The sequence below is a fragment of the Amblyomma americanum genome, chromosome 9 (assembly GCF_052857255.1).
Source record: "Amblyomma americanum isolate KBUSLIRL-KWMA chromosome 9, ASM5285725v1, whole genome shotgun sequence".
Lineage (NCBI taxonomy): Eukaryota > Metazoa > Arthropoda > Arachnida > Ixodida > Ixodidae > Amblyomma > Amblyomma americanum.
The window spans coordinates 81,805,609-81,877,697 of record NC_135505.1 but is presented as its reverse complement, the minus strand read 5'-3'; the positions used below and the strand labels follow the sequence as shown (position 1 = coordinate 81,877,697).

At 46.2% G+C, this 72,089-nt stretch overlaps 1 protein-coding gene across 1 annotated transcript; it reads left to right on the top strand.

The window, feature by feature from the left end:
- Window positions 1-12,216: 12,216 nt before the first annotated feature.
- Window positions 12,217-71,509, top strand: LOC144104938 (calcium-activated chloride channel regulator 3A-1-like). The gene is made up of 10 exons (XM_077638167.1): window positions 12,217-12,389; window positions 17,392-17,689; window positions 21,052-21,158; window positions 22,750-22,923; window positions 23,946-24,073; window positions 27,865-27,979; window positions 32,548-32,766; window positions 42,829-43,105; window positions 43,700-43,873; window positions 71,147-71,509. The coding sequence occupies exons 1-10, from the start codon at window positions 12,234-12,236 to the stop codon at window positions 71,482-71,484; spliced, it is 1,986 nt and encodes a 661-aa protein (XP_077494293.1). The 5' UTR covers window positions 12,217-12,233; the 3' UTR covers window positions 71,485-71,509.
- Window positions 71,510-72,089: the final 580 nt, after the last annotated feature.

Here is a 72,089-nt window from a genome sequence, read left to right as displayed (position 1 = left end):
TTTGAGGTGAAACTGCAGACAGAGCTTGCGTATTATGGTAACTTCTGTATCGTAGCAGGCTTTACAAGTGCGCTTACTTATTTGAGCCGTGCATGATGCAAAAACGTAATCGCCTGCGTCGAAATCGGCGAGCCGAAACCCGTAAACACCGTTTTTTCCCTGACGGGCGACAGTGTCGCCACCTGTTTTCTGCTGCCACCTTCCGATGCTTTCGGAGAGTCACGAAAGCAGACGATACGAGCTGAATTAGATATAGTCACTTCACAGAAAAGAGATCAAGTAATATTTTTTCGGTTCCCCGCTCTCGGCGCAGGCGATTACGTTTTTGCATCATGCACGGCTCAGCTAAGTAAGTACCGTTGTCAAACTTGCTACGGTACAAAAGTTACCATAATACGCAAACTCTGTGTGCAATTAAACCGCAAACGAGCCAGTCGTTGAGGCGGGGAAATTACTGAAAGTCTTCAATAAAAAAATACACAATACTGTACAGATGTAAAGAAAGTGAAAGAGATGTGTATATGCGTTTAGTTACAAAGCTATCTTTCTTTTCCACACACACACTCTTGATGTAACACTCGTCTTTGATTTCCATGAAGGTAAGTGGGAGAAATGTATGGAAATACCTTCAGCCTGCTGCACCGATGCCGGATTCATAAGCAAACGGTTTAAGCACCAGGAAGACAACGCTGCGAGTGGCGGCTGATGCCCACAGTCTGTCGCACGCTGCACACCTGCACAGCACCGCCGCCAGCGGAGAGGAGCGGGGCGCTACTGCCAGGGGAAGCGCGTGTGTGCGCGTGCCGCAGCAGGCAGACCCTCTCCCTTTCCTTAGATCCCCAATCTCGGCACATGCAGTGGCCATGGACAACGGCGCGCACCACTCTGCCGCCATCTATGAGCGTGCGGCGATAGCTTCGTTCGCTGGATATGGCCGGTATCGAAGGGTATGGACTCGAACTCTCCTCGCTGTCTTTCTCTCCCCTTGATATCCTTTTGCGCTCGGTTGCACCTCTGATGGCATCGCGGCTCAGCCCGCGAACGGTCGCTTGAGCCGCGCTCTAATAAGTATCGAATTACAACAAGCAGAAATTGGGCTGCTGGACCGTAGTCCTTTATACGACATATGATAACAGGAAAATGCAGCACCGTGTGTAGCACCACTGCAACACCGCACCGCTACCACCCGTGGTAATGTGCACACGCAGATGGCTCTGCTCTGAGCAGTTATAGGTGCAGAGCAGATCCATGCGCACCTGCCCTCTTTGGACCATCTGCGCATCCGCAATGCGCACAGCTTGCACAGAAGTGGCAATATAGGTGCGTTTTTCTTCGAGTTTACAGGCACACACAAATGTTTCCCTAATATAGAAATCACGTTTGGCAGTGGCGAGCAACAGACGCACGCGCCTTGCATTTCATTTTTTCGCACTTTTTTCAGGACACATCAGCCGCTCTCAGGTTGCTCCAACAGCCAAGCGCTGCTTCTACCGTCAGCGGTAATCGGCAACTCCCCCCGCACTCGATAGTAGCAGTGTCGAGCGACGGTCCCACCCTTGCACGGCTTGCACTTCCTTTCGCACTTTTTCCAGGTTGGTGGATTCTTGCTTCTTGCTTTAGCTTCTGTGTATCGACTCTGCTGCTGGCAAACTTTAAGTAAGGTGGTTTGTGTACGAAATTGTTCTCGATGGGAGATACAGATTAAGAAGTTTGCGCTGCTTGCAAGAGAGCAACTGACACTCCTGAGAGCCTAATCACATGTGAAGAATGTCAGTACTCACAATAGGTAGAAGGCTGTTCAGGAATTCCTCAGTGGCGCATGCCAATCAGTCATGGTTCTCACAGAGCATTCCACTGTCCAACGGGCAAAACAGGTTCATCTCGAAGCGGAAAAATGGCACCCTCAGCCAAGGTTCCTGCTAGTTGCATTGGCTCTGCTTTCCTTGAGCTGTCAAAAACTAAACAGTTTAATGTTACTGAAGAAAAAGTTGATAACATTGAGCAGACCGTTCAGACAATGTCTGGCCACTTTTATGAAATCATGAAGCGTCTGGATAATGAAGACAAGGAAATCGCGCACCTGCGGAAAAAAAATGGCACAGGTTAAGAATGCGCGCTGCGATGAACAACTCTCTCAGCTCACCCTTGATTTGGACGAGCTGGAGTGGCGAAACAGAAAAAAGTACATACAAATTCATAGTGTTTCTGAAACTGAGCATCAAAATCTCCTAGGCACAGTTAACGATGTGGCGAAACAAATAATGATGCCGATATTAGTAAAATGAGTGATATTGAGGCATGCTACCGGCTTCCGGCAAACGCGAACAATATCAGGCATTATTGTGCGCTTCCAGCGACCAGCTAAACGAAACCAATGACTTCGAAACAAGAAAGATTTCGTAGAGATGGGTCAGCGCGTGTACCTGTGTGAAAACTTTACCCAAAGAACAAAATCCTTTTCAGGTTTGTTTGGCGCTAAACGTGCTTGTTCGCCGAAGGAAAGCTGACACGGATCAATTATTCGTGTTGAATGTAAATTTAATTGCGGACTTGTAATAGTAAGCAGCTATCGTTCGTGAACGCTGCACACAAAGGCACACCAACATATATCCTCTACCATGGGAAATTCATACCACTAACTGGAAAGGCCATCCATAATTAAGTTTTCATTTAATTTCTCGATCAGTCAGGAAAAATTCGAGATCACTGCGGTAACCACCTTTGGATTAATGCGAGAGCATTGATGCCTCCTTGGCACTCGTCGCCTCTTTGCTTCTTTATTTTATTTGCCCCTTTGGGCACTGACGGCTTAAACATCATGCCATACGCCCACACAACGCGCAGTTAAGCAAAACGGCATCAGCGCGCGAACACAGCATCGGCACGCGGCAACGGCGAGAGAGTGACTGGCGTACAAAATACACAGGCTGTGGTTACAAAAATTGCCCCTTTCTAACCATGTTCTAACAGGCAATGTCTCGCTATGCGGCCTAGAGGAAAATGTCGCGGTGCACGGTGGGCGGGGCATTTTACGCTCTCTTTTGAGTGCGTCATGTGCTGGTGAAACAGAATACATAAAACAGAACATGGATGGAGGGAACAGCATACAGTTTACGTTTTTGTACAACCGTTTCCTCAACACTGAAGACAGGAACTTTGTGGAAAAACGAACAGGCAGGAAACGAAGAGGCCCAATACATCTCATGCCTGAAGCTATACAAACATTGTCGATCATAAGCATCAAAACACACAGTGAGGTTCGGTAAAACATGAACTAAATTGTGAGATTACCCGCTCTATTCGCTGTGTATACTCTCATGGAAAAACAACTCAGGCGAAACTATTTGCCAGACGTGAAATTGCTCTAAACCAAGGGCGTGACCATTTACAGGTTGGATAATGTTATCACGCCTCATAGATTCCAAAAACCAATTCCAGAGGAAAACGGCAAAAACGCTGTGAAAACGCTGGATATAGATTTTTCTGGAATGAATAATTTGTAGTGGGTAATGAAGTTGAGTAGCGAGAAACAGATTACATGCATCGCTCTGCACCAAATTCAGCGACCATGGGGGACAAACGTGTGAGCTTAGCGCTGAAGAGCTGGCGCGCTGTCTTTCCGGTATTGTGCACAGTGCTTATAGACGCTCAAATATACTCCAAGATACATAGGTGGCCTGTGTATCCATTGCTTGCATACAATATAGCGTGTGGAACTGTTCTTGTATCAAATGCGCCTACCAGAAGAGAGAAGTGAACAATTATCAACGTGATTTTAAAGAGAAAAAAATTTAATGGCACACTCAATAAAACGTCCTTTCCAGGTAAATCTGCAGCAGTGCTAGTTGTTCTCGAGTGTCACTGCAATACTGGAACAAATCGCGCGCAACATGTTTATTAGACTATACTGGCCGTCCCCTCAAGCGACATGTTTCATGAGGTTCAATCAAAGTATAGATTGCAAGCTGCAACCGATTTGAGAGTGTTTAAGCGGAAATTTTATAATCAACGATAGAAAACCATATCCGTCTGTAGCCATCTAAAAATCGTAGTTATTTTTCTTATCACCAGTTTTTGGTATTGACACATTATGGATTTTGGTGAACATCGGCGGCAGGAATCCCACATCAAAAACTGGTTTGAACAAGTTTCAGGAGGATAGGAAATAAAATATCTTTATCTTATAAAATTGGCCTGAGAGCCCGTCAGGTCCCGGAATTTTCGAAGGTGGCAATCTGTCAATTCTATCTTATTCACCAAAGGTTTAATGACCATTTACCCCGGCGCATTCATATTCACAAAGTGGACTACTGGTAGACACCCAGCGCGCACGCAACATGAGCACCATCAACCTTGCTTGCAGTGGTAGAAAAAAGGAATATTGATTTGCAAACTCATTAACTATTTTATCTGTACTTGGCCAGGACGCCACCAGAGTTGAGCTGAGAGACCCGCTTGGCAGCCACGTGGCGACACCTCGTAGTGCAAATAAAGCACGATTGGTGTCAGTTCGTAGACGGGCCGCCCGAACTTTTGAATGTGAGACTATTAAGTATCAGCTTCAAGAATAGACTATACTATCGCCGTAGATGATGATGTTGATGTCCTCAGCCTTGTGTTAAGCTGGACCACACTCTCGCGCCGTGCATTGCAGAGCGTCGCCTGCCTCAACATAACTCTATCTGCTCCGTCCCACGGCACTGCCCGCGCATCGTCTCGTCTTCTACGTCGCACAAATCCGAGAGAGCGCGTGCTTCTGCCAGTCTCTCGTGGCCAACAGGTGGAGGGAAGACGTAGATGAAGTGAGCACAACCGTTGCCCGTCTCTCTGCGCTTCGAACGCGTGCTGACTCTCGAGCTGCTCTGCGATCTCGGCGCGCCCGTCGGTTCCGGCTCAGTACACAGTGCTGCTGTACTAGCTCTTCAATTTCTGGTACGTTTCCTAGCTGAAAGCGTGAACATCGGCTTATGACCATAAATTCTCCTGGCCACGGGAGCTCTCCCTGGTCAGCCTCTTTCCCCTGATCAGTTGTTACTTGGCTGCTTCTTGCGTCGCGCAGTAAGCTGCATCCCCGTTGCTTTCGTCTCCGGGGATGGGAGCTTCATGAGACTAAATTACCACGAGGCAGTACGGGCAGCTATGAGATCCTCCACCCCGAACTACATGGGAACCACTGATGGACGGCAGTTCGGCACTCGCGGAATAGTTCGCAGATCGCCAGTCCAGGCATGTGTGGCCGCCTCACTCACATCTTCCTCCTTCGCCAATCACCCAGTGAGCGCGTTTGTAACTCCTCATCTGGCGCGTTCAGAAGGGTTAGTCCGCGGCGTAGACCCACGACTGAGGCCGTCTGAGGCGCTAGGCAAACTAACTTTGAATTGCCATTCACTGATGCAGTCGCGTAGAGGATAGGAGGGACACACCCACCAACATAGTCATCGATGCGTTTACGGGGCCCACCTGTCCACCTGGACCCTAGGTGTGGCCGTTGGTCTTTCTCGCTGATCAGTTCACACCTGGGCGTCTACAGTGCCGTAATAATGAAGTTTTAGCCATAGTGCCAATGCCTGCAAATCTAGACCTCTAAATCTAATGTTCTCATTGCGAAAGCCGTCTCACTGCGTGCAAAAGACCAGTGTCCGTATTTTTTACTTCCTCGATATGTCTTTCTCACTACGCCCTCCCGATTTCCCAACTTATTTGGGCTAATATTTAGCAGTAGTCCTGGTTTTGCGTAAGTTGCACAGCTCTTCTTTCTTCTGCCGTAATTTTGACGGATTCGTTGCCCCTGTGTTCCTCTCTGACTGCGTCTACGGAGGCACAGGCACACCGCTCGCTGAATGTGTTGCAACCACCCCACGTGTGTTTATTGTAGTTAGACCTGATGCGTGCACACAGAGGAATTAATTTAAATGACGATGCTGATACCTTGGCGAAGGCCCCTCGTAAAGGCCCAGCCATGACAATGCTTCCGCGTTGCGCATATTTTGCAGCTGCCAGGTTCGCAGCTGTCTGCTGTTGAAGGAATTCTTAGCCTCAGTACTGGCCTCCAATCCCGATTTCCCGCACCTTCTCTTTGCGTCGTGCAGTAAAGATTAGCGATCGAGCAATATTGAGGTTTCTTTCACGCGTCTGAGTTGTCGCGTATGTACTTGGCACCTGTGTTCTACCCGCGTAGGTCTGGTCTGGCGGTATATCCACTGCTGCCCCTGTGCGCTTAACCCGGAACGACCGATCATTTCTTGGTGGCCTGCCACTATTTCTCCTCTATACGGAGGCGCCTGCTACAGCACCTGTTTGTTCCAGGTCATTACAGGTACCTCGCCATGCTTTTGGTGGAATGTGGATTGCACATGGCAATATAGGCGCCGGAAGGTTGCATGGAAAAAATCTACGTAACCAATGCCCCAAAGACAGGATCGATTATAATTTCATTGCGCCTATATTGAAGGGCACCATATCTCGCGCAGGAAAGGTGTACGATACACAATGCTCTGAATTTCTTTCTATATCAGCTAATCTGCGAGCGTTATTTAATTTCCTTACCAAAAGGAAGCTGACCACGACCGAAATAAACGCAGTCTCCCTAGTTCAGACAGCGGATGAAATTTTCGAGAATTGTACGCACATTGGTGAACTTGGGGGAGGTCTCCATCAGTAAGGTCTCGCAAACTGTGTCCCGCCTTCCACCGGCGGTCCCTGGCACTTACGGTGTCAATTCTTACGGCTTACTGGCACTTATAAATTACTCTCTTTAAGGTGCATGAATCTGAAACAAGTAGCGTCAAGCGAATGTTGTCCCTTTGCCAAAAAAGGAGGGAGAAGGCTAAGAGTTAGACAATGTAACAACGATTGCTTTAATTCCGAATCTCGTTAAGTTAATTGAACGGGTGTTGCGTGGCGAAATCATGTCAATCATTTTAGATAATGGGTTTCTGAATCCTTTCCAAATAGTTTTAAGGCCAAGATGCTCTATATGGTACACTCATACCTGACTGGAGAGCCGCATGCAGCTTGCTCGTCGCCGAAAGCAATATGCCGTGCTTATTACACTAAATGTGTCTAAGGCTTATGACAGCGTTGAGCACTGGAGGTTGTTGCAAAGTTGGCAGGCAGCAGGGCTTCCGAGTATTCTGCAGCATGAATTTTGGAATTTCTGGCTCACGGAGGAAATTTATTGCTTCCAGATTGGTGTTTTTTCTGAGAGATTTCGACAGATGAGAGGAGTGCCCCAACGTGCGGTCCCCTCGCCTGTTCTTTTCAACGTTTGATTTGGCTGTATTTCGTGCAGTCATAAGGTGATAACCTGTGCGTAGGCAGATGAAATTGCGTTTTGCTTTGCTTTCTGGAATGATAGACACTGTGTGCATCAGTCCTTACAGTCTTGCCTCAATGTCTTGGAGCAGTGGTTAGACGATATTTAGGTCTCCATTAATGATAAATATATGCGTATTATTAGTTTTCCGGTTCTATTATATAGGTAATATCTCTATAGTTTATCGCTTACATGTAATTCATCAAGTGCAAGCAATCAAATTCATCGGGCCCATAGAGAGGAGATCACTGCGGAAGGAACCTGTGCGATCAGCATGCTGAGCAGGCGAAGCAACATGCGTTCCGCCACGAGAAGGCGCTCACTTCTGATTTAGAAATTGTATGCCCGACCAGCATTAAAATTCCGCTCTGCAGCATGCCTTGTTCACCACAGCTACTAGGGATAAGCTTCGTCCCCTCCTTCTTTTGGCCCTTAAAAAATGCTCTATAGACAGTCTATAGACTTCTTATAGACTATTGTCTTGATATAGATTTTTTTTTATCTTTTCAAAGTCTATATACTGTCAATAGACAAAAGTCCACCAAGTGTATGCCCGAAATTTTGTAAGTTGCCTATAGACTGTCTGTAGGGATTGTATTGCGTGTAGATTGCTATGTAGAGTGTGTCTATAGAATTTATAGGCGGATGTGCATGGAGAGTCTTTAGACTGTCTATCAAAATTTTTGTAAGAGGGGTCAGTAGTCGACCGCTATAACCACTGCGCCACCACTGCGACGCTGGTTCGATTCCAGGCGGGGGAGTCTAATTTCTATGGAGGCAAAATTCTAGAGGTCCGTGTACTGTGCGAGGTCAGTGTACGATAAAGAATGCCTGTGGTCTAAATTTCCGGAGCCCTTCACTACGGCAACCCTAATAGCCGGAGTCGCTTTTGGACGTTAAACCCCGCTAAACCATAACCTTCTTCTCTTGTAGCCGGAAGCGCTGTGCCTGTCTGGGTCTCTCAAAATTTGTGGCTATTTGTGTTACCTACCTGTAAGTGCCGATTCCATCATCGCCATGAAGATTCTAACTCTTAACTGTCCAAACGTTTGCAGAAATGTTTGATTTGTTGCTTCATGCCCCAAATTTCATCTTTCTTTTCAGGCCTTTCAATGAAAGCTGGTGTCGTTTTAACTCCTTAAACGTCACGAATTTGGAAAATTTTCCGGTGTGCGCCAATTCTGCGTCCATCTTTTGGCTTTGATGGCATCTTTTCAAACAAAGCGAAATTTTCCCTCTTCGTTTGCTCAACATTTTATTAGAAGATTGGTTGATGTCCTTTCGCTTTGGTGTGGAGTAGAAAAAAGGGTTGTACGTTTTCTTTTTTCAATTCGCTGTTCGATTCCTTAAAGGCTACAGCCACAGTTTAGTAAAGGTAAAACGAAACCAATTATACCCCGTATGGATATTTCAAACGGAAATACCTGGCTTGTTGAAAAACTAGGCTTTTCCTTTCGGTCGCTTCGCGCAGCATGGGGTTGGATGGAAGTAATGAGCGTCCCCTCTGAAACTGAGTAGAGGAAATTACTGCCATGCACGGTATTGTTTTATAAACAGTTCTCTAACTAATCTACCAAACTCAAAATTTGAAACTCTAGAGGCCCGTGTACTGTGCAATGCCGGTACACATTAAAAAAACCCCAGGTGGTTGACATTTCCGGAGCCTTGCCTCACATCGTGGGTCACAGCCTGAGTAGCTTTGGGTCGTTAAAAACGCCATAAAACAAACTAAACCAAACCATCAAAGTTAGAAGTGCTCAATTTATTTATAGATACGTAAATTTTATTGATGTCTACGCTTTGCCAGTCCGGATTCCCGAACTTGCATCCATAAGTCTCTGCCCTGCATTTAAGGCACCAATTCCTCGACCGTTGTTAGTCTCCCGCAGATATAGTGACATTACCTCCTATAAACACTTGACCTCGGGGCCCTGGCTGGGCCTGCATTATGTGGATAGATGCTGCCCCATTCAAGCCTAATATCTTGAATTAGGTCTACTGATTTACCGCGCAGTGCACATGCGTGGTCAACCTCGTTAAATTTCTGGTGGTGTCTTCGCGTTGTGTTACCCCTGTCACAGGGACTTTTCGAAAGGGTCTCGTACAGATATTCTGTCGACTCAAAGGCCAACCGAGAGCTGCTACACGGGTGGCCCCGATGGCCATGGGGTTAAAGGACTGTCGCGTCGACGCAGCACCGTAGAACTATATCGATTTCGATATCGATATCGAGACTATCGATATCTCCATGGCCTTCCAGCTGCGTGATTGTGCAATCTCGGATGCCGATCCGGACGCGCAAGGCACTGGAAAATAAAATCGCAACGGTATCTTGATTGGAAATTTTGAAGAGTCAGAATATACAATTAGCTTTCCAGAAAATAAGACTGGGTCTATACAAATCAGTGCAGCAAGCATAAAATGATTGTTACCAGCAAAACAAACGTAACCAACACCATCTTGCTCAACAGTGCATGAATGCTATTGCACAGCTTGTGCCGAAATAACAAAATAAATTTCCAAGAGTGAATACTAATACTGTAATCAATAGACATTTTGTTTTTAAGCTTTGCAGCTCAGACTTGCTTGGGTGCATAGAAACTGATTACTGACACGCCTGCAATACTATTGGTGGCGACGGTGGCGCCATAACACCTCTGAGTGAGATGATGAAAGTTCTCTGCGGATATCGAGTTTGAAGTGTAGGAGTGGCACAGCTCTTTGCAGTTCGAGAGAGATTAGTAATATCGAAGAGTCTCAACTGAATGGGCTTTCAAAACGGCCGTGTGGCTGTGGTAGAAGCCAATCTATTCTGACTTCAAACAGCACAGCGCTTCCTCTAGAATTATCATGGCAAAACTTCTCCCCGCTTTGTTCCTTTCTTTTCACTTATGAAAACCAGGAGTCTCCTTTTGGTTCTCTTCAATTAATCAAGTACTGTCGCTGTACCTTTTCAATCCGGCGTTTTGTAAATTTTTTTGTTGCCCTGTTACTGTTTCCTATATATTTACTGGCTTGTTTTCTAGTCGTTTTCCACCATTATGAGTCAACGATCGTTCTGAACTAGTGCTTAAGCACCCTAGCTGGCAATCTGTGCTGTCTTTGAAACTCGCCGAGCTTATCATATCTGTGCCGGCAGCAAGCGTAGAGCGTATGCTTCGGCTCCGAAAAAATTGGCAAGAGTCTGCGAATCTTCTTTGCCATCAGCCAATTATACAATTCAGTCGCTATTGATTAAACTAGGAAGCCGCACGACTATTCAGACTACTTTATAGAGGAAAATATTGTTGGATTACTTTCTTAAGCCATCTTTCTATACAAATATAACCCATGTGTCATTTCGTGGATTGAGATCGATCGTGAGACTGAAATTCAGCATATTTAGCAGGAAGTTAGCATAGTGAGCGGCAAATCAAAAACTATTGCAGTACGTTGTCTTTACTTCGAAACCATTTATATTTGGCATCTTTCAACTTCTAATTTGCCCTTCGAACTATTATATTTAAGGATGTTGGTACCTACATCTGTTTCAGTGATTTTATTGATAGGTGCCACCACCGTTGTCAACCATCTCAATTAGTAAGTCTACAGAGTACATTGGAACAAGTAACTTCTAAATTTCGGGCAATCAGACCACCAGATATAAGTACACGGGGTGTATGACCTCTCCCATGACGACCAGTTCGACAATCGCTCTTCCTAAATTTAAGCATTTTTCTCCTCTGCACAAAATAAAGGGAGTTCCACAAATAGTAGGAACAAAAATATTTGTTGATGAATATTTGTTGCTGCATTAAGAAAAAAACCTGGAAGTCTAAGTTTACTATACGGAAAGGAAGTTGCAAAGAAGAAAACAGTAAGGTTAAGATCATTCGTTCTGGTTTTTATTATGTCATGTACTCTGTTTCGCATTCATTGTACTTACAAGGACTACCGCGTCAGATTCTGCGGTCTAGGATTGTAACGTTAGGGAGCTACATTAAGAGTCGTGTATGATTTTTTTTATTGCAGTTGACAGTGATTTATAAAGCATATCAGCGTCGGAAATCAGTTGCCATCGAAGCTTGCAGCGGCAAATAATAATAATAATAATAATAATTGGTTTTGGGGGGAAATGAAATGGCGCAGTATCTGTCTCATATATCGTTGGACACCTGAACCGCGCCGTAAGGGAAAGGTAAGAATCAACCTTTTGGATACTGAGCTGACAGCAATAACACTGCAGGCGTCGACAAGATTGTACGCAGACGATCATGAAAGAATGTTGGCGTTAGCTTCAAAAACCTGCATATTTGCCTGTGAGATGCCTAGTGGCTGAAATTTAAGGGAAAAAAAATTTCTGGGCCTGGTCAAAGGTTGCTAAAATTCATGGCTGTATTAGACAGGCTTTACTTAAGTTAGCGGAAGCCGGTCATTTACTCTGTCCATCCGACGGGTTTTTTTGCAAAATGTACTTGCACTAATTCTCATGTGCAAGGTAAAAACCTGGTAAATAAAGTTTGCGACCGAATCAGTTACCCTTATTCCCCCAGAGAAATGAACAAATCTACGGATGTAATTTATAACGCTCGATTAATGCGGGTGTTCTGACGGTGGCAATAATGTGGACTTCTTGGGACCTTCACACTTTCGCCAGTTAAGTGTTTTCATCCACAGCTTTGCTGCAAGCTACGCGTAGGAAGCGATGAGCACAAAGACTGGAAACTATACTTATATTCTTCGCTACAGAGCGCAAGTTCTAGTATTGAACACCAAAGAACATAGTTCCTCGCACCTGTACAGAACAAACCGAGAATTCTGGACTCTCTTTTTATAATCTTACAACATTGTTACACAGTTTTGACCGGACAGCTCCGGTCGTTTCGCCTTTAAATATTTCTTTTCAATGTTTCCCAGGCCCACTGTTGGTGACATCAGAATGAGCGGGATGTTCGTGTTTACGGCCATTCTGCTGCTTTTCATAAGTACTGGCGCGTCAGTGCAACTCGACACGTCGGATGGAGGCTACACGGAACTGCGGGTGTCCATCAGCAACAGCGTTACTCCTGATGAGTCCATCATTAGCAACATCAAAGTAAGCATCTTTTAATTTCTCTCCCCCTCCCCATGGCATGTCGGAGCTTTTTTTACGGCGCATTGGTTTTGGCATTGCTCTAAACAGCGATCAGAATAAGTGTCGTGTGCCGGTAAAAGGCAGAATGCAGTGTCAGAGGGGCCTCAAATGAAGACGATAAAGTGGTTTTACGAGAGAACACCATCCCTTACACGCGGAGATAGTAATGATCCCAAAACCAGGCAAAAAGGTGCTGCTCGAAAATCTCAGACCGATATCCATTACATCGTGCCTAGGCAAACTATATGAAAGGATAATAACGAGACGCCTTCAAGACGTTATGGAAGAAAACGAGCTATAACCCCACAGCATGTTTGGCTTTAAAGCAAATTATCAACATAAGACGTGCTACTCCAAATCCGAGAAAAGGTTTTCACTAACGTCGCGACACGAGGAGAGCACGTGATCATTGCGCAAGACATTAAAGGGCGTTCGACAATGTCAGCAATGAAGCAATATTAACGGGCCTAAATAGCGTTGATTGCGGCAAGAAAATATGCTGGTATGTCAAGGAATTTCTAACAAACCTAACAGCAACGATAGGAATCGGTGAAATTCGCTCCGAGCGTTTCCACACGCCCAATAAAGGAACGCCGCAGGGATCAGTAATCTCCCCCATCCTCTTCAACATGTCGATGATCGTCTTAGCAAACCAGTTGCAAAACATAGAAGGCGTACGGCGCGCAATATACGCCGACCACATCACAGTGTTGGTCAAAGAGGGCTCGCTCGGTGAGTAAGAGAGAAAGCTACAGGAAGCAGCCGCATGCGTAGAGAACTATGTCGGAGATATAAGCCTTGCCTGCTCAACAGAAAAGTCAGAACTCTTAAGAATCTGGAGAAGCAGACAAAAGTCATAAAGTAACAGATGAGGAACTCCGGATAAACGTCTATCTAAAAGAAAAACCAATACCGTAAAAAACGGTGATTGGAATACAAGGAATGTCGATCCAATCCAACCAAAGATGCACACACACCCTAAACTGAATCAGAGCGTCGGCGACGCCAGTGGCCCGCATGATAACTAGGGTCTCTAGGAGGAGGCAAGGCATGCGGGAAGTTGACACTTTATTATTCGTCAGCAGCCTCGTAGTAAGCAAAATAACATAAAGGCTCCCTTACTACAACTGTAATAGGGAGAAATGATTCAATCAGACACTATAATAAGGAAAGCATATAAGACAGCACTCCACCTACCGCAAGCAACCTCAACGTAAAGACTCCTAGCCCTGGGTTTGCATAACACTTTTGAAGAGCTGAGAGAAGCCCCAACATGTGGCGCAGATACAAAGGCTAAAACAAACCGAAGCGGCGATAGCGCTCCAAAATAGATGCGGCTACGAAGGTTCTCTACAAGAAAGAAAAAGATCAGAGCGAATACCTGACGAATATCGCAACACACTCAGGATAGTCCCGATACCGAAAACATGGATCCGAACCTGCATAAAGGACTCAGACAAGCTTGGTCAATATATGTTCAACAAATCCTGGGCGAAAAAGAAAACACTCTGCAGAGAGACTCGGTTGAGTACAGGAGAGATACTCGAGAAACCAGAAACAGGATGATACACCATCCCTTCATGCCTCAGTTTCTTCCAAGGTTACCGTAATATCATGGAGATACGGTTCTCTTTTTGGTGACGGTGATGGAAGTGAACTCTTTCGGACCTCCTGTGGAACCCCGTGGGTCAGCCGCTGCTAACCAGATGATGCGTCGCGGCCTCACGACTGATTCAAGCAGCCAGGACACTGCGTTGTGCTCTGTTGTTGGCGATGACTCAACCTGACGACGGCTTCATCCGAGTCCTTAGAAAGAATGCAAAACGGAGACTGCATTAAGGTGAGGACTCTTCGGTGTCGAGTGAGTCCCTAATCACCCCGAAGCGAGTAAAATCGGCACATACAGTTCTAATTGTGCCAGAGACCCCCACCGACAATATTAACCACATCAACAGGCAAGCCACGTATAGGTACCTAGAGGCTCGGTCCCGGGGTCAATCAAAGACGTGAGGGTGAATCGTTAGGGGAATGCTGTTGCCATTGATGTCAAGGACCGTATCGTGCTTGAAAGTTTGAGCATCATCAAAATGGTCGGCGGCATCAGTGTCCGTTCATGGCATGTCCTCCTGGGCAGCTGCGCTACGGCAGGCAGCATTTTCGACGTCCACATTGCCATTGTCAAGATCGATGAATTCGGGCCTGGGGAGTGTTGCTACAAAACCAACGTGAACTCGGATGAGTCATCAGGATGAAACGCAGCTGTGAGGTCTGGCGTTCACGGAAGCAGCGGTGACAGTGGCGGCGTCAGGTGGCCGAGTCTGTCCTCTGGTCGCCGGACGGAGTGGTGCTTGCAACGGTCACAGTGGGCATCTCGACGGAGTTCCCGCGTTTAGGACCATAGGCTGGAGAGTACAAGGTCCTTAATGCACCTGCTGGGAAGGTCTTGACATTCCTTTTCCACCGTGACACCGAACCCGCCACAATGGTGAAGATCGCACCCCAGTGTTCGATCCGCCTTTGTCCCTGTCCACCTGCTGGGAATCGGCCTGCCACTCTTTTCTCACGAAGGCAGTGACCTTGTAGCTGTAGTGACAACGACACGACAGTGATCGAGGACTCTGTTTTCAACTTGCTAACGACAGAGCTGCGAGAAAGCATCAGCACCGCCACCTGCCCCGGGCGGCACCACCAGTGTCTTCATGTGTTCACTTAGTAAGGTGTGGGTGCCGGATAGTTGGTGGAATTAGGTTAGGAGAATGATGTCCAATCAATTGAACCGATGTAAGACGAAAAGCGCGAAAAAAAACAGACGCAAAGAAAGACAGAGTTGGAAGCTAGCGCTTGTCCTTAGTCTTTTTTCTGCGTCCGTGTGCTCTTTTCCCGCTTTTCGTCTTAGATCTGTTCACTTGATTGGAGATCATTTTCCAAACCTTATTCCACAGTCAGGGATCTGGGTAATGCTAAGGCTGTTTAACAGGGTGCTGGTTATGGACACACTCCTTTCTCGACTGTAAATATATAAAAATACCCTATGGTACAGTTTGCTTCTTAACGGAGTCCTTCATCGTCCTTTGGAGCCGGGACCTGCGGAAATGAACGAGTCAGAACGCGCAAGGACCCATCCGTCTACGACACTGGCGGAAGGGGTGGGGTTGAGGCGCAGCCGCCAACAAAATATGCGACTAACCCGAAAATTTTATTTCGAAGAGCTACCGACTTCGGCTTACTATTGCAACCTCATATCCTTGGGGAGACAATGTGCATCACGTTGACTTTCCAAGGGGACTGCATTCCAATGTGCCCACTGCATTATGCTTTATATTTCTTTCTTTTTATTGTCGTACAATGTTTTTTTGCATTCTCGGCCATGCGGGCAGGGCAAATGTTCTTTAGTCCAACCTAACCTCTGTGTTCTCAGCCACACAGAGGCGATGCTTGCCTGGCGGAAGTCCAAAAGACAGTCATTTGCCGCGGCGGTCATTACTGAGCCTGAAAAGAGCGAGCGACACAAGAAATGACAAGACACGATTCCACACCCAGAGGGGACGCTGCTAAGTTGCGGCGAAGTCGTCAATCCCGTAAAAGGTCTTCTTGAAGTGTAGTGGCCATTGAGTAGGATGGTCCAGGAATTCGTGCAACTTGTCCTCGCCCTCTGCATACCTCCCTAAACAACGGGGGCCATGTGAGTAGTGATGCAGGAACGGTTGTCGCAGACGGGTCTTGGCCATCTCTGACGGAGCTACCCACGCCCACCGTGAACGAACAGGTATTGCGCATTTTAAGTACCTAATCAAGCACAAGGACCAACACTGGTCTAAGGTCGGGACCAGCAGGTTATTTGGCTGTCGGTCCCGAAATAGTGCACACCCTTAGTGATGAAACAGTTGCACGCACCCAGTGGGCTGAGCCTGCTGTTGTTTGAACCCTAGCCCAAGCACCAGTGCAAGTTGGACACGTGCAAGTAATTGCAAGGCTGAGGACTTTCGTCAACACCATGCGTGCGCTGCTTTACAGCGTTCACACGATAGCTGCACAAAAGGCAATACGGGTGTGGATATGCTCAATGTAGTCGCTGCAGCTCTACAGTAGGTGGCACAATGGAGCCTCCAGCCTCATAGTTCGGACAAGTCGGGATATATCACTCTGTCATCTACATTATAAACCGCAACGGCAAGCAGCCTCTCTTCCCGGTGGAACCTCTGCGCTGCGTGACGGTGCAGTGCTGAGCAGCGAAAGACGGTGGATGTGTTGTATTGAGGTCGAAGCGCTCGACAACCCTCATGGTGTGCAGGCTACGGTTGCGGCAGCCTGTGACTTACAGTGCGTGTGTCATTGCTTGATGTTCTTGCTACCGAACGCACTTCTTTACTTTATCTTGTCCTTTTATGCCCCCTTCATCCCTTTCCCCCATTGCAGAGAAGTCAACTGGAACACCCTTGCAGTTTACCTCCCTGCGCTTCCTCTATCATTCCTTTCTCTCTCCCAGAGGAGCCTTCTACGGCGGTTCTCGTGTTTAAGTTCTAGCGCGCTTTTTTTAGTCAGGAAGCTCTCCGTTATTGAAATTGTTTGTTTATTCGTCTTCAGTTCTTTTTGCTATGCTCGTTTCGCGTCAAGGCGTGATGCCTCCGCCCATGCATATCACGAGGGCAGGTCCACCCTGTCAACTTGTGCACAGCTCCTTTGTATTCAGCCTCCCGAAGTCAACGTGACCAGCAGGTTGTCACGTCCTCAAGAATAATGGTCGGGGTAATATGCGTTACAAGCCAGGCAACCTAGGTTCAAAAGCGAGTGATAGATACAAAAAGGAATAAAGATAAGTATTAAGCAGAGGCAGGTGCACATGCCGCGCCCCAATAAAGCGAAACACACAAACAGGCTGTATGCTTAGCAACAGCGGACAACCTAAAGTTGAATTTCTTGCGGCGCAATGAGTACAGATTGAGCGAACGATGAAAATATGCAGGCACTGTTCCGATCGTCAACAGAGTTCCTTCACAAGGCTACAAATGGACGAGTGTACTTCAAACACGTCATCATCGAGGTTCCCAAGACGTGGCCGAAGAGAAATAGCTCCTGGGAACCGTCGTCCAACGCCTCCGAAAAGAGCGACGTGCTTATCGACATGCCCACACCGCCGTACGACGACAGGCCGTTCACAAAACAGGTGAAGCCGTGCGGCGAGCCGGGGGAGTTCATCCACCTCACTCCCGGATTTCTGGCCACACTTACCAACTCTACGATTAAGAAGTCTATTAACCCAGGTAAATGAAGTTGTTTTCTACACGATAATTTCGCTTTAAGTTCTTTACGGCGATAGCTTTTATTACCGAGGAAGACCAGCGGAAGCACGTAGGGTCGTCTTCGCTGCATCCAGGGCTTGCGAGAAGGACAGGTTTGAAGAACGAAGAGTGAAAACGATTTTACCATGGTGGTAGGGAGAAAGGGGAGAGAGTCTGTAGAAAAAACAATATGTAGTCAAGAGTTTGACGAAACGTCGTCTGGTCAGGTAGAGGCATAATAAAAACATAGGGTCACTGACCAAGTCAAAATTTTTAAAGAAACGTATTGACGTTTCGGAAGCGCTACGGCTTCCTTGTTCACAATGGGTGAAACCAGGCAAAAGCATGCGTTTATATCTTATTCAAAAATGCGTCGTATTGATCTTGCGTAGTCAGCAGGCAGATTTCCTTGCGTCCGATTTAGTGTACCGGGAGTGGTTTGTATCATCAAGGACTCTAGATACAGGCGTCTAGAAGTGATTCGTTCTCTGGCAAGCACACGTGCCCCATCCCAATTGATGACATGTCCAGTCTCTTGCACGTGTTCGGCCAGAGCGTTAGCAGCACTGCGTCCTTTCGCCACGTCATTTTTGTGCTGCTGGATCCGTCTGCACCAGTTTCCGGATTCCCCGATATAATTCCGGTCGCAATCTTCACACGGAATCTTGTACACGACCCCAGGATATCTGTCAGGGGGAAGCGGGCCTTTCACATTGACGAGCTCGTTTCTAAGCTTGCTTGTTGGAACGTGGGCAACTTGCACGCCGTACTTTCAGAATACCTGACCAAGTGCTTCACTGATATGTGGCATGTAGGGGATGGATGCGCGTTTTGGCTTAGAAGCATTGGCGACGTCAGAAGGTGGCGGTCGCTCCAGTAGTTTCTTTTTTGTGTTTGCCACAAAACTTCTTGGATAGCCATTTCTCGCCAAATCCCTTTCAACAGTCTTTAGCTCTTCCTTCAGGGACTGCTCGTTCGAGCACGTGTTTATTGCTCTTTCGACTTGTCCACCCGATGGCACACAAGCGCTCTGTCGTCTGCTCTTTAGTCGAAATGTCCACCCGATGGCACACAAGCGCTCTGTCGTCTGCTCTTTAGTCGAAAGAGCAATAAACACGTGCTCGAACGAGCAGTCCCTGAAGGAAGAGCTAAAGACTGTTGAAAGGGATTTGGCGAGAAATGGCTATCCAAGAAGTTTTGTGGCAAACACAAAAAAGAAACTACTGGAGCGACCGCCACCTTCTGACGTCGCCAATGCTTCTAAGCCAAAACGTGCATCCATCCCCTACATGCCACATATCAGTGAAGCACTTGGTCGGGTATTCCGAAAGTACGGCGTGCAAGTTGCCCACGTTCCAACAAGCAAGCTTAGAAACGAGCTCGTCAATGTGAAAGACCCGCTTCCCCCTGACAGATATCCTGGGGTCGTGTACAAGATTCCGTGTGAAGATTGCGACCGGAATTATATCGGGGAATCCGGAAACTGGTGCAGATGGATCCAGCAGCACAAAAAAGACGTGGCGAAAGGACGCAGTGCTGCTAACGCTCTGGCCGAACACGTGCAAGAGACTGGACATGTCATCAATTGGGACGGGGCACGTGTGCTTGCCAGAGAACGAATCACTTCTAGACGCCTGTATCTAGAGTCCTTGATGATACAAACCACTCCCGGTACACTAAATCGGACGCAAGGAAATCTGCCTGCTGACTACGCAAGATCATTACGACGCATTTTTGAATAAGATATAAACGCATGCTTTTGCCTGGTTTCACCCATTGTGAACAAGGAAGCCGTAGGGCTTCCGAAACGTCAATACGTTTCTTTAAAAATTTTGACTTGGTCAGTGACCCTATGTTTTTATTAGAAAAAACAATAAGGCAAGAGCAGAATATGCTCCTACGGATGTGGCAAGGAGGCATTCAGAACAGATGGCAAAAGTGGCTATATCAGGGTGTTTCCCTATCCCCTTAACCACGTTGGTAAGAGAGATAGGCAAAAGTGGGGCGCCAGTACTTGTGCGCAGAGTGCAACCCCCCCTCCCCCCCCCCCCCCCCGACATGAGCACTAACCAAGAGTCCGCCTACTGCCTAGGTTGAGTGTTCGGCGCATGTGTATTGGCGCCCCTCTATTTCCCTTCTTCCATTAACTATCCCTCTATTCTAAAGCTCCGTACAACCTCGAGAACGTCGGGATTTTAGGGACACGAGGATGGAGAAAGGTTCGCGCATTGTGCGCGTCTGCCTTTGTCGCGTTTACCTTGGCAAGCATACAGCTCTGCTGACAGGAGGCGGGTCGACGATGCGTTTCTTGTGGCGCGCTCTTGTGTTCGTGCAGTCGAACAGAGTAGGAAGCTGCTGTCGGAATACAGCCGTCATGCCGCCGGAATGAGTGCTACACTGCGAGGAAGAGTTCGCTCGCAAACGGGCAGAAAAAAAAGAAGCGCTGGGCGCAGCAAACAGAGCAGCAGAAAACGGTGAATTTATGCGCGGAGCGATGTGGCGAAAGGAACGGTGAAGTTGGCGAGACAGAGTGCGACGCGCCACTCAAACTAAGGCACAACGGAAAGTAGTTGGAAAGCACGACGCTGCTGCAGCGTGTGCAATGCCCCAACGTGAAATATTTCAAATAGTGCTACAGGATGTGTGCTATGAGAGTGTGCAGCACAGCCTGCAGGCTATCAGGTGGCGTCTCTTTTCCTCTCCAGAATACAGCAAGGAAGCAATAATTTTTCCAATTAATAAAACTTGTTAAAAAATGGCTTATATAAGGGGACCTGATTAACAACAGCCGATTACTGGCCGTGCTAATTAATGGCGCCACGGGTATCCGTGACGCATGCGCACGCATTGCGTAATGACGGAAACTCTCCAGAACTGCCGCCCCACTCGCAGCCGCTTGCCTCGTTCAGATATTGCCACCAGGATTGCGCGTGCGCCTATCGGACTGCAGGGCAGAACTTCAAATGACGAGCTGTTGTTGACGCATGTGCAGCTCCGGTGGCCACGCAGCACGTAGGCACCAGGGGCGAGTGAACTCACAGTTTCGCCGGTGGAGTAGTCGAATTAAGTGCCTAATGTAAAATAAAAACAAAAATGAAGATAAGAGGTTTTTCTCACGCCAGAATCTACCATCACTACTGCGGCGGCACCTGAGCTCTGGCAGCGGAAATCAAGGATAGCGGGCCGTTTGAAGAAGTGAAATGAAAGAGGGGACACCGGCATTACTTTAGGTTCGGCTATGTGTTCTGCTCTATTCTGCACCAAGGCCACCCGCGGCACAGACATCGGGATGCTAAAGGCATTTCACGCTTAAAAGTACGTTTAATAAAGACCCACCTCCCCAGCGTACGTGTTCGTGCACGAGTGGGCCCACTTCAGGTACGGCGTGTTCGACGATTACGGCAGCCTCAACGACAGCAGGCACCCCCTGACCTTCTGCTACAACAACACGGTGAGCCACACGGGGAACATTGCACGACACGAGAAACGATGGGAGGGATGCACAGTTTCCGGCAGAGAGTTGTAAAAAAAAACACATTACAAGGAGATAATAAGAGCATCTAGAAAATAACTATACATATACAAGGAGACTGTGCGGTCTACCAAGAGTCGAAATCAAAACCCGATGTTCTGTGGCATACTCTGTTCCTTAAATCTTGAAAGGCGGCTAAAATTGCCGCACCTAGAAGGCAGCAGACCGCCATTTTTCTCCGTGGCTTGACTTAGGCATTTTACGTATGGGAAGAGCAGAGGTCCCTATTGTATGTTCATGATTTCTTTTGTGAAGGACGAAGCTACTCCCTAAGGGTTGGATCTTCATTTCGGTGCTTGATTGGCACCTTCAGTGTTACGAACCTTCAATGTTACAAACCTTCAATGTTCCGAACCAAACCAGACGAACTTTACTTAAAGATGTTCGCGTTCAAAGCAACTATAGAGCCCTTGAGACTCAGCCTAAACTTTTAGTAGCCAACGCTTAGACCTTGCTAACACCGGCTGCATGTAACAGGTCGTAGTGGGGCTGGAATTTAAGCATTCGATGGCACATTTGATGATTTGGGCGTGCAGGTCTCCTCGGTTGTCACAACCACCGCTTCGTGTTTTGGATCGCGAGCCAGGGATAAGTTTTAACGCAGTAAATAAAACGCAAAGACGCTCAAAAAAGCGCTGTCTAACAAAAACTTTAGAGCTCTCTAGCGTTTCTGTAGCATATACAGGAACATTAATCGTTCGCTTGAAGCACCGCAATCACTATTAGCGGATCAAGAGGTTTGCAAGAGTTTCAAGAGCACCGGGCCGTCGGCGCTCGTGGCCGCCACTCAAGGAGCGAGAATTTTTGCGTCGATAGCTCCCTATAATGACTCAGTGTGACTGCTTCTAACACCCTTTCACAGCAACTGTGATGAAAAGTGCACTTGGCCAGTTTTCTTGCTACGTTTTCTCGAGATGTGAGTCAGGGGAAAAAGCTTGTGACATGAAGCAACGCATAATGCCCTGAGAAAAGGCGTTCGAATCTACTCTATGGAATGGAAATATAGCCTATATGAAAAGAATAATTTCTAATCCCTCTTAGCTTAAACACTCGCAGCAGCACAGGGCGTATTCAGGTTACTGCTGATGATAATGGTGATGGCAGTGCAGCTGGCAAGCTTGAAGTGGGGTCGTTTGTAACGGCCACGAAAATAGTTCACGTATGTTTAGTCGCAGCGAAGAACGAGTTCAGTTGCTTCTGGAAGTCAGACAGACCAGTAAAACGTAATAGCCTACATAGCATAGCCATAAACGCTTGATATAAACTGTATGGGTTGAATACAACCTAATGGAAATAAACCCTCCCAACAATCGAAACAGTTTAGCGAATTCTTTGGCCATGGACCCGTTCTAACGAAATCAGTATCAGCAGAGATGTACATTATTTGTTGATGGCAATTAAGGGAAATAGCAAAAAAAGACACAACACCAATGTTTTTATTTGCATTGCATCGTTGATGTACCATATGTGCTCATCACTTCGTATATGTGGGCGCGAATTATTCTCTCAGGTACGGCTGAACGCCTGCTCGAGCCGATTTGTCTTCAGCCCAAGAACCGCAGAAGGAAGACTGTGCTCAATCAACAAAAAGTGCCGCTTACATCGCAACTGCAAAGTAATCATCAAGCAGCTGGAACTTGACCCCGTCCAGTCATCCATCATGTTCATGCCCTACTACGCCAATGTAAGAAGTATTCGCTTACTTCGGTGAGCAAGTGCGGCATCACCCGGACGGTTTTAAGGGGTGAAAGTTAACAAAAGCTGGTTTAGTGTGTGAAGCAGAGCAAGCCAGGGGGCAGCGGCTAAGAGGCCTACGGGTTGACCATTTAATAAAACTATTCGCACGGCTAGTTGGTGATGGAGTTTTCTTTTCTTGAAATTAAACATCACTGAATATTTAGACGAAAACACCGCGCCTGTCCTGCCATGCCTTCATGTGAATTCGACTAAATATGAAGCGGTAGTTACTTTCAAATAAAGGATGATTATTATGTCCATATATACATATTGTATCAGTCGGTAGACCTGCTAATTTTCTTGCATTTATTCGTTATCTGACTGCAGTTTGTGCCAGGCAACCTTTGGACAGTGGACTGAACTCCCGCCCCAATTCATATATTAGTGATATTAGTGAAGCCCAAGGCACCGAACTGCGTCATTAGTCATAAAATTCGCCTAATGTCTCGAGGGATGGGACGTCTCCGGACAGAGGACATCCCAATGGCTGCAAGGAAAGTAAGACGTGTTAAAAAATAAAGCGCTGCAGATGAGGACAAAGAAAAAATGTTTCTTACCAGACAGGAAGGAACGTCAGCACGACGGAAATTGTGGCACTTCCGGTAAAGGCACCAGAAGCTCCTTACTCATAATAGAATTAGGTGTCTGTATTTTCTTATTGTTGGCGTGCCAGTGATACAAAATACTGTTTCGATTCTTGACCGAGTCTGGCCTGCCTGAGAAATTGTGAATATGCCACACGCACCTCCTCAGCCTCTTGCTTTTTTCATGTTAACCTACCTACTTTTCTTTTCGTCTTTGTCTTTATCTCTCGGCGACTATCGCTTCGCGCTTGTAAATAAATAAGGTTCATTTCCGCTGCCCGAGTCCTCGAGATCATAAAATTTTACCTGCTCCTCTTCCTCCTCGTCTCCTTTGAAACATCGCACCCCACGCTGCTGTGCATCAACGCATTCTCCGCCGTTGCAGGTTAGCCAGTTCAGTGACAGCCGGAAAGGACCCTGCCCCCACATCCCGTACGCCCCGAACAAGCAGAACGAGTACTGCGATCAACGCTCGACTTGGGATGTTATCAGAAAACACGAGGACTTCAAGAAGTGAGTGGGGTAGTAATAGCAGCTGCAGCTTATAAGTAATATCACTGGGACTTGTCGTAGTAGTGAGCTATCTGAATAATAGCAATAATGTCCTCACGTGCACCCAACATTCCCACCGTGATTCAGAAAAAGCCGTGATGGGTCTGCAGAAACATTGCGCACCTCAGAGAAGCTATTGTGGAAGGTTCCAAGGCTTGTTGTAAAATTTAGAAACGTGGTGACGGGTACAGAAACTTCAGTATTGCTGTTTACGCACTGTTTCGTTCCAGCGACGTTATTCCTATGAAAAGAAAAACTTATTTATAAATGTTTTTCCTAAATTAAAATCAATGCTTTATAATGTTTATATCTTTTCTTGGATTAAAATCAATGCTTTTAATAATAAAAGTCACCCAGGTGTAAAAACGTACCTGACACATGTTTCAGAGCTTTAAACAAGTTCAAATCGACTGAGAAATGTTTAAATCACAGCATCGCCCAGGGGAGAAAAAAATTTTCCAAATTCATTCGCGCACTAAATTACCGCATGGCTTGTTTCCCAATCGAATAAATTTTAGTGCGCTTTGGGTTTAAAGACTGAGTGAGCTTGCGTTGCCGCCAATTCGCTATGTTGTCAAAGAATCTTCTTGACCTTTTAATCGTTATTATGATTTAATAGCTTTTAATACATAATCATATTTATAGTTTTAAAAGCTTTTATTATTTTATATAGTGTGCGATGAAATAGATCAGAATATTTTTTTTTGCACTGACTAGTTTGTGGTTGAGAAATACCTACATGCTTTGGTGTACAAAAGCCAATAACTGGAGTAAAGGACCAAGCATCTTAAAAACATGGTAGGGAGAGTAGGGTTATTTCTAAACTACTGCGGTGACAACTCGCCATGCAAGACTTTCGTGGCGACTCGAAAACGAAATGAATGAAGGGAGACACGGGGACTCGTGGCCGGAACAGCGCAAGTTCACATCGTGTTGACATCAGCATGTAAGCTGATTAACAAAACAAAGCTATAGTGTAAAACAGCCTCGGGGGAAGACAAGGCTGTTAAATTGCACTCCTAGTGTGTAACTAACACAAACAATTGAAAAATATATGAGCGCCAAGATTCGCACAAAGATCCCCAGGAGGTAGAAGTTATTCCGGAACCCTCCACAAGGCACCTCTTTCTTCTCTCAGTCCCACTTTTATCCCTCTCCTTATGGCGGCGCAGTTTGGTTGGGAGCCAAGATGTAAGAGAGATACTGCGCAATTTCCTTTCCTTAAAAACAAATATTCAATTTTTCAAGACATACGGACTCGTTACCGAAGCAGTGCAAGTTCAGACAATGTTGAGAATCAGCAAGCGTGCTGATTAACAAAACATATCTGGAATAAACAACCTCATGGGAAGACAAGACTGTTAAACTGCACTCCTATTGTCGGATACAATGTAAGTCTGCAGTGAAGCTCCGCCCACATCTAGCACGGGCGCACAATATTCCTCCACAATAAAAACGTAATCCGTTTTCGGAACTTCTCCTGTCACCTTAACAAGAAGCTAATCAGGAGAAAAACATAAGTTTTAGAATTTTGACATTTGGATTGTTTAATAAAGTCAAACATTAAAAAGATGATTTAGTTTAATTTTGTTACTGGCTGGCGAGTGATACAGTACGCCGCGGACCGAGCCAGTGTTAAAAACTGCAGGTTTATTAAAGTTGCATCCAACTATAGTGTGCAACTAACAACAAAGAATTCGAAGAGTATATGAGCGCATAGTTAAACAACGCTGGGAGCCACTTACACCACTAATTTAGTGCCTTTACTAAGACTGCTCGGCTGGAGACATTTGGGTGAAGCAAGGAAAATCGAAAGAAATTTAACATTGCAAGTCTGAGACCTTAAATAGCATTAACAGCAATTCCGTTCAGATTGATCCTTAGTAAAAATCGCTTTTATGCCTCTTTTTTGAATTCTGATATTTATCCTGTTTCGAAAAACGTGTTTATTGGTGAAAAAAATTTTTAAAATTTTTCTCACTATGACGTCTGCGCGGAAAAGAACTCCATGAGCACAGTATTAAAAGGATTTTGGATTGAATCACGATGTAACTGAGCCCAATGGTATTCGCACCCATCCAACTCTCTCGATGAACCGCGGTTTACGTACCAATATTGTGGTATTTCTATAACTTTTGGGCCTTGTTTAAGCTTACTTTAAGTGAATAGCATGTTTGGCTTTTGAACGCGTTGATTAGTACAAAGATACATACGAAATTCTACGCGTCCTCACTGTCATTTTAAGCTCATGACTTTGGCAAGAAAAAGTGCTAGGGTTTTAACCTGTAGGTAAACCGAGCATAAGTGCGAAGGCGCGTGTTTAGCCTGGTTGGCTGAAGGTTTTGCTTCGCTGGGTCGTCGGCACACCCGACGTCGATAATAGATTCTGGTTGAGCTCTGATCGGGGATATAAGCTGGTCTGATCTGTTCGCGCCGCAGGCGGAATTTGGTGAACAATGACGTGCAATGCACAGAGCGAGAGTGTGTCGCCGTTAAACAAGAGGGGGTATCGGCTGCTGCGATAACGTAGCTCTATCGTGCTGTGGCCTGAGAAGCTGCATGGACACTGGCTATGACCAGATTTGATGAAGAGTCATACCCTTGTTCATGACCTCCTGAAGCGACTCATTTTGAACACGGCATAGTGAGAGTATCTCATTGCACAGACCGTGGACACAACTGAGGCCCGACGTAAACGCCATCTTTCGCACACGCTGTAATAAACTCCGAACTCGTTCTGCGTGTAGTGCTGTGCATAGTAGGCATCGAACCCACTGTAATGATTCTCCTGAGGCATGCCGACGACTGACCTCACGCCTCTCTTCGAGCCCACCCTCGTGTTGATCGGTGGTTTCGCGACCACGGCATTGTCGAGCGACTTCCGCATCTCTTCTAGGCGCCCTTCTTACTCAGCCTTCGCTGCGCATCGGTGAATAGAAGTTGGACATGCACGGAACCCTTGTAACGTTGACAGTATCTGCTGTAGGCGCTGTTGTTTCGTGCCGCCCGCTTCTGTGAGAATCGGCGGCACTTAGCGCCTGAACGTCGACGCTATTCTGTGGGTCATGGTAGCCAGCGAGAGCAGGTCTCTTCGGACTCGGCCTTTACTTAACTTCGGAATAGCAGCGCTCGCCCCAATGGACTGTCGCTCGGCGAGCAAGCACTTGCAAGCCGATGATCTGAACGGCCACATGTGAGCACGTGCGCCGCACGTGGCTTTCCGATTGGTCCAGCTGCTGTGAGCGCGCGACACCGCAACGACTGGCCGCGCACTCGGCGAGTGGGCGCCATTAAGAGGTCGGATACAACACGAAATCTGAATGACATAGCTGAGTGAAGTTGTCTCGAATAAGACATAACCTATTTTTCTCCACCAACGCAATGGAGCGGCGTACACCAAAGATCTCTTTAAGTAAACTTTTTCTTGGATGATGATCCCTTAAGTTGTTTGAAAATTCAGCGCCGATACAAACAAAATTCTTTATTCAGCGATACCCGTTTCCTAGCACTACCTGCAGACTTGCAATAGATATTCGCGGAAAGTTAAAATCGAGCTTTCAGAGCGAAAGAAACTACCAGTCCAGACGGGAGTTCAATGCCTATTAAAACGTATTTCTTACACGTGCCTGCCCGAAATTGGCGGTTGTTTTCATTCTTTGGAGGTTAATAAATATAGAATCTGTACAAATTATTCAGCGACCTATGCGAGCGAACGAAGGAAAGAACGAATGCAAATTGTTTACTTATTCCAGCCTGCCAATGCCGGACATGTCCAAGGGAATCGATGTGACTTTCGACGAAGCACAGGAGGACGAAGACCTACAGCAGCGCGTGGCGCTTGAGCTGGACGTTTCAAAAAGCACGAGGGTGAGCAAAATCTATTGGCGGTCGTTAACGTGGGTGTCAAGAGATGCACGGTGCCCTTGTAACGTTGGCAGTGCGCCCACAGATCCCCCCGTAAGCATTCAGTTCGATTGTAACTTCAGCGAACTCTTTCAAAAACATTCTCCCAAATGCAACTCGCTCTTTTTCTCTCTTAAGCGTGAAACGGGAGGAAATTTTTCGTGCCGGGTTGTTTCCTAGGAATGGTGCGTAAAGCAGTAGACATACAGTGAGATGTGAAATAAGGCTGCGCTTGGCAAACGATTTAGGATTAAATTTAATTTCATTGTGGCTTCGATTTCGCCAGACAAACGGCGGCTACGTCCGTCACAAGTAGAGGGTTTCACGCAAGACCATGAAGAATCACAGACAATACAGTTGTAGTAAACGTTCGTAGAGACGTCACCGACGCGAACGGGAGAACTCTGCGGACACAAACCGCACGTGCTCTGAAACGCTTTTAGTTACACATACGTGACGTACACAAAAAGCGAATATGCGAACGTATTCTGCTCAATATGTGCTGTTCGCGTACGTTTCTCCGTGCCATCTAAGTGCAACTTTCTAGGGGAAATTTTTGAAATTTTCACAATTGTAATATACCATTATGGAAATATTCGAAGAAACGGTCCATTCTTCGGATACGTAGCCAAATCTTTCTTTCAAAGTGCTTCCATCGATCGCATAGAAAAGTTCAGACTGCTTGAGAAAACCAATGGAGACCTCTTTTGAGAACAGCAAAAATGTCTGCGTGTATTTTGATTGTTATAGAGAAATCTTGCATTTTATGAAACAATTGCGTTCATCAAAGATTTGCCGCTCAAAAATGATTTTGTTCAGAGTTGCTGGGCATGTCTCACCTCGTGACTCGTGTAATCGTTACCTGGCGTCATTCTGGGCCTAATTCGGCTGTGCTGCCGAAGCTCTCTTCCGCGTACGCCTTCGTGCAGCGTGTCTTGCAAAGTGCCTCAACCTCCAACGTACACTCCAAGTCCTCCAACGATGCGCTTCGGCCAGAAGAGCTGCAGGTCCGTGCGGTGCGTGCGGATGCTGAGCACTATTACATTTCTTAAATGCGCACTGCAATGTCAGTCCACCTCAACTGCATCTCGCGTGCCTGCCTCGGCGGGTTTGCATTCCTTTACGTGTCGCAAAGAAGCCAATTCGGAATGTTTTGAATATCAAGACAGGGAGCTGCCGAAGGCATCCTATCAACGGCTTTCGGCTGTCGTCTTGCATTAAGCGCTCTTTCTTGTTAGATATCATGCAAGATCATCGCGCGCAGAGCCCTCTACGCGTGCAAGGCACACTCGCAAGATTCGAAATCCCACCTGCGTCCAACAGACTCACGTAGACCCGTGGCGTACTGTGCTTGCGAACTCCTAACTCGTAAGAGCTACACGCGCGTAAAGCCTTTTTGGTACGCGTGAGTAAAACTGTTCAATAGCTGTTGATTCACTCACTTTCATTCCGGCTGCTGGATCCGGCTATGGCGACTACATGGACAGGGAGCGATTATACTCGAGCTCTTGTACGCCTCACTTAGTATGAGCTCTACACGTGATGTAAAGCGACCGTTCCGCTGCTCACACCACTGGCCTCCACTAGGTGGCTGGATGCCGCATTCCCGCTTTCCGACCTCGCCCCGACCTGGAAAGGAAGCGAGACACGACTGAGACACCTACAAACAAAGGCAATTCTTAGCACCTACTGATTATGTTCAATCACAAACGGGGAATATGTCCCTGCATGCCCACACTGCGGTGACTGGACGCGCGCCACCCACGGCCACATTTTGTGGGAACGCGCCAGCAAACCCCTCCGACGACACTCTTGCCAGCTCCCTCGTCAAACGACCTCAAGCTGTCACCCCCGACTGGAGGCAACCCTGGACTCGTCCCAGCCCCAACTATTCCCTTTCATCTTCTGGCAGAAAAGTTGTAACCACCACCACCACCACCCGATGTGGGCGTGGGGCAGCCACCGGAAGTTTTGCGGCATGTCCCGGAAGGCCGGTGTCTGCTGTGTGTTTCATTGCAGAAAGTCGCTTCTTTCGTCCTTCCGTCTATAGTTTTTCCCGTTGTTCACGTGTAATATCTACGGTATAATTCCAAACGAATACGCAAGCTCAACGCACGAAATGTGAGGATTGTTCGGGAACCTTGAAATTTCAGACAAACCGAAGAAATGAATAGATGAGTACGGGCAATGAACACTATGTTCTTAAATGTTCATCTTCCGAGCGTTAAGGAGAAGTAGCGGAATGACGATGAGGCTAGGTAATCTTAAAGCCGATATTTATTGTAGCAAAGAAAAAGCGGTCGATGGCGCAGAAATTCTGACACTCGAAGAGCCGCTAGTTTTAGAGCTGCCGCAGTTTCAGTTTCCAGTCAGCTGCGGACGATGTGTCTTCTCATCGGTGGCAGGTGTGATCTCAAATATAAAGGGTTATTAACCTTCCAGACGTACTTTTAACCAAACTCCATAGCACAGTCACGTTTCAGCTGCACAGCGCGAGAGAAACAACTGAAGAGATACACGAAGGCTGCAAGGCGGGTGACAAGCGCTGTTAGAAGTTAACTGCATCAAGCATCACGAATAAAATCCCATTCACGCATAAAGTGTTACATTACGAAAGAGTACATTATACACTCCGTCGAAAAAGCAGTGTTTTACCTTTTTGAGGCGCTAGTGTAAACCAGCAGAACACGGTCGGCACCTCTCCAGTTAGTATCGTCGCCCACAGTCCAGTTCAGTCTAAGCATAATTCAGTAAAATGCAAGGTCACTGCGACAGCGGCTGCGTGGCGAAGGTTTCCACCCATTCTTTTTTAAATTTATCCCTATTGGTGGTATAACTTGGGATTAGAGCGCGACAACATGCGTCAATATCAAGAGCAGAGTTTGCAACACTAGCGCAACTGGGCCACACAGAGCTGAGCACACGAGGCTCCGTTCGTTCTCTGTGTAGCATCTTCCTCTCCTCTGCTACTGTCATCCCATTGCGATGCAATGGATCATTATTTTGTTAACGTCTTTACCGAAGACTTACTTTGCTGCTCTTTTCATGCAGTTGACGGCGCAACGGGTAGGCATTGTCGTGTAAAAAGATGAGAACGGCGAAAAGGCGAAATGCTTGCGTACCTAACATTTGTTCGTCCCAAACTTGAATTTTCAACCCCCATCCCGTTCAACCCTACCTCACCGCTGAACTTGAGGCCATCCAAAACAGCGCCACTCGTTTTTTCACCTCTGAATACACACAAGAGAGTAGCATCACTCCACTCAATCTCCCTCCAGACTTGAGTCAAGACTTGAGTCAGTTCACGCCTTTGCTTCCTGCACAGCTCTCTCTGCCAATCCACGTCCCAGCACCTCCTGCTGAAACCACCGATTCGGACCTCAGTCGCCTCAGCCACAGCCACCCCATAGCCAGCACAAAGAGCCGTACTTCAGCAATGAGCAGTTCTCTTCCTGGCGCAATGATTCATTGGAATGCCCTGCCCTACGACATAGTTTCATGCAACGATCGGAAATCGTTTCGCGCGAAACTCAGCAGTGAAACTCAACACGTGAACCTTTTGTTGTCCGGTACTTTTCCCGATATTTTTCTCTGTATTTCTGTGCTTTTTGGCTTACTCTGTTTGTAAGCACTTGATCCTCCTCATTTTATTTCTTTAGCGTTTTTAGACTTGCACTGTTGCGTTCATTGTGCCTATGTTTTCATCATGAGTGCATTTATGCAAAACCATTTGTAAATCCCATCCTTATGTAATGCTGCTGGTCCTTTAAAGATTAACGAAATGAATAAATGAATAAAACGGAAACTTAATCTGAAAAACCATGCTGAGGTCCGGTTTCGTGCATTTCCAAAGGCTGACTTCTGGGAGGAGGCCGCTTACTTCCGGTAGCCTCACTTTCGGGAGCCTGTTGCACCATGCAGCATCCTAGTGGAGCTCAGTTGATCGCAGCCGAATTTCATATGTTGGCCGACGTTTGCTAATGTCTTGAGCACATTACGAAAGCATAACGCGCAACAAAAATCTGATTTCCTGCTTGTGGATGCCGCCACATTTTTCGTTTCCTTAAAAATGCAGAGTGAATTAAGCGAGAAATTTCGAATTTATCAAAATCTAAGATGCACCTAACTGGAAAAAATGTTCTGTTCTCCTGGGCTGAGAGAAAATAAAGTTAACAGAACCTACCGCTTACTGTTGCCGGCGCACGTGCGCGATGTCCCCTGCGCCATGTGCGGAAACCTGGCGAAATCGAACCGCCTGCGCTGGCAGTGACGTGTCTCTGTAGCAGTGGTAGAGCTCGCTATACTATAATGATTGTTTTTCTACAGCTGTAGCCAAGGTCAAAGGGCAAAATTTTACCCCAGCTTCTATGAGACGGTTTTCTCGTGTCCACGTGTACAGAATTAATGCATGCCAACCTTCGCTGCACATTCTTTTCCTTCTTTATTTTTTTCTTTTATGCATGAGTTCTGCTTCCACTGCTGAGACTGACTGCATTCAGTTAATTCTTCTCGACAATCTCTTCCCATAACAGCTGTTGGATGCCGACGAAGAGTTCACGAGCTCGCTTGAGAGTAAGTGCCAAGTGGACTCCGCCGTTGGTAACTCGACGGTGGTGCACGTGAAGCAAAACAGCCCCGGCAACATGCCAATACATGCCAGCCTCATCGACCCCAGCGGGCAGCCGTGCCAGGGTTGCCAGGAAAGTGCGAACGGGGACGAAACAACCGTCGCCATACCGAGTCCGGCAATGGTAATTGGCCGCTTAATTCAGTACGCTCCTGACCAGTTTGACATTTGGTAAAAGACGCCCTTAATTAGAGCAAGCTTCCCATCACTGCTGCGTACATGTGCCAATGGATGGATGAATGCTATGAGCATTCTTTCTCAAAACGCCGCTGTGGCGTCCTCCAATATTTTCATTCTGTAATATTCTTAATAACATACACTATTCAAACACTGCTTACGCTGAGTATCTGGAAGTAGTTTTCTTTCAGGCCGCGTACAAAAGCCGGGAATGCAAGCGCTTGTCTGTTGTTACTGGTCTAATTTATGCCAGTAAAATATTTATCTAATAGTTTTTAAATGCTAGAGTGATTGCAAGAAAACGAAAAGAACAACCACATGTTGCCGCAACGACTCGTGCCCCATTACCTCCGCATGTCGAGAACGATGCTCTACCAGCTGAATGAAATGGGCACACGTCGCGCCTTCTACTTTGGGGGTATTTATTTAAGAGTAGGCTAACTTTGAGGGTGTTCTCCACCGTCGCACACAGCAATTTTAGCGGACATGGTGCGTGCCCCTATGCCTACCGCAAGTGCTTTGTGAATCTTTCTCCCCGAACACAGAGGATGGAAAAACTTAGAAATTGTTATGTCACATTTCCTGAAGCCGGACGTGACATCTCCTTGCCAGTTGGCGGCCGCTTTGGAGCACTTGCGCATGCGCTGCAGACAATGCCGCAGACGACGCCACAGTGCCAAGCGTTACTATTGGCTGTTTTGTCGGACAAACACTCCCAGCATTCCTTTCGAAAGCACGTGACGTCTGGCAGGATTTTTGCGTGCCGCTGGAATAGCGAGGGCCGCACTCCCAAGTGTCACGCCCACAAGGTTGTTGCCTAAGGGCGCAATAATGGCAGGCTCCGCTTCTGGAGAGAGCTCCGGATAGCAAGATGAGTTCACCGCTCGGGTCTTAACAGCACCGAGAGTGACGAGTGTTCATCTGTGCTTGTCTCAATTGTTTAGTTGGCGTCTTCTCCTCTTTGTAATGGCCGGCCCTAAAGAATGCGGCAATAGTTGATTGGGACAGTATTTAACGTGAAGGCCGAGGAATGTCTTCTTCGAGAGATGTTGCAGTTTCTTCTCCTCTCTTTACATTGCTTTCTTAAGCATGAGAACGAAAGAGTAAATTTAAAGTAAATCAATTTCTTTGCGCCACTAATTTCACGCGATTCCATTACTTTTTGCGAGCAATAATTGGGAATGTAATTTATTTACATTGGCACTTTTTATGAAACTAATGAGTTTTAGCACCCTCTCTTGGGCGGCGCCGACAACCCGGCTAGCGCGCGCCACCCTGCGAAGAGAATAAAGACGGCACCTAGTCGTGGCTCGTGCAGCCACGGCTGGCAGTTCTGTTCTGGTGTCGGCTCGTAGCAGTGGTCTCGTTTCCTTCCCTCCTGAGGCGTTAAGCCTACATTGGTGACCAAGGACGAGCAATGACCGATCCCGCAACATCCACGCAGCAGGATTCGCGTCCGCAGGACGTCTCGTCGCTGCAGGTTCGCCTTCCACCTTTCTGGCCCCAGAACCCGCAAGTTTGGTTCCACCAGGTTGAGGCGCAATTTTGCCTAGCCCGCATCACGTCGGAGACGACGCGCTACTACCATGTTGCCTCAAGCCTGCCTCCTGACGTTGCCGGTGAGCTCTCCGACGTTCTCTCCGCCCCCATGGGTGCTACACCATATCAGCACCTGAAAACCAAGGTGCTGGAGAGGTTTATGCCGTCGGACCGTACCCGCCTCCAGCAGCTCCTTACCGGGGAAAACCTTGGCGACCGGCGCCCCTCCCAGCTTCTGCGCCACATGCAACAGCTTCTCGGGGAGCGCGACATCCCCAAACACTAAGCGTTGCTTCGAGAGCTTTTCCTCCAAAGCCTTCCCCAGCCCATCCGCCTCGTCCTTGCGGCGGCCGGTGACGTCACCCCCGACCGCCTGGCTGAGCTCGGAGAAAACGTTCATGAGGCCACCTCCCCGTCCGTCACTGCTGTTTTGCCGCCGAGAGACCCAGCGATTTCGCGCCTTGAGGCCCGTCTCGAGGAGCTTGCCGCCTCAGTCGCCGCACTCCGGAGCCGACCTCTGCAGACCCGTCCGTCTCGTCTTGATCATCGCGCACTTTCTCGCTCACGTCGAGCTCGGAGTCCCAGCCCTACATCTCTGCTGGTACCACAGGCGTTTTCGCCACCGGGCCACGAAGGTACCCCGCCCTGTTCGTGGCCGGGAAACGCCCGCCGGGATCACTAACGGCGGCGTGTGGTTCCCCCAGTCATTCGAGCCGCCTGTTCATCGTTACTGACAAGTTCTCTGGCACCCGGTTTTTTATCGACACGGGCGCGGAAATCATCGTGGTTCCACCGACTAAGGCAGATCATTCCAAGCCATCAGGACTGTCGCTCCGTGCTGCCAACGCCTCGTCTATACCCACGTATGGGCTACGATCTCTCACCCTCGAATTCGGCCTAGGCCGCACTTTTCGATGGGTCTTCATCGCAGACGTGGTTCGCCCGATCATCGGCTCAGACTTCCTCTCCTACTTCGACTTAGACGTCAGCGTGCGGCATCGTCGCCTTACCGACGGTCTGACTCATCTCTCCATCTCGGGAGTCTCGTCCGACCTTGCTCCCATGGGCATTCGCACGCTGATACCTTCCTCTCAGTTCGAAAAAGTGTTAGCGGATTTCCCGGAGCTAACTAAGCCATGCAACCTCACTCAGGCGCCTTAACATACTGTGACACACCACATCGTCACCCGGGGTCCACCCGCAGCTGCTGGACCGCGCCGCTTGTTTGGAGACCGTCTAGCTATCGCCAAACGTGAGTTTGACCACATGCTGGAGCTCGGCATTATACGCCCGTCATCCAGCGCGTGGGTGTCTCCGCTGCATCTAGTGCCCAAGCGTGATCCGGTGACTGGCGTCCCTGCGGCGACTATCGGGCGTTGAATGCCAACACTGTCCACGACAGCTATCCGCTGCCCCACATCCAGGACTTTAGATCGCGCCTCGCCGGCTGCGCCATTTTTAGCGAAGTTGACCTGGTGAAGGCGTATCACCAAATTCCCATTGAACCCGCCGACATACATACCTAAGACCGCCATCACGACGCCCTTTGGTTTGAGTACGTCCGGATGCCATTTGGACTACGCAATTCAGCTCAAACCTTCCAGCGGTTCATGGCTGAGGTCACGCGGGGCCAACCGAGTGTATTCGCGTACCTTGACGATGTCCTCATCGCCAGCCCTACACCTCATGATCATGAGCAGGACCTACGTGCTTTGTTGAAGCGTCTACAGCACTACGGCCTGGTTGTGAATGCCTCCAAGTGTGTTTTCGGTGCTTCTGAGCTCGAGTTTTTGGGTCATCACATATCCTTAGTGGGTATCCGCCCTCTCGCGTCCCGCGTCCAGACCATCGAGAATTTCCACCTGCCCACAACCCTTCGCCTCCTGCGACAATTCCTGGGGTGGTGAATTTCTCCCGCCGCTTTATCCCGCACTGTGCAGAGCTACTTCGCCCGCTCACCGACCTCTTCCGGTAAACCGCTGGCCCGTCCTCCGCAATCTCTTGGTCATCAGAAGCCCAGGCCGCCTTTACTGCCGCGAAGCAAGCAGTCGCTAACGCCGTGCTTCTAGTCCATCCGCGCAACGACGCCCCTACGAGAATGATGTTGGATGCCTCCAGTGTGGCCATCGGAGCCGTCTTACAGCAGTACATTAACTCCGAGTGGAGACCATTGTCTTTTTATTCTCGGAAGCTACTTCCTGCTGAGACCCGCTACAGCGTCTTCGGTCGAGAGCTCCTAGCCATCTACTCCGCTATCCAGCACTTTCGGCATTTTGTAGAAGGATGCAAGCTTCACGTGCTAACCGATCATAAACCGCTGGCATGTGTGTTCTGGACCAACTCATCGAAGTACGTGTCATGTGAACTCCGTCAGCTCGCTTATATCTCGGAGTTTACTACCGACATCTGGCATGTGAAAGGTGCAGCCAACACCGCCGCTGGCGCCCTCTCTCGTATAGTCGCGGTAGACGCTCCATCTTCCACCGTCGACTTGGCCGCATTCTCTTCTGCCCAGCAGAATGACGATGAGCTCGCCGCTTTTCGAGCGAACTCTCGTTCTCTCCGATTACGGCTTGTGCCCCATCCTTGCTCGCCTTAGCCCTTGTGGTGCGATGTTTCAACGGACTTTCCTCGCCCTTTTGTTCCGGCTTCACTACGTCGCCCTATCTTCCATTCTCTCCATGACATATGCCATCCAGGAATTCGGGCTACTTAGCGCCTTCTCACCCAGCGCTATGTTTGGCCCGGAATCAACGCTGATGTGCGTGCTTGGACGCGCCGGTGCCTACCCTGTCAGTCCACCAAGATCTCTCGACATACCAAGACACAAGAAGCCTTTCTACCCCCTGGCCGTCGTTTCAACCATGTTCATCTCGACATCGTGGGCCCTCTACCCATCTCTCGAGGCTACCGCTATATCTTTACCATAGTCGACCGCTTCACTCGCTGGCCGGAGGCAGTCCCCATTCCTGACATGACCGCAGAGACTGTTTCGCGCGCCTTCATTTCTGCGCGTTCATTTCTCGATTTGGTTGTCCTGGCACTGTGACAACCAACCGTGGACGCCAGTTTGAGTCCTCCCTGTTTTTTTTCCCTTAATAATATTCTCGGCGCCAGGCATTGCCGTACCACTGCATATCACCCGTGTGCTAACGGCATGGTGGAACGCCTTCACCGCCAATTGAAGGCCGCACTCGCTGCCCGCCTCAATTGCGCCTCCTGGGTCGACTCCTTGCCCCTTGTGCTGCTTGGTCTAAGGGCCGTCTTCCGAGAAGACTTACAGTGCTCAGCTGCAGAGCTCGTGTATGGAAGTGCTTTGCGTCTTCCAGGCGACTTTTTTACATCCCAGCAGCTTCCATCCCAGCCCCAAGAATTCCTCCAACGCCTGTTGGACTGCGTTAAAGACCTCCGGCCTACTCCCCCACGTCCGTCCCGCCACCATACCATTTTCGTACACCCCGACCTGGCCACTTCGACCCACGTTTTTGTGCGTCGCGACGCTGTCCGAGCTCCACTCACACCGGCTTACGACGGACCTTTCCGCGTTCTCCGCCGCACCCCGAAAACCGCCACCATCCTCCAAAACGTCCGCGAAGAGACCGTCAGTCTAGACCGCCTTAAACCGGCTTACATGGAGACCTCCCTGGAACGACTCCCAGTGCCGCCTGACCTAGTGCTCGAGTTCCATCGCCGGCCCTCCGTCCGTTTCGACTTCCAGTCTAGGCGGGGGCCCCTGTAGCAGCCTTTCTTGGGCGGCGCCGACAACTCGGCTAGCGCGCGCCACCCTGCGAAGAGAATAAAGACGGCACCTGGTCGTGGCTCGTGCAGCCACGGCTGGCAGTTCTGTTCTGGTGTCGGCTCGTAGCAGTAGTCTCGTTTCCTTCGCTGCTGAGGCGTTAAGCCTACAGAGTCAATTAATTAAACGCCTTTTGAAAAATAATTCTTTTTGCCCTCTGTACTGCCATGCTCTTACTTATGACGTTGCACCCAGCACTGATGTTCTATGAGCTCTCTCATTAATCTCTACATTGGGTTGGTTGTACATTTGCCTTTCCGCACAAAACGGCTTTCCTGAGAGTAAGCCCTGGAGCCATCATTCCTTTCCCATACCCTGAAATAATCGTTTTCTTCAAATATTTTCATTTCATGGCGTTTTAGTGTAAGCGCCTGGTCAGTTCAATCGTAAAAATTATCATAACTGGGATATTTGCGCAAAATGTGAGCCCTAAAGCGTCTGTTTTTTCTCCACAAGATTTATCCACAGTTTGCAAATCCTCCCAGCTATCTGCTAATAGTACAGTATTAAATAGTCGAGTAATAAATCGTGGAGCCGCTGTTTTATTACATTTTCGCTTAATCTGTACGACAAATTATAACCTAGACGGCTTTCTTGAAGCCTCATTTTCACAATGTTATAAAAGCATGAACCGCAGCAGTGACTGAAGGCAACCCTGCTTTTAACATTTTTGTACCTCAAAATTCTTTCAAATGCACTTTCATCTTTAATATCTCACTAAATTTCGAGCTCGAAATCAGTTATCGCATGACCGATACCTTCATCTTTTTCTGTTTCACAGGAGCTTCCTGTTCACGTTGACGTATCCACCGCTTATGTGCAGGAAGGCTAAATACATACGTCTCCTTTCCTTTCTAGCTATTTCAGTAAGCAGAAACTGGCTATCATCTAAGCGCTTATTCTGCCTGGACCAATTGTGTGTTTCTGAGTTTATTATTAGTTTCTATCCATGCCTGAATTTTTAATTTCACCGCCTGTATTGCCAGCCTGTAAATAACTGATGCCGTCTTAATCGGTCTGAAGAATTTTATGTTGATCCTGTGTCATATTTCTTCATAAATGAAATTCTGTTTTCTCTGTCACCTGCTGTGCACAAATTTTCTTACTTGTGCTGGATATTTCAAATGCATTTAACGAAGTTTTCTTGCTCCTAAAACCGAGTTGATTATTCGTCATGATAATAATTTTGTACACCGCTCCGGATATGCATTTAAGATAATTTGCTTCAGCCTTTTTCCACTTTAATTAAAATTAATCAATTCTAAGCTTCTTTCTAGCGTGCTGTCCTGTATTCCTCCTTCGTCCGGAGACATCACCCTGTACTCGCTCCAAAATAACTCAGCGATAATTGATGTAATGTAGTTACGACCGGCATCGTATTCCTCAAAGCATTTTCTCTCATCTAAGCATTTTCTAGAATTTTTCTTGACCACCTATAATTGAATCGCCAACTTCAGCCATCCAGCGATCGGTCGACTGCTTTACTTTGCCCTAAGCGAAGGCCCGTATTATCACGTTGTTTTGTATATAAGATTTCCATTATTCTCCCCTTTCCTCTTTTGATAACAGCGACTTCTTTGCCGTTATGTGTTGCGACCAGTGAGGCCATTTTTTTGCTATGTCCTCCTTGAATAAACTTTTTCGCTAGTTTTTTTGCATCCTGTTTATTTTTCAGTGCGTTGTCGCTTTTCCTTGTTTGATTTTCGTACTCATGAGTTGTTCTAGATGTATATACTGCCAATATTTCTTTAGGCATTTCTGTATTGTTTCCTCAGCGCTTCGTGCTATCGCGCTATTTGTTCGCTTCATTTCTCGCTCTCTTTTTGTATTTTCTGCGTTCCTATATTGATCCTGGCGCCAATGTGCAGATTAATACGTTTATTATAACTTCCAAGGCACTTCTCTCCTTCCTCGCCTATTTCTATTTTTGTGAGCTTGCTACAGATTTCTTGCTAGATAAGGCCGTAGTCAATGGTCGTCTGCATATTCCGAAAACCTTACATGATCTGTCTATCACATTTAGCTCCTCCATTTATAATAGCTAATTCCCGCTGCTCGCAGAGGTCTTGCATTAACTTCCCGTTATAATCTGCGCACCCATCAGGATCATCAGCGTGACCATTGACGCGCCGAATACAATTACAACTGTAGCATTTCGCAGCTGTTTTATATCGTTATTGGGACACTTATCTAGAACCTGTTTTTTTTTTTGCCTACCATTGCCACAGGTCCATAAATAAACAACCCGTAACAATGAAATTTTGCAGATAATTATTCCTGTTACCGAACTTGCTTTGCAAGTTGATTTAATCTGTGCCAATTTGTTCCTTGATGGATCAGGATACCGACCCCTTCCCCTCCCTCTTTTTCCCCGTTCCTTTTCTGTTGCACCCTTCCAAGACATAGCCCCTGATAAGCGGAGTAATAATAATTAATAATTGGTTTTTTGGCGAAAGGAAATGGCGCAGTATCTGTCTCATATATCGTTGGACACCTGAACCGCGCCGTAAGGGAAGGGATAAAGGAGGGAGTGAAAGAAGAAAGGAAGAATAGGTACCGTAGTAGAGGGCTCCGGAATAATTTCGACCACCTGGGGATCTTTAACGTGCACTGACATCGCACAGCACACGACCGCCTTAGCGTTTTTCCTCCATAAAAACGCAGGCGCCGCGGAGGATTTTCCAGACCCCTCAGTTGCGTCGTGCATAGAGCGTACACGCCTATTCATCGTCCGTGAAGTGCTGTGCTGTTTCTAACCTATGCGCTCTCTTTCTACCCTTACTAGGTTTGTATGTCTGATCCTTGTGATAAACTTATTTTTATATTTTTCTTCCTTGAACTCTAAGTGGCCACTTTATTGGGCACAACCTACATTACTATGCTTCCTGCTTCGCTGCCAGCTAGTCCTACGTCCAGGGTTCCCGAGGCGTCCCTAAAAAAGCTAATGCATGGCCTGCTAGTCGATCTCTGTTCCCATTCTTCAACTGGTGGATGCCGTTTCGTGCAAACCCTCTGCCAAACCGTGTTCCACACACCCTTGTTGTTTCTTCCAGGTGCAAACCTTTATCCATCCTTAACTTCCTAATTTCCCGATTTTCAATCACCACATCCCTATCAACCTCTGCGCATCGTCCTAGCATGCAGTGTCCACCCCTCAATCAGCCGTTCCTGTCCTATTGCTTTTCTATCGTGAACTCTTTGAGCTAATCTTTCCACCAGATGTGCAACGTCACTGTTCAGTCCCTCTGCTACGATTACCACGGGAACTGCCACAATCTGCGACAGTTTACTTTTCATATCGCTGAGCATCGCTTTCATTGTCCTCTCTTTGAGGATCGCGACTGGCACTCGCCTGTCTCTTTTTACCTGCTTTAAAATAGAGGGGGTTTCACCTAAGACTCTAGACAACTTTTAAAAACCGGCTTTATGAGTTGGAAGAACGCTTTTTTGATTTACCATTGTCAGTGGTGTAGTACATCAGCATAGAGATAGGACGTGCTAGTTAGCAGGCTAATTGACTAAAATTCAGCAGTTAACTTTCTTAATATTTCGGTTAGGCTCCTGAATTACAGAAAATAATATCCCTATCAGTTTTTAGAATTTCGAAACAGCAGATGCCCTCAGCGCTCTGGCTCAACAAATTTTGACTACTTCGACGAGTTGCATTAACTAAAGAAGTTGGTTTGCCTGCAAGCTTTTCAAAAGCGCATTTATTTTGACGCGATGTGGCCAAAATTTTTTGCGTCGCAGCGCAAATGGTATCCTCTTTCTCGGAATTCTAAAAACATAATTGGATACTACTTACGGTGGGCTGCACGCGTCTCAGTAATTAAGAAGTCTACCAGTAATAGTTGAATAGTATACTATTCAACATTAGTTAACCAGCTTCCTAGTTAGCACGTCTTAGCTTTATTACAATATACTATACCGCTCACAATGCTATGTCGAAAAAATCGCTCTGCTAACTCAAAAATCGCGTAAAGATTAACGTGTAGTACCCTGTATATACTGACGACGTCCTCATGTTTGAGCCACAAGGGATAAATAATAATACCCGCTAAATAATTTATAATTGAATTTCTTCTTGACACTGTTTAGGTTTCGGATTCATCAGCGGAACGATGACTCTAACGTGTGGTTGCTGTTTAGGTCACATGCGGCATAAAAAATCGGCTATATAAGTGTTGACAGGTCATTTTTCGTAATTCAAGGTCTTGGAAGAGACCACATTAAATGTTATACTCAATTAAAACTGCATATCAGCGATTATATATTTTTTCTTTTGGATAACGTGACCAAAACATCAACTTGGCGTCGCAGTCTCTGTTCGGTCAATGAAATCGGAACCGAAGCACTATGAGAGAAGAAATTCATTTGTAAATTATTTATCGGTTGTAGGCAATAACCACCCGGTAATTCGTGTACTGTAATGTATAACGCATCATTTGACAGGGGAAAACGCGATTAGAAATTAAGTGTATATATCTTTAAATCAATCCTGGCACAAGTATTCAACATTTAGCGCTCTCTTGCCGTTACACCACATCTGCTAACCCGCGGAGTCACCTTGCAAGTGCTGGTGCAAGCGCGTAGCTGCTTTCTGAATGCACAGAATGGCGGCTGTCTATTGGCTGAGCATTACCAAAGTTTTCGGACACTTCTCGTGCCTTCAAGGTTGGAACCTGGACACTTCACCTGACGAGTCTCAGCCCGTCCCCAGTGAAGGTCAAAGTCCTGGTTGAGACCAAACCCAGAGCAAAAGACTACGAGCCGATACTAGTCTCCTGCAAGATGTGGAAAGAGGAAGTGAAGAAATACTACCAAGCGGTCGTCTCAGCCAAGGTCACCAAGGGTACGAAGTCGGTTCTAGACGCCGTCGTCCTCGCCATAGTTTACCGCCCGGAGAAGGATCCGCAGCCGATAAAGTTCCCACTTCATGACGACGGAGGTGGTAAGAGCCGTTGCTAGGTGTGGTAATAGACAATCCCTCTTCCACAGCCTAACATTATTAAACAATTGCTGTGCTCGGACGTTCTCCAGAGTCTTTTTGTCTCCCTTGTTTGTGGTGAGCCACACAAGAAATTTGAACGGTTTACCAAACACCTGAACCTACGCTAAATCAAGACCTCCCTAGGGGAATATTTTACTACCTAAACGTTAAAAATAACGATTAAGCGTGGATGTCAGACTATCTAATTTCTTCTTTTGATGTCCAACGTTTCTGTTTATTATCTAATAGTAATTGATTCTGGAAAGCTGGAGGCCCATATGACGCGGATTTTTCAGATAACCAAACTCAGTGAATCTTTTGATCCATAAAAAACACACTATTACGTCAGTTACGTGGGTGTTTCCTGTGTTGGTGTCTTCCCGCCTTTCTTCTTTCTTTAACCTTTCCTTCTTGCTCCCTCTGTCATTTTTTTCTTCAACTCTCTCGCTTTCTCTCCCTCCATCTTTCATCCACTTCCTCGCTTTCTTTCAATCCTACTTCCTTCCGCTCTCTCGCTTTCTGTCATCATGTGGCTTTCCTGAACTTTTTTCACAGATGCCGATAATCAGGAAAATGATGGCGTGTACAGCGGCTTCTTCGTCGACTTCATAGGCAAGGGACGGTACACCGTCATGGTGGAGGTCTCTAACCAGAAATCCACTCGCGTGTCCAACGCGTTGAGTGGCTCGGATTCCTTCCTCGCCCCGTCATACCTCCATGTGACGACGGGTGAGTTTCCCTGTGCTCGGCCCATTTACCCCTCAGGCAATCGCAGAAGCTCCAGTCGCACTAATTATAAGTAAAGAAAGCGCTTATGAGTAAAGGCAATGGAGAATTGCCGTCATGCGAGCACAATGCAATTACGAGCGAATGCCGACATTGGTGATGCTCGAATGCATAGGTGGGGAAGAAATTAGGACAACAAGTGCGGGTTAATGTAACGCCGCTTTTATTTCAAATATATTCAGTCCTTAATCCTCGCCTCGACGAAAGGCTGGTTTTAGCAATAGCAGGAGAGTATCGCTGCTTGAGCCGCGTGGAGGGAACATTGAGAATAGATTTGAAATAAATGCGCCTCGTTATCAAGGTCATGTCTTCGTTAGGAGGCCTGAAGATTGGTGGGGGTGTCCACCGGCGACCGGTGTCGAGGCGTGTTTCATTTTTCCTACATTCTAAATGAATTTGGTTAACAGGAATATTTTCAATCACAATGCGTAATTCGCAGTAACACTGACGATTATGCAGCCTGTCAGCGGCGCATATATCACCTGTCGCATTTCGCATACGTAGTAAGTGTTTGCGCAAGAGTGCGCAGTTGCAGGCGGTGCCTGGGTTGCGGTGACGCACCTTTGCACATATAAAAATATAAGTGGAATAATACCGTGATATCGCGAGCTGCCAAGTGGGCTGTTACTAATGCTGCTCCTGCGATTTTTTCTTTCTTTTAGAGGCACAAGTTTATAACAGCTAATTATAGTTCGATGTCTTCAGGCGGTTGAATGCACCGCGGAGGCTCATAGGTTTTTGTGTTCGGCTACTGATCCTAACATAGCCAAATCGGACCTCGGCCGAAGCGGCTGCATTTCGATGGAGGCAAAATGCGAAAAGTCCTGGGTACTGTGCAATGTGACGGCGGGTTAAAAAAAACCACGGGGTATAGTTTATTGTTTCGTCCTCCACTGCGGCTTCGCTGATATAAACCATGTGCCGAATTAGGGCGTAAAATCCAACGTACCTGCAACAATTATTTCGTTGCATTCGTGCCTACTTGCTTAAGTACCTGCAGCCCCCTTCACCTGGTGACTCGCCCCGGCCTGTACATGAAAGTGAGTGTAAGCCCATTTGTGCTCATGTGAAAATTGCCTTTTTTAAACTAATTGCTCCGCACATTTTATGTAGCATAAAACGGCGCAGATATCTCGCACTGCGCTTATGCGGGCCGATGTAGTGTCGTGACGTGGGTTCTATAACCTGGAACACACCTCAGCTAGCCAATTACATATATCGGCTCTCGAGCGGAATGTATGCATCGCCAACTAGGCCAAGCGGTGCGCGCTATCCGCGACCTCCAGTAGCGAACATTTATTCGAGTTGGAATCGAATGCAGAGTGAACAGTGTCCCTGAGGACTCAGAAGTCAGTGTAACATCACCGAAGAGGTCTGTTCCAAGCATGAATAACAGCAAAATATAGATGGAAAGATTCTATACAGACTCTTATTCGCGCGTGGGTAAGAGTAGTGTGCCGCCGCCGTTATGCAGCGCCAGAGAGGGAAATACCCGATCTGGCGCGGCTGCTATGGAATTCATGAACTCGCCATAAACTCCACTTTCATGAAACACGTACCGCAAAACTTCTCCGAATGCAAATGAGTGCCTTTAGGTCGGAAAAGGTCCAAGAAAAAACTTCCCCGTTTCTTCACTGCACATTGCGTAGAGGTTCCCACCAAAGTTTTCTGAACGAAGACAGCACGAAGAAGTTCAATTTCCCACTGCGTTACTTTAGGTAAGTCCTGCAATTCAGGTGTACATTATGCTGACCGTATAAGAGGAAGACACGCTTTCCAATTCTTGGTCTCAATCTCGGGCAGTAAAACAGTTAAACTTCTTTGTAATAATAATAACAATTATATTTCCGTTACCGTACGTTGGTGGAGCGGGTGGGAATAAAAGCGATTAACGCTTGACAATGATTCCACCCCTTTTACCGCAAATGAGCATTGGCATGCGACAGCACTTATATCACGATTTCACGCAAATAACTAACGAAAAAATAAACAGACAAATTTGACTTGATCGTAAGCAAGAGAAAGCTGTTCGGTCAGAAAAAGAACACATACATCAAAACAACAATAATAATAGCATCTGAAACCGCGCTTCTAAAACACTTCGCTTGAACTCGTGGTAGAGCAGCCACCCCGCATTCGGCAGGTGCTGGGTTCGATCCCCAGTGCCGCCGGGGACCCACCGGTTTTCATATGAGTACAAGGTTTCCTCTGGCCAGGTGCTCGGCTCTTCTGGGGTGAGACGCTTGGGAAAAATGTCTTGGACCAAATCGTTTCCTGGACGTACCAGAGATAACTTCCGCTGTCAAGCAACCATCAATGCGCCTAGTGCAATTGAAGGTCATGTTGCGGCTTCATGGTGCATGATTGGTGCATGATTTTGAATAAAAATCATGCACCAGCATGAACATTTGAACATTTGAATTTGAACGTTTATTTATTCCACACAAAAAGTGAAAAGGGAGGGTGGAGAAAAAGCAGTTTTAACACAGCTTGACAGCGCTCCATCCCCCAAAAACAAAGGCAACAGTAACAGCTTGCATATATCCCGTTACAAGATTACAGAAAAAAAAGAATAAATACTGCATAAAAGACTACAGGTTTCAAAGCCTAGAAGTTTACAAAGGCACCAGGCAAAGGACAATCATTTTTTCTTTTTTTACAGGAAAAATAAAGAAATATAGAAAATGAAAGATTTGGACAAATATACATGGAAGAGAGACATACATACGCAACGCATCTGTCTAATGCGAAAACACTAATAATTTCAATGAAATGAAAAACTTATCCACATTGATTATTTCTCTTGACATCACAAATGTTCACTATGACATGATAATATCAGTTAAATGCGGTTGTGTTTAAGCCTTTCCGCATCCACGCCTTCCGAGTGGAAGCGGTTAAGAATGCTTGGCAGCGTGTGCGCAATTCTTTATTGGCCGTAGAATGTACGCGAAAAAGGAATGTTCCAGGGTACCTGATGACGATAGGGATAGACGCTGTGTGTGCTCTCTAAGTTTGCCTTTGTTAGGAATGTATCAAGTTTCCCCATAATTTCTCGCTTGTAGCATTTAATTATCTTGCAGCTATATATGTCAGTAGCTTTTAATAAATTGTTTTTGAGGAGAAGTGGTTGAGTGTGTTCCAAGTAAGGAACATTCTCAATTGCTCGTATTGCTTTCTTCTGTATTAGAATTAAGCTATGTATATTCTTTAATGTCGTGTTTCCCCAAATCAGTGAGCAATAATCAAGCTGCGAATGGATTAATGAATTATAAAGAAGTTTTTTTTACGCCAGTTGGAAACGAGTGACGGCACCTATTTAAAATACCGGTAGCTTTTTGCACTTTCCCGCAAAGAATCTTGACGTGTTCGTTCCAAGACATGTCATCTGAGAAAGTCACCTCAAGTGTTTTTACACTTTTATCGCACGATATACTAAATGGTCCTAACCTGATAGTATTTGTCATCTTGACGCAAGTCCCTCGATCCCTGAAAAGGACGCATTTTGTTTTTGCCTCGTTGATAAGCAGGTTGTTTCTTTGCGACCATTCTTGAAGCGTATTGCAAACGGAGCTTGCTTCGCGAAGCATACATGATAAATCTCGGCCTCCAACATACACAGTACAGTCATCGGCGTAGATAACAAATTGACATCTGTGGATTGTTTGAACAATATCATTTACGTAGTACAAAAACAATATGGGACCTAGGATACTGCCTTGTGGAACGCCAGTTTTTATTTGTCGAGGGCTTGATTTATGTTCGTTAATTTCTACAAATTGGGTTCGTGAGTGAAGGTAAGATTTTAGAAGCGGGAGCGGTAGTCCTCGGATACCATATCTTTCTAATTTAGTGAGCTATAAGTCGTGGTTAACGCGGTCAAAAGCTTTACTGAAGTCTAGGTAAATACCAAACGCCATTAATTTTTTTTTCAATGTTATCTAGTATTACGTCTTTCTGAATTAGTAAGGCGGTTTCTGTAGAGCGATTTTGCCTAAAACCATGCTGTCTATGTGTTATTAAATTATATTTGCGAGAGAAACTATCCACTCGGACCTTAATTACCTTCTCAAGGCCTTTAGAAAAAATTGGCAGTATAGAGACTGGACGATAATTACTCATATTGTTCCTATCTCCTTCTTTGTGTATAATTGTCCCTTTCGCGACCTTCATGCTCTGGGGGAAAACGCCTGTTGACAAGGCAGTGTTGAAAATATGAGCTAATACAGGTGCAATAAGATTCACTACATGTTTAACTGGTCTGATTTCGATGCCATCTACATCTTTACTGCGGCTGTTTGAGGCTCTCGATAAGCCCTTTTACTTCTGAGGTACAAGTGGGTTGCAAGAATAAAGTATTTAAGTTCATTTCGATAATTGTGGGGGAATCATAATCGTTACTGCCGACTCCTATATCAGTAAAAAAGCTATTAAAGTGGTCTGCGAGCTCTTTCTGTCTGAGAAGCGTATCGTTTATTGTCAGGCTTTCAATGCGGCTGCACTCATCTTTCCTGTTTAACACACTGTTTATCCTTTTCCACGAGATATCGTTTCTTTGTAGACAGGTTTCATCAAATACAAGATAGTAATAGTTATTTTTTGCTCTTTTCTTTATTTATTTTATTTCGAAAAGCTTAATATTCTATCCATTTACTGATGTTTCTAGATTGGATAAAGCATTGAAAAAGTTCATATTTCTTTTTAATTTGCTTAAGAAGGTATTTTGCGATCCATGGCCTGCGTGCTCGTTTTATTTTAATGGTGTATCTTTAACGGAAAGGATTCAAAGTAAAGTTTCTGAAAAATGCTCAGGAATTTGTTATAGGAATCATCAGCGTCTGTGAGCTGAAAGATATCGCTCCAATAAATCCGGGGCAGTTTCTGTCTGAAACTTTCTAATGTGGCGAGCGAGATATCAGGATATGCGATTAAATCTGCTTCTTTGGGCGTACGAACGCTGCGGTGCTTTATAAACAAAACTATAGGCATGTGGTCGCTTATGTCCGCACATAATGCTCCCGATAGTATGACTTCTGACGACGCGTTCGTAAGGAATATGTCCAGCAGTGAAGATGTAGATGCAGTGATATGCGTTGGCGATGTAATAACATTGCGAAAATTATTGCATTCAAGGACGGATATAAATTGTGCCGCTGGGTTTGAATTTTTAGATACGTCCACATTAAAATCACCTCCACAGGTTAGCTCATATCTGCTGTCATTTGCATATGATAAAAGACAACCAAGGAATTCTAAAAACGCAGATACGTTACGACTAGGTAGACGGTATACTACCGCAAACAAATTCCTGCCCGTTCGTATGCAGAGGACCTCGAAATTATCATTTATAACTGAGAATTCTTCTACCTTTTCGCAGTCCTGGAACACTGTCTGTATTGCGATGCCCCCTCCTCGTAGGCCTTGGCGATTTAAGTAGTGATGTTGATAACCGGGAAAGACTAGAAAATCAGAATAGTTTGTGTACCATGTTTCGCTGAAAATAATGACATCGAACTTGAAGCCACATTATTCTAGCAGTACACCTATATCATCGTGGCTTGACGAAACAGATCTGTTATTTAAGTGGAACAATTTGATGCACATTGCTAGGTTAACCCCAACGAGATCCTTTATATCTTCAGGGAGAATCCAATCCATGATATCGGCCACTTCTACTTTAGGGGATGTATCGGCGCAGATCTTGCCGATGTCACTTTCGCGAAAAATTTGTATAATCGGTGACGTCTCAGTGCGGCGCGCAAAAATGCTGCCGTTTCGGGTCCTGACAAACTTCCAGTTGTGCTCGCGCTTGCGCGCACTAGCCATCCCAAGCAATTTTTTAAATGTCGGGCACAAGTGCTCATTAATGTACACTGGAGAAACCTTTTCATCTGGAGAAACGTTTTCATCTTCACTTGAGAGTCCTAGCGTCTCAGTGGTTAGTCTTTTCTTTCGCGACTTCTCAAGGACCTTGTATCGCTTCTCACGACGTTGAAACTGCACGATGGTGTTTGTTTTGTCTTTCTCTTTTGTTTGTGGCACACGTCTACGTCGTCGTTAGATATAGCTTCGCCAATGACGTCACAATCTTTCTGAGCAGCTCGGCAAGATTCTCATTGGGTTTTTGTTTGATTCCTTTGATTTCCAGATTTCGATTTCTGGAGTACTGTTCTGATTTCACCAAGTTTATCTGGCATTCAGCCAGGTCCTTTTCAAGCGAGGAAACCTTCTGCTGAAGGCATTCGTTTTCTTTCTCAACACTACTGTTTTCTTTTAGAGTAGTCTCTAGGCGTCGGTTTGCATCATCAAGTGTCTTACGCATCTCGTTCATGCTCACTTTTATCTCCTCTAGTTCTGTACGCTGTCCCCTTTCCTCTTGTCTAATGTTTCGCTCTACTGCATCCCTTAGAGCTTTCCATTCCAGTTTCATTTCTTCTTTGAAATCGCTCAGTAGTTTTGCCACTTCTTTAGTCATATTTTAAGGAATACACTTTTCACACTTTTTGCAAACATGCGTAAAAAAGCTAAAGACAACAGTTAAAGGCAGCAATGACAGCGGTGCAGAAAACCCAAAAGAAATAATGCGTACTTAAAAGAGCTGTGGACTAACCTGCAAGACGCAGTGAACACGAGTAAGGTGTTGCCCTCAGCGTCGCTGTTTCTGCTGCCGAATGCGCGAGTCGGCGACTCGATGCTGGCTTTATAGGTGCTGGATGGGGGACGTGGCTGTATCGTCGTATTCTTTGCGCCGCTTGCGGCCGGCGCCACGATGGCCGGGTACACGAAGACCAGTGCGTAGTAGTGCAGCGATGACCGGGCAACCGCAGATCCGCGCGTAGTCCAGCAGCGATTTTCCAGGGAACAGGCACAGTGTTGCCCCTTCACTTGCGTACAGGATGGCTGCAAGACGAAGTGAACACGAGTAAGGTGTTGCCCTCAGCGTCGCTGTTACTGCTGCTGAATGCACGCATGCATCATGAAAACACTAAGGAAGTGAAGTTGCGGGGATAAATAATTCTACGAGTTTAGTGTAGCTAATGTTCTCTCCTTATATTTGCTTCAGTTAGTATTATTAAGTAGGAATGGAAGTTGAAAAGAAACCATTTTGCATCCGTGGTGTGTTTTCGAGAGCGGTAATTGCCCGTGTATGTTATAAACGCCTCGAAATGTACAATGTAGTAGTTCAATATTGGCTTAGTCTGATATATTGCCTGTGTATTTTCGCTGTTCTATTTTAAAGTTGTGCAGCAGTCTATAAGCATGAATATTTTAAACGATGATCAGCTTATTCCTGAAAAACAAGTCTTTAGTGGAGTGTCTATTTGGCAGGTCATCAACAAATCTGAGAGCTCTTCTTTCAACAACAGCTGGTTTTTAGAGTTGATGTGTGTAGAGGCGCCCTACTCTAATGGGCATGCAGTACTTCAAATGCTAGTGAAACAGGGCATAATAAGACAAGTTTTACCTTTTTGCGGGAGCCAACTTATGAAACGCGCCGTAAATCCAATGGCCAGCTGAAAATTTTTAACTGGGACCATTTCGTTCCAGTTAAATTGGTTTAAAGAACAATTTTCCACTTCAGCTGGCCTAGTTACAACTCATCCCAGTGTAACTGAAAACTTGTTTCATAAACCAGTTGGCTACCGGTCCCAGTTCAACTGGAAAGTTGTTCCTTAAACCAGTTGTCAAATGGTCCCATTTGAACTGGAAATTCGTTGTTGAAACAAGTCACTGCTGGCTCTTAAGTTAGCACGTCGTTTACGTGCAGGCAGTGTAGTTCACCAAAGCCAGAGAGCAATGTCGCCCTTAAAATTCATTCCTGATGTGCCTAGCATTTTATGGGCTGCGGTGCCCGCATGTTCACAAAGCTTGTCCGTGAACGTTCATGGGATGAAAGCACCGTAGTGAAAAGATGTTTCTGAACTTTAGGTTTGTTTGCTTCATAATGCCTTTAAAGTTTTGCGCATGCAAGACGCCTCTCAGCTTTTATCGAGTAATGATTTTTCTCGTTCGCTATTGCACTCAGGTTAAGCACTGCTGGAGAGTTGTCAGTCTGGTGCAACGTTCCGCAGTGGGAGAAGGCTGCTGCAACAAAATAGCGAAATATCACACACTTGATAATGTATATTCATTATTGTAGGTTTACCTGTAATGCCAACTTCCACTGAGGCAATAGGTCAGGGTTGCTGCAAAAAAGAACCCTGTAATGGTTAACTTTTATAGGTGACAAGAAAATAGCACACAGCTTCCACTACAGACAAGCCCAGCAATTTACTTTCAACAACGCAAGTCAATTAGTCGTCAAGGGATGTTATTACGGCACTAAAAAGCAGTTTTGCTGTGCGGAGTTTGCTTACATACGCACTTCGCTTATGTGGTCATCCCATAACATATCTGTGGTTAAAATTATGCCAGGCGTCCTAAATAACCTTCCGCCCTCTGGCGACGCGGGCTACGCTGGTCCACCCCGGATTCTGCGTAGAGTATTTTGAAAGAGAAGATTTTTTAGAGCCCCATATTTATATTTTCCCCAAGAGCATGTTCGCATTACTTATTAAATTATTATTAGTATCGCCAGATAAAAACAAACTGGTATCATCAGCGAAAACTACCAACTGAGGACAGGTAACCGCAATAAATAGCAATGGTCGCAGAATACTCCTTTAGGCAACACCGCTGGAGAGTTCGCGGAGCTGAATTTTATTCATTTGTATGGAAATTTTGTTTTCTAAATGGAAAATAAGGTTTACTTAAAATTAATGCTTTTGCTCTCATTCCTCAAAAATCAAGCTGTTGAAAGATGATGCTGTGATTTATATAGTGAAATGTTTTGCTGTAATCTAAAAACCCCAAGGCAAGTTTACTATGTTTAAGGCCCTTTAATATATATTCCGTCAGGTGTATAAGACCAAATTATTCTTAAACGATCTTTCCTGAAGCCATATAGGCAGTCGGAGATTATACTGTGTTTATTTAAAAAGCTTTAAACTCGTTTACTAATGAACAGCTTGAACAGCCAGCCAACGCTGAAAAGGATGAGTTGAAATCCCAACATAGCCAGCTGACAAGTGCTGTAAATGCGGTGCTAGCAAAACAAGATGACATGGAAAACCGGTCCCGTAGAAATAACTTGCTCTTTTTTGGTGCTTCAGATACGGACAAAGAATCATGGAATGATTCGGAGGCTAAGGTCATATCAATCTGCGACGAAAAACTGGGTGTTAAAATTGATCCCGCTGCAATTGAGAGGGCGCATAGAATAGGCAGGTATGATGAAAACAAAAAGAGACCAATCATTGTTAAATTTAACTTATTTAAGGACAAACAGCGGGTTCTTTCTGTTGCATCTAAGTTTAAGGATACTGGTTACTCAGTGAGTGAAGACTACTCGCCCAGTGTGCGTCAGTTAAGGAGCAGGTTAAGTGCGTATGCCCGAGGTCTAAACGCTAAGTATGCGTTAAAGTACGATAAACTAATAATCAATGGGAAAGCATACATTTTTGACAGCGCTACTGATTCTGTTCGTGAATTCGTGCAATAGCAGTCATGTACCCCTCCCCGTCATAATAGGCACTCTATGAGCCAGCTATCTTTTCTTATCGTGAATTGTCGGAGTGTTAGGAACAAGACTGCTGATTTTGCCAGTTTATTAGGGGTAACACAGGCTCATGTTGTTATTGGAACTGAGTCTTGGCTTGACCACAATATAACAAGCTCTGAAGTTTTTCCCTCGTGTTATGTAGCATATCGAAAGGATCGAGACGCGCATGGCGGTGGAGTGTTTATTCTTGTACGCGACGACATACAAAGTGTACCAATCAGCGATGTTCATGATGGTGCAGAATCTGTATGGTGCAAAATAATTTTGTTAAATGGGGAGAGCCTTGCCGTGGGATCATTCTACAGGCCACCTAGTTCAAACAACCCGGAAATATTTCACAGGGTATCGAGATCGCTGTCAAGCTTATCATCAGATATGATTATTCTGGGAGGCGATTTTAACATGCCTGATGTCGTATGGAACAACCGGCTTCCTGTCGAACAAAGTAGATCAGCGCTACACTCAGCCTTTTATGAAATGATCCGCAACGATGGGCTCTTTCAATTTGTGGATTTTCCGACTCGCTTATGCACAACTGGTGCAAATGTCTTAGATTTGCTTTTTAGCAATCAAAATGGTACAGTTGAATCTGTTACAGTGGCACCGGGAATAAGTGACCATGAAGCTGTTGCCGCCACTGTTTTTTGCAAGAAACCCGAATTTCAAAAAGGGCGTTCAAGAAAAATATTTCTGTACGAGAGAGGGAACTACGATGCTGTAAAGAATGCTTTAGTAAATTACTTTCCTTTGTTTCTCAGTTATAGCGTAACGTGTGACGTGGATGGCTTGTGGATCGCATTTAAGGACAAGCTTCTCTACTTGATTACATCGTACGTTCCTTCTAAGACTGTATCAGGGAAACTACGCGCTGACAAACCTTGGATTTCAAGGGAATTACGTAGATCCATTAGAAGAAAGGCCACACTGTATAAGAAATATCGTAAAACTAAGAGCCCCTCCTTATTCACAAAACTGAAGTTATTGACGTGTTCGCTTAAGACAGAACTGAAAAGTGCTAAGCGTCTTTACCTCTCGTCTTTATCGGAAAAGATAAAGGTTAATCCAAAACAAGTGTGGAAGCATATTAAAAATACTAAAAAAGATAACATTGGAATTCCGTCTTTGGTGCACAATAACAGCGTTGTGGCAGACGACTTGAGTAAAGCTGAAATTTTTAATGCGTATTTTCACTCAGTATTTGTCAGTGATCAAGCAGATCTCAATTTAGTCACGCAAAATTTCACACACTTGCCGGAAATGGAAGATGTAATGATAACTGAGACGGGTGTGATGACGCAGCTGTCTAATCTAAATTCCCATTCTGCCCACGGCCCAGACGGTATATCTAATCATATTTTGAAGCTATGTGCAATAGAAATAGCTCCATTTTTGGTCGCAATATTCAATAAATCCCTGGATTATAAAAAACTCCCAAACGACTGGAAGCTTGGAAATGTAACGCCAATACATAAAGATGGTGATCGCGCAAATATATGCAATTACAGACCGGTGTCCCTCACCTCTGTTTCTTGTAAAACACTGGAGCATATAATATATTCTGGTCTTATGAAGCACCTTAATGGTCATTATTTCTTCACTACCGCTCAACATGGTTTCCGTTCGGGCCTATCGTGTACAACTCAGCTCACCGAGTTCATCCATGATGTTGCGGAAGGTATAGATAGGGGTGTTCAAATAGACGCAGTTTTTCTTGATTTCCGCAAGGCTTTTGACGTGGTTTCGCATTCTCTACTCTTAACAAAGTTATCGTATTTAGGTATACCTTCTAGACTTCTTGGATGGATTCAAGATTATTTGTATGCACGGCGACAACGGGTACTTATTAACGGTGTCACTTCGCAGTCTGTTCAGGTTTTATCGGGTGTGCCGCAAGGCTCAGTACTTGGGCCTTTGTTGTTTCTTGTTTTTGTAAATGATTTGCCGAGTGAACTGTGCTCCCGTGTTAGGCTGTACGCTGATGACTGTGTTCTTTACCGTTCTGTCACGTGCGAAAATGATACCATTCTGTTGCAGTCTGACCTTGACAAGGTATGTGCGTGGTGTGACAAATGGAAGATGACTCTCAACACCAGTAAATGTTACCTCATGCAGTTCACAAACAAAAAAAAAGAAGATATGGGGCAACTATAATCTAAATCAATCTGTTCTACAGACAAAGGACAGAGTAAAGTATCTCGGTATCACATTTACAGCGAAGTTGGATTGGACCGCACACGTCGACGCGATAACTGCCAGGGCTTCCTGCGTTCTCAACCTTTTTAAAAAACTTTAAACATACGACTCCACGCCTAAAAGAAACATTGTACTTTACGAATGTCAGGCCAATTCTCGAATATGGATGCGTATGTTGGGACCCGTGCACAAATATTTTAAAGGACAAGCTAGAACGAGTTCAGAAGCGGGCAGCAAGGTTCGTAACTGGGAATTACAACTTTAAGGTTAGAGGTTCTGAACTTCGGGAAGCTCTTGGTTGGAAGTTATTATCCCACCGAAGAAAAGTTTTTAGAATAAAGTTTTTGTACGACATTTACAATAATAAAACAGGAATTAATAAAAGCCTCTATTTAAGGCAACCTCACTACGTTTCGAGTAGAAGGGACCATACCATGAAAATTAGAGGGTATAACTGCCGGATCAATACATTTAAATATTCATTTTTTCCCAACACAATAAGTGACTGGAATCTGCTGCCTAATGAAGTGTTTGAGAGCGAGAATTTCCAGGCAGCAATTAACCTTGCAATATTCTGATTATGCTGCTGTCAGTGTTGGTTCTGTGTCTCGGGTGCAATCAGAATGCTTTTATCTTTTTGGAAGTTCTTATCATTTTGCTGTAACTTTTATTTCTGTTTTGTTCTCTTGTGCTGTATTGAATTTTACTGTTAATGTACTTACCCCCCCCCCCTACAATAATGCCTCTCAAGGCGCTGTAGGTACCTTGAATAAATAAATAAGATACGCAGTCGCCAAGCGAAGACGACGTTGTTGTGTCGCTGAGTAGTCGACGAAGACGAAGATGCTGCCGCTAGTGCTTGTGTGACCCGTTTCGTGGTGTGTCTTCTGTGTACGGCGTACCATTTCTGCTGCTGAACTAACCTCGTAATAATATTCTCCAACGATTTTGAGAACATCGGTCAACTACTTATTGGGCGATAGTTCCCAAAATTGCTTTTGCCTCCTACTTGTATGTGATTGCTACTCCAGCAACCTTCGAAAATAGGGGAGGTGTGGTGGTTTCGATACACGAGTTATAAATGCGTATAATGGCGCAGCAACAATGTCGATGACAAGCTTACCTGGACGTATCTAGATATTATCCACATCACACGAGCAGCTGTTCAAGTCTCTAAACGTTGACAAAATTTCGTGCTTAGGAACAGGTTCTAGAAACGTAGACGGAGGCCATCTATCAATGGCTAGGTCAGATGAATGGGCTGAGGAATTCGATTAATAGGTAGAAAATTTGCCAAATTCTAGTGTGAGATGATTACTTGAATATTCTATTCCATTATTAGTTGTCTTACTGGGGCTTCTAACCAGCGAGACGGCTGAGTCGAACAACCGGAGCTGATCCAATAGTTTATCAGGGCGATTCGATGCAGATTGAAAGTTGCATAATATCTATCCTTAGCCTGTCGTATATCGGAATTAAGTTTCTTCCAATGCCTCTTGGAGCGCTGAAAAACAAGAACATCACTGGTGACGATAAATAGCAGACAAAACTTGTTCTTTTCCTCAATACGCTCTAACAATTCACGCGATCTCCCCGGCTTGCTTATGCTCTCAGATACCCTGCTTAACTTTGGAGTAAAATAATCACCCGTATGATCACTCATGTCCCAGCATGCAACTCCTGAGTGATGAGTGAAGAGTCGATGATAGTTACGAATATATGAATGCATCTTTGAGAGGCGGGGGTTTTGCGGATTGGATTCGTAGTCATAATTGTAACACAAAAGCATCTGAGTAAAACATCGAAAGATGCACTGCTCATAGTTGCACGTAACGTACCTATGTTGAAGTCGAAACCAATGATTACATCATACTTGTTAATTATCGCAGGATTTAAATCAAATTGCATGGTTACAAGAAATGAGCTCAATTTACCAGACAGTGGCCCGTAAACGACAGGCTTTAAACCGTTTCCGGATATAACTTACCGAATTTCAACATCATCCCGCATGTAAAACAATTCGGGAAAAATTTCACACACCGCATTCAAACAATCATGCATCCACAACCTCCACCAGAGGATTTTAGATTTAAAGAGAATGTTGGAAACGAGGGCAAGTCAAACTTACCGCTGTCTGTCTGCCAAGCCCCTGAATCTTTACTGCATCGAAAAAATTGATTAGCGGTGGCTTCGCTGTGCTGTGCCCAGTAAACACAGCGAAAGCTGCTGCAACAATCAGGGCTTCTCTTCCATGGCTTGCAACTGACGGCCGAGTGCATCGCCTCGCATAATCATTCGACCCCACGCGCATGCGCACTAAGGCACATAGTTAGGCTTGGCGTCAACGCGCAGCTGGGGAGGGGGTGACGCGGAGGAGTCGGCGGCGGTCTCGGCGGCAGCGCAGCAGTGACGTCACGCACGGGTCACCTGAGGCAAAACTCGCGTTTGCGCATTTAGAACAGATAGCCAAGACAGGCGAAATCGTTTCGTTTAGCGTAGAGTAGCTTTCGCTGCAAAACAAAACATGTTTAACAAGATAGAGAATTGATAGTCATTATGAAAGCGAAAGCTTTACTAAGCCACGTTGTCAAGGTCGTGTCCGCAAAAACGTGGCCGCAGCTGTTCTGGGGAAATCAGAAGGGATAGCGTCAAACGAGTGGCTGTAATCAAAGGAGGATGATGTGAGGGTGCTCAGGAAACAAATATTTTCGAGATCGGATGAATGGTTCGAAAAAGTGGGCGGGCGAGAGTAAAAAGTGGCGCCAAATTTCAAAACGCCGTAAGTTTGGGACCACGTGCCCGGAAGTGTGCGCGAAGCCAACGAGTTGCGCCAGATTTGAACACCCGAAATGGATACTGAGATGAAACAAGAGAAATGCGCAGTTAATGGAAATCGAATCAATTATTATTGAAAATTTTTAAGTGTTATTTAAGGTGAATAAATGGTGAAATAAGGGTGATAATAGTGAATTGAAGTAAACTAATGCGAATTAATGCGAATAAATGGTGTGACGGTGCGGCGCGGAGCGATGCCACACCAACGTGAAATGAATATACGGCCCCATCAGCTTCTACTTCAGTTCCAGTTATCGCAATTTCGCCATGGCTTAAAATGCATGTACTCCTACAGAGACACTAGGGTTCCTATGTATGTATTTCTTAGGTAGTTCAGGATATTCCCACGCTCTTGTAGGCATCCTCAAACGCTGTCAGAATGTCCCCCTACTCAGAACTTGAAAGAATCTAATGTTTACAATTGATAATTAACAAATGAGCAGTATGTCCAGGTTTCTAGATCTGGGTCAGCATTCTCTGGAGCCGAACTCGCTCCTCTCCACAAAACACGTCACCGCCAAGTTTGAGGAGTTGGCTCTACCCGGTCACTGCCAGAGGTGACATCAGTGTATTCCTCAGTATTACAGGACTATGCATCATTAGGATCTTCTTCACTGACAGATTCGGATACATCGGAGTTATCACGCTGACAAATTGACCCCGAGATCTCTTCGGCCTTGCTAATAGCCAGGGCATAAACAAACAACAAAAGTGTTTTAATTTCTAAGCTGCGTGCGTTGAACAAAAAACGTTTCATCACCCGGAACTAACCAAGAACTGCCAGCACTGGGACCCAATGTCCCCGTGCAGGGAGATACATTTATTTTATTATACCGCTGGTGGCAGAAAACTATGCTTTTTCGCAATGAACTGCACAAAATTGTTCTTTAGGCGATAGGAATTCTATATATATTGAATACGGTCCCGGTCAAAAGTTTTCAATGGTAAAATGCGACTTATCTCTCCGTCGCATAAAAAACGTTCTCGTGTTTAATCCCGCCATGATGTCTTCTTTACGGAGCGTGATATCTCTCTCCGCTCTTCACAGGAGGCGCCACAAAAATTGTCCTCCGAGGGGGACACTAGGTCCATGTTCTACATAAACTGAGTTTCTCCTCAGGATATGAGAACCAGTGTCCCTGTAGAGGGACAAGGGGTCTGAAGAGGCTATCATAATTCATTTTTTTCCGCATGCCTCCGCAAACAGAAATAGGCTTCCCAAGAGCATTGGTAAATGTCAAACGTGTTCAGAGTTTGTCTTTATTGTCACACAGTCTGCCGTAGATTAATATAATCCCGTTTACTTCATATCTTCTGGCACGTATTGCGCTTCATGTAATAGTGTACCCTTTCGATTTCTGTGTTGTGATTTTTGCATCGCGGTGCCCTGAAGACCGTTTGCCGCCTAGACGACGTATTCCGATGTTACGTATTTTTTACTTTCTTGCTTTTACATACTGTGCGTAGCTGTTTTAAGTTTTTGTCACATGCTCATTTAAGAAAGTTTTCCCCAACTTGTCCCCCCCGCTTGCAATTATGCCCTTGAGATGCTAGCTTCGGCGCACCGCTTGTACGCCAGTTGCTCTCCTACCGTTGCCGCGAACCGAAACTGTGTTCTCGCGCTGATGCCGTGGTGCTTAACTGCGCATTGTGTGGGCGTATGGCAGCATGTCTAAGCCGTCTAAGCATGTCTAAGCATGTCTAAGCATCCACTAACCTGGAAAAAGTGCGGAAGGAAGTGCAAGCCGTGCAAGGGTGGTGCCGTCGCTCGATTCTGCTACTGTCGTGTGCGGGGGCGTTGCCGAATACCGCTGACGGTAGAAGCAGCGCTTGGTTGTTGGAGCAACCTGACAGCGGCTGATGTGTCCTGAAAAAAGTGCGAAAAAATGATATGCAAGTCGCGTGCGTCCGTTGCTCGCCACTGCCAAACGTGATTTCTATATTAGGGAAAGTTTTGTGTGTGCCTGTAAACTCGAAGAAAAACGCAGCCTATATTGCCACTTCTGTGCAAGCTGCAGATAGCGGATGCGCAGATGGTCCAAAGAGGGTAGTTGCGCATGGATCTGCTCTGCACCTCTAACTGGTCGGAGCCATCTGCGTGTGCACATTACCACGGGTAGTAGCGGTACGGGGTTGCAGTGGTGCTACACACGGTGCTGCAGTTTTCTGTTATCATATGTAGTATAAAGAACTACGGTCTAGCAGCCCAATTTCTGCTTGTTGTAATTCGACACTTATTAGAGCGCGGCTCAAGCGACCGTTTGCGGGCTGAGCCGCGACGCCATCAGAGCTGCAACCGAGTGCAAAAGTATATCAAGGTGAGGGGAAAATAATAATAATTGGTTTTGGGGGGACAGGAAAAGGGGCAGTATCTTTCTCGTAAATCGTTGGACACCTGAACCGCGCCGTAAGGGAAGGGATAAAGGAGGGAGTGAAAGAAGAAAGGAAGAGAGAGGTGCCGTAGTGGAGGGCTCCGGAATAATTTCGACCACCTGGGGATCTTTAACGTGCACTTACATGGCACAGCACACGGGCGCCTTAGAAATGGAGGGGAACACAGCAAGGAGAGATCGAGTCCATTTCCCTCGATACCGGCCATATCGAGCGAACGAAGCTACCGCCGCTCGCTCATAGATGGCGGTAGAGTGGTGCCCGCTGTGATTAGAGTGTGGTAGCAATTGTAGGGACCCTAGCAATAGGTTGAGTGCCGTGAACGCCTGCCGCCGCCCTTGCTTTTGCGTGTCGCACTGCGCATGAAAAGTTGGTGCGGGGGCGCTGCGGTCGAGCTAGATTTGGAAGCACCGTGTCCCATTCGGAGAGAAGGGCAGATGGCCGCACGATTGTGTAGCATCCAGAGACCTCGGAACATTTTCCAGTATTTTTCCAAAGGGGGCAGCACCTCCCCCCCCCCCCCCCCTCCGGTCTCCAATTACTTCCACTTAGATCAGACTCCTAACAATTGAAACACTTCATTTCAAGGACTCTTTTAATGCAAAGCACACTGGGGCTCCGCTACTACTTGGCTTCATAGCCAGTTGTAAAGCACTTCGTATATGAGTAACCTAAACCACTCATGTCTCAGCACAAGTCGACTGTCTGACTCGTCGTGTGTAAAGCTTCCTATTAGAATTCGTTTGATATTGCCGTCAATCTTTGCACCGTTTGATCGTTCGCACTCAAAACCGCCGGCACACGGCTTTATCATTTTGTTTTCTAATGCCAGATGTGACCAGACTTATCTCCATTGATCATGGGCGCATGCAAATGCTTCCACATTTTTCCAGATTGTTGAAGTTGTGTTTCGTTCTTTATCTCGAAGGTTCCTTGCCAGCTTGAAAGAACTGCAAGCGTTCAGTTCGATGACCGCCGAGCACGCTTGTGGGTATCGCCCCTGCTGAGTCATTCACAGTGGGTGCGAGTCAGTACACTCGAATGCTTTCTTTTCGAAGCCTTTCCGCTGTCTTCCTGACTACTGGACTGTCGTCACTATAACGTGGCAGCTTGCATCAACCTTTGAGCACTGAAAAATAAAAAAACAATAAAATAATTTTTATGTATATGAGTAATGAATAAATTAATATCAAAATAAGCTCGAAGACTTGCTTCCCCCCCCCCCCCACCCCACTCACTCTAAAAATAGTTCCGGGGTCCCTGTTAGCATCGTTCGTTGTTTTTCGGGTGGAATTTCTTCGCAGGGCGGCTGTGCTTGTGATGTGGTTAGTATGCCGAAGGACCGGCACTGCGATGCGCTTGGATATTCCTTCCTGTTTTAATAAGTTGAGGAATAAAAATGAAACAAATGGCAATTAACAGGTGAAACTCCTACGCCCACTGGAGGGAAAACTGCATCTCTAACAAGTCGTTTATGTGGAATATATGTATAAGTGCATCTTGCATCAGTGTATTAGCAAGTATTAGTTCATTTGGGTGTATTTGTAAGTTTATTTTTGGAGCGTCCTGTACATAAGAGCGCGCATAATGAATATTATAATTGATATTTTGCACTGTATAAACGCTATTCGTTTACTGTCACCAGGAGGTCCTACGTTCTGATTTATTTTTCGCGGGTGATATTTCTAGCTTGACTGCCAGACCTGCTCACAACCCAACATTTATAGCTTAGGCTGGCTGGAAATAACTTCAATATGGTGAAAAATAAACAATTATTATATTACTCGCAAACTTTTTGTACGTGCTCCTAAGGACGAAGCCCGTAGGAAGCTCAGTGAAAAAAATCTGCATCGCGCTGACAAACCTTTGGATGAAAAATGTCTGTGTGTGAACTATAGTTCACACAGAGATATAGTTCACACAGAGATATAGCGCTCCTCAAAATGAATACATTTTGAGGAGCGCTATATTTTCTGTGAGTACGCGCATATTGCGGCTGGGAAAGAAGATAGGATTTCGCGCTGAGCGTCGATCGGCGCTGGCGAGTGATGCCGTGCCTAGAAATGCAAGACGGCTCCGATTGAACGTGCGCCTCGTAAATAATTAATAAAGCTAAAAAATGCGGTCTTCATATTAGGAATTTGAGAAAGTGTAGAGGTTGTTGATGGAAAGTAACATTAATTAAACCACCGCATTATGACAGGCACAGCTATTTTGCAAGGTTTGCTGTGGTCGGAGATGTTACGCGGATTCACAAGTACTTCCCGCTCGACAGTGGATTAAAATTGCATGGGACAGTGGGTGCTGTACACTGGCATAACTGAGAACGCGACACTCATGGTAAACTCCGACTACAACAATCCCGACGGAACGTCTGTCAATGCTGGACTTTCCGCGCATTCCATTTTCAATTGACGCTGTTATCGACACAGAATTGTCTACGTGATCACCGTGGTCGAATAGGTAGGAATAGCGATTGCACAGCGCGTAATCCGTCACCGTGCAACAGACGCTGCGACCAAGCAGTTCCCTCGACAAATACTGATTGCATCTCGGACAAATTTACCTTGCCATGCAGACTGTTTTTTAAAGTACGCTCATGCAAATGTTCGTGTCTACTGATTTAAATTCCGCTAGAATAAAAGTAATCATACATTGCACGGCGTAATCATACATTGCACGGCATAATTGGCTTACATCTGGGCGGCTCCTCGTCGAGGTTGGGAAAGAATACTTCATTTATTCTGGGTTACAGGATGCACTCACCATGCATAGTGGTTATCTAAAGCATAATTTGTAGAAATATATTTACAAGGTGAAAGTTGTGTTGTTGCAAAATACAATGAAATAAAAAACAATCATTTAAGTCTGAGTCGGGTATATTACATATATCCTCACATATAGTTTTACAGTAATATTTAGGAATTTTTCCTGACCAGAAAAAAAAAATGAGGTATAATAACAGTGATTATGGTTACCAAAACAGCAGCTAAAAGTGAGCATTGCCTGCAGCACTATTTACGTATAAAGTTTTAACGTGCTAGCGGCGGTTATTAGCAACGTCTTCTGCAAAGTGAAGCTTGTTTTTTTGCAAGTTTCGATTTCAATCTACCAAAGTTTTGTTTAGGCTTACCTTATGTTAAAATAACTTAGTTCTTAGCCCAACTGCCTGAAGATCTTTGCCTAGGCTATGTCTAATTTCGGCTTCATACAGGGAGCGTATGTGAATTTAAACACTGCTATAAGGGCTGCATGCATTAGGCAAACGAAAGTGTTTTCTGGCTTCCTTTTTTCAATATAATGCACCAAAATAACAATCCTCCTCAGGGCCTTATATGAACACTCATGTTACTAATGTAAGGAAAACAGCAACTCTATGAATAAATATTCAGTACAGGTTTGTGCCTTTTCATGCGTTTCATTACCGTCAATGTAAGAAAATCACATTCACTCAGAAGGTTCACAGCAGCTGTAATCTGACTGCATTAATGACGTCACAACTGTATGTGAAATTTACCTTCATTATAAAGAAGGACGGATCCCTTTATAAATACTTTAAATGCTGGTCCCATGACATACTTGGCTGTCCATTTGAGATGAGGATAAGGATCATATGATACACGCACATAAAAGTCACATGCGTAAACATATGCACCTAGCATTTTAACCACATCACATAATGGAAGTCCCTGTGTTGCTTCGCTTGAAACAGAATAGGATACAGGCACAAAGGGAATACTTACGCATATCAGCTCGTAATGGAGACGCGTATCGCTGACAGTAGAAACTATTATTGCAGTACAATTAACATTGGCAAATAGGTAATTCTCAAGCCCGCAGATGGTTGTTCCGGAGGGTAGGAACGTCGATATGGATAGTAGGATGCAGACCATATAGCAATCAATGAACTAGTTGAATGAATCAGTGAAAGGAATGCAAATAATGAATGTAAGAAAAGAGAAGGGCCAAGTACGATACCTTTGGGGTTGCCCGAGATTCCGAAAAAAGAGAGAGTGAGCAAGAGGTAGCTTGGGCCAACTGCTGTTAGCTGGCTAGGATCACTTAAATCCTGCTCAAAACAGTACGCTGCAAGGCATTATTTTATAGAGGAATTTATCGCATGCTTTCTCAAAGAGACTAAGGTGCAAGTGTATTTCAGAAAAACAAGTATACTATAAGAAGAATGCTTTTCAAAAAGCGTACCGATTTCGAAAGAACAATTTAATTGGCCACAACAATTTAGCAGTGTGAGACTAGTACACAGTGTTTGTCACGCTTAGGAACCCACGCTGCTCACAGAAATGGTGCAATGATTTGATGTTTGTGATATTATCAGAACTAAAAAAATTACCACATTCTGCTGTATGCAGCCATGCCTCGTTAGTATCCACCCTGTAATGTGATGGCTTGAATTATGGACAGTTTTTCTGGGGATGAAACTTTATCAAAGCATGCATGCCTTAACATGGAAACTTTCTGTTTGGATAACTGACAAGGTTTAATTGCAAAAAAGCCCATTGGGACTCGCATATTTTTGTCGTGCAATATGGACATTAATGCGAATGTCTGGCCTGTGGTAACCAGTTACTATTACACAGCGCAAGGACTGTTAGAACTGTTTGGCGATAAATACAGGCTGCATAATATGGCTGTTGCACCCTGGAACTGCCCTAATACCACATGCAGCATAGAATGAAGTTTTTGTTAAACCTTGAACTGCCTTGCATGCCAGCTCTCTCCGCTCGCACTTTCTGACTGACAAAACACTTCTCTTCCTTGTGTCAAAATCATTGGCACTGAATGGACCGGCAACTCATTTCCTGGCGCACTTTGTTCACTGCACGAATTAAATAATTAAGCCGCTCGCTAACTGTATAACCTTTTTGTTATAATCTCACAGATGTTTACTTGCAACACTAATTTGATGTTTTTTTTAATACCGCACAAGGCACGAAGTTAAAAACTACTAGAGTTAAAGCATGTCGGCCACGAGGAGAACTCGGCAGGTGCAAAGCAGGGAATCTGCAAATACCAATCAAGCAGCAAGGAAATCGGTTGAAATTAAATGCGGTTTCAGCCTCGACAGCTCGATGGCTGCACCGCCATTGTAGGATATTTCAGAAACGGCAAAACGTCAGCATTGCAGGAGCAACCACAGTGCAATAGCGCATAGCACGTTTTGAGAAATGAAATAAACCTCGTTAACGTGGTTTTAGCAATATGAACAAATATGGCCTTGTCACGATCATATGACAAATGTGAACAGATGTGTGTCCGCGGAAGCCTATAGCTGAGCATTGTGGAATGTACAAACAAGCATCTACATTCAAGCAAACAAATTTAGAAATGCAGCAAACACAAAGAAGGCGAAGAAAATCTAGGAAGCTTTCTGCACTTCTGACAAATACATTCTCATCGGCCCACCATCGCCTTCATCCCGCAGGCAAATAATGTTCACTGCCGGTAGTCACAAGTAAATGATCGCAGAATATGCATGCGTGCATGTGTATTGATGGCATATACTTCTAAAGGCTTCGAGAATGCCTTACACAAGCTGGTACAGCTTACACGCTAGTTAACAACTGTTCGACACCAATAAAGCCAAGATGTTGAGCCCCTCAGCAACAGCGCCGTAATGAAAACAACAATAAATATGGGATCTAGTGCTGATTCAAAGAGTACAGTTTCTATACCGTTTGTCATGGCTCAAAGAGCACTTCAAGATCACTGCATTTTACCAAAACCAATGGCAACCACGATAATGCACTTGATATTGCAACCATCTGCCTAAAATCCAACTTGATTCCACGCTGCTAAGCAAAATACACATTGTAATCACAGCAGTTTATTGAAAATGCTTTTAATTTTTAATCACGATTCGCTATTACGGAAAACTCTGTATCTACAGTTCTGATCCAGAACCAACGTGTTCATTCTGCCACACTGCTGACATTCTGCCGCCGCCACCTGGTGGCCTAACATGTCTCCCAGCTCGTGGCCGATGCACCGCAGCGGTGGCCAAGTGGTTGAGCATCCGCCTCTAATGCGGGAGGTGCGGGGTTCGATCCCCAGTGCCGCCGGGTACCCACCGGTGATACAATGGGTACAAGCTTTCCCCTGGTCTGGTGCTCGGCTTATTAAGGGTGAGATGCTTGGGAAATGGGTTTTCGAGCCCGCCTTCAGCATATGAAAAATACCTTGTGCCATGGCGCTCTTAGGCCATAGATGCCCTTGCGCCATAAAAATCCATCATCATCATCATCAGCTCGTGGCCGAACCTCTTCTTTGTCTCGAAGGAGCGCAGCTGTTCGGCAAGCCTCGCCCTAGTAAACGGCTGTGCTTCCCGCTTCTTGCTACGTTTGTCGGTGACATTTGGTGGAGGCGCTTGGTGTCCTCCTTTGTATGCTGACCCCGACGATATCGTTGACGCTTGTTCCCGAGCGAGCCGTCGCCTGAGAGGCCTGCAACCCGAGTTTGAGCCACTGACAAGGCTTGTACGAGCTATGACCTCCACCACTGGCACCCAGACAGGTCAGCACTCCGGCAGTGCCGCGCCGTTCGTCTTTCCCGCACCTCGGTCGCCGTCATCCTTCCATGACGACCGGTTCGAGGATGTTGAAGGTTGGTTGGCCAGTTTTTACCATGTTGCTGCATTCAACCAAAGGGACGACGAGCGGAAGCTGATGAATGTGTACTTCGCACTGCAAACCTCCGCGAAAACGTGGTTCGAGGCGTCCTTCTTCAAATGGGCAGCTTTTCGCCGTGAGTTGCTCGCCACATCCAGCTCGAGCGAGCGAAAGGAAAATGCTCTAATTGCCCTTTGCTCCATGTCACAGCAGTCCAACGAGAGCGTGGCCAAGTTCATAGAGCACATGACGCGCCTCTTACATCGGGCCGACTCGGTCATGCCCGACCCTCCGAGAACCGTCACCGCCTTCGCCAAGGAAGCTACTGGCATGGAACGTTCATTGCAGGAACGGAGTGCCCTATACGGCCGTCAGGAAAATGTAGCGGCAGCTCACTACTGCGCGTTCTTGTGAACCCCCGTGGATGAGGCGCTGCGAGAGCTTGTGCGGAGCATTATCCGCGAAGACCTGCGACAACTCCACTTGGATGCTTCGTCGGCAAGCATACCTTCTAGAAGCGATGTCCTCCGTGACGAAATGCGGCGAGTGGCGCAGCCACCACATGAACCACTATCGGAGCCGCACGTCATGTCTTACAGCGATGCCCTGCACCGATCTGCCCCCGAGCCGTAAGCGTTTCGCCCCGTTTCCAAACCACCACCACAGCATCGTTACCTGCGTCCCGTCGAGCAGCAGCAGCAGGACCTGTGCCCTCCTTTCAGCAAAGCGCACGTATGGCGAACGTCGAACAATCGCCCGCTCTGCTACCACTGCGGGGGAGCCCGGCCACAATCTGCGGAATTGCCTGTACCAACGGAGGGGTTTAGAGGATTCCCACCTCACGCGCCTCGACCGCGCTAGGGTGAAACGCCGCAGGACATAGACGAGTACCTGGCCGTTCAGGTGCTGCCCCCGACCTTGCAGCGGCGCCAATCGCAATCGCCATCCCCGGGGCGCTTTGCTTCTCCCGGTCTGTCCTCATCCTCTGGTCAGTTCAGAGGCACGTGCCCTCACCGAGAAAACTGGAGACGGCGTCCTCCGGGGGTAGGGCCACCGCCACTACACAGTGTCAATAGCCTCCACCCGAACATTTGATGCGACGGCCTGAGCGACGACGACCCGATTCGACGACCGCACCGACGTGCTGCGAGCGATTAGTTTCTGCTGAAATTTTAGTAACCGCCGACAGTCATGTAGTGACCGCTCTCGTCGATACCGAAGCTGATTTTTCTGTGATGAGCAGGCAGCTCGCCACGACTCTCCGCAAGGTTCTGACTCATTGGTGTGGAGCCGTGATCCGCGCCGCCGCTGGTCATGTAGTGACGCCGATCGTTGTGTGCACCAGTCGCATCCAGATCCCCGGTCTTACTTTCACTGGATCCTTTGCCGAATTACGTGACTGTTCTAAAGATCTCATTCTGGGCATGAATTTCCTTCAAGAGTATGGTGCGGTCATCGACCTTCGGGAGTTCATGGTATCTTTTTCCGCCCAGCGAGCCGTTGACACCAACACCGAGCCCAGCAGGGAATCCTTGCGCGTATGTGACGACCACATAAACAATCCCTCCGCGAGCCAGCAAGTTCGTCAGTCGAGTGGAGTGGCCGAACCTGGCGGCCACATCGTGGCCGAACATGTCTCACAGCGCATGCCCAAACGTCGTCTTTGTCTCGAATAAGCGCTTCTCTTCGTCAAGCCGCTGCAGTAAAGGACTGTGCTTCCCGCTTCCTGCTACGTTTGTCGGTGACAATATTAATACGGCACAATTTTATAGGCTATGGTTTCATTGCTTTGAGAAGCGTAAGCATATGCTTTGGTCCTTTTTCCTTTTTTTTGCATCAGATAAAATAAAATTCTCATGAGAGAGAGCTGCGTCAGTGGGCACGTATAGAGACTTCTGTATTGTGAAACACCGGTGAAAGATTTGCGACAATGGTTTTTCTTCCTATATAGGTGTTCCTGATCTGGTGATAACATGTTACAACCCAAGCTTAACACTACTGCTTTTTCTCAGACCATGATCCTTAGCAGGGGAAGTTAGATTCATTCAATTTGTCACGCAAATGTTTATTGCCGATATGGGCCTGCTCAGCCGGCAGGAAATTAAAAAAGACGCTCTAATGTGAAAGCTTGCATGCACATCGATGTTTTCACACAGATTTCACAGTGCCTCCGGCATACCATCGTAACGCGGCCACTCATAGTTGGTAATTCACTTTATGGAGCACAATGCCGCAGAATTTTGGCGACACTTCGGTAGTCCTGGCAGAAAACCGCCCAACGGCCGTGCAGCCGAGGTTGTTTCGCATACGCAGAAGAAAAGTTTCAGAATTGTCTCGTCGCACTCACGGCGTTTGTCCAACACAGTACACACGAACTACGATCGATATCGATGATGGCTACGCCGCAGCACAACTTGTGCTCACAATCACTGCAACCGCTGCAAAGAATGCGACTGGCTGCAGAGCACGAAGTTCATTTAGTCGCGTCGTACTCGCGGCTGTTCTCAAACTCGGGACACACGAGTGCACCCGAAACACAGTCTGCTGTACAGCTCTAAGTTCATTTCAGCATTGCGATAACAAGACGTGCGTGGTAAGCTTTTTCGACGCAATTATACTTGCAGGCGATACCACTTACTCAAAATCACTCGTTCCGACTGCAATCGCTTTCACTGCAGTGGCACTTGTCACTGCGTTGTGAAGGAAATTCTCCATATGGAGCTGCTACTCGCTGCTGTTCGTGAAGATCCTCGCGCAAATAAAGAACACTTGTAGCTATAACAAACGGTTCCAAATAAACACTTCACGACACCGGCACTGTATACGTCTTCCGTAGACAGCGTAGGTTGAAGGCCGCTCGGTGAACTCGGTGTAGACGGCGACAAAACAACTTGGGGGAAACTGCCGCTTGCCGCTGTGGCGCACTGTGAACCTCGATGTCGCTGTAACCACTCGTCATAGTTACATGCGCCCAGTATTCTGCGTTTCTCGGCAAAAAGTTGAAGTTGATGAACTTCGTGCGCACAGGCGGATGCGTTCATGCGCCCCATTGTTCGACTATGGTCCGGCCTTTCCGCGGCCCTTGCGCACTGCCGCAACGACGCGGGCGCATGCGAAAAAAATGCGATCGTACAGCGGCCTGGAAGGGGGAGGGGGTTTGTGTGCTTTCCCCTGGCAGTAGCGCCACGCTCCTCTCCGCTGGTGGCGGTGCTGTGAGGTGTGCTGCGTGCGACAGACAGTGGGCATCAGCCGCCACTCACGGCGTTGTCTTCCTGGTGTAAAAACCGTCTGCTTATGAATCCGGCGTTGTTGTGGAAAACATAGAGCTTTGTAACTGTACGCGTATACACGTTTCTCTCAATTTCTTTACATCTATATATCGCAGACTCAAAACACCTACAGAGCACAGTTGAAAAAATGGTGGAAGTTGTCGCCCAAGTTGCGTGGCTCGTTCTAAAGGCAGGAGCGCATCGTCTATATAATTTTTGTAATGAGCTTGCGAACTCATTTGTCGTCTGAGATCTCCTCTTCGTTCTTCTTATGCCCCTTTTCCAGCTGCGACTCACGCAGGAGCAGCCCCGGGAACCAGCTTCGAACCGGCGTACGATTTTCCCGAACTGGCAACCGGGTACCCGATCTCTATGCTCGAGATTATCGACGACCCCTCCGACGACGACACCACCGACCACACCACCGGCACAGCCGCGGAGACTATGGAAGATTTCCAGAGAGTGGCAGACTGTGGTAGTTTTAAAGTCACGGAAGATATTACGATAAACCAAGTGCCACCAGGAAGGGTCTCGTTCATTCGTGCGACCACGACTCTGGGAAAGAAAAACACTCCCGTGGTGAAGCTAACTTGGACGTGGCCTGGAGCTCGCTTGTCGTATGGGAAGGGTAAGCACTAAAGAACAGACGTGTTTTGTCAAGTGTTCGCGGCTTACAGGCGCTTATTCCACTTATTAGGTGCAGTATACAAGGATGAAAAATTGCGCAAGTTGGCAACGATTTATAGGACTGTCTAATCGAAGGCGTGACGACAGCACATGAAAGAGGAAGGGAAGCTTTTGTAAAGATTTTGTTTTTTTGTCGGGGCACATTTCGCGCTATCTGACCGTAGCATTCATGATAGCTCCATAAAATCGAGTTTCATCCCACGCGTTCTGCATGATGCTGAATATTTCTATGCGCCTAGAAACATGTTCTATAAATGCAATTGTATTTCTTTAAATAAATCTAATGATGCATTTTACATAACTGAGGCTAACACACACACCGCTTTATCCACAGTATTGTTATCCGCTGCCTCCACAGTACGGTTATTCAGTAGTGCTGTGGAAAACGTTAGAACATTTAAAGCTTTTAGAACCTGTGGTTGCCTTCCGGACTCGGCAGAGAACCGTCTCATATAAACCTACAGACATGAATATCATAGTGAATCTCAAATGTCACGTGTAATTTACGAATAAAGACCACTTTCCTCTGAGCTGGTCAGCTGCCATGTCAACAGGCG

What these genes read in the sequence shown, in the direction of transcription:
- LOC144104938 (XM_077638167.1), top strand. Translation starts at nt 12,234, where the DNA reads ATGAGCGGGATGTTCGTGTTTACGGCCATTCTGCTGCTTTTCATAAGT. An exon ending in CCATCATTAGCAACATCAAA is followed by an intron (nt 12,390 to 17,391) that starts GTAAGCATCTTT and finishes GAAAATATGCAG; the next exon opens with GCACTGTTCCGATCGTCAAC. An exon ending in CCATACCGAGTCCGGCAATG is followed by an intron (nt 32,767 to 42,828) that starts GTAATTGGCCGC and finishes CGTGCCTTCAAG; the next exon opens with GTTGGAACCTGGACACTTCA.